Source organism: Coregonus lavaretus (genome assembly GCF_964263955.1).
Source record: "Coregonus lavaretus genome assembly, chromosome: 33".
NCBI lineage: Eukaryota > Metazoa > Chordata > Actinopteri > Salmoniformes > Salmonidae > Coregonus > Coregonus lavaretus.
Window position 1 is genome coordinate 25,432,154 of NC_140020.1, and position 72,089 is coordinate 25,504,242.

Below are 72,089 nucleotides of genomic sequence, written 5' to 3' on the forward strand. Positions count from 1 at the left end.
ACCATATTCTGTGATTCACACCTCCTGCGCCTGACTCCGTCCTAGTCACCCGCTACACACCTGCCGATAATGTTGCATAAAACGTTAGAAAGGTCTATAATTCTAATCGAACACAATCAAAGTTAACACAGGCCTCAGATGCCTTAATTCCCCAATTTAGGAATCTTTTTTCGCAACTTGATGTTGCGCTCCAAAGGGATAACTTGAAATAACATGATGTAGGTTAATTAAATAATAAAAATAAAAATATGTGATTATTTATTAGCCTGTGGTTATAAGCATTTAGGCATATCATGAGAAATAGGGCTTATGTGAAATCATTTTCAAAAGCATGTATGTCTACATTATTAATTGCATGTGGCACAGTAACCACTGACTACTTTTTCTATCATCAAGACACCTGCTGGTAACTTTTACCTTGTTAGGACCCCTCATGAGGTCTCCTAAATATCTGTCCACTAGGTGGGAATCTTATGACTAAAAAGGTTCTCATGCATAGCTTTTATTTTTACCCATAAGAGTAGGAGTAAAATGTCTCTATTCTCAGCACTTAACACCAATTTCCTACTCTGAGACGCTTTGTAAATATGGACCCAGATCTACAGCTTTATTAAACTTGTTTTCAATGAGAGTGACAGATCGTTAACTAGCATTTCTATCTGAAATCAGTCAGGTGGTACACAAAACTACATAATTGTCCTTTAAAGAGATGTATCATGAGGTGATCTGGTCCACCAGTCGGATAAATGCAGTGGCAATTCAGCCAGGTCACACCAGATCCACTCCATTAGATGTTTGTCCAGGTCCCCAGGACGTCGGGAGATGCCTTCAGTACCGTCCACTAGGGGCAACGTGAGTGCCTATTACCATCTAATACCATCGCGGCTTGGATGTTGATAGAAGAAGGGCTTAAACCACGAGCTATAGCTCCGAGGTTGTTGGTTCAATCCCGGTGCTAGGCACTGTTGTTTTGTTTTGTTTTAACCCTGTCCAAAACCTTAACCCTTACCTTAACCACTCGGAATTAATGCCCAACCTTACCCGTCAAACCCTTAGCTACTTTCACTTCACCCATAGATGTTTATCCTCCGCCCCCCCTCCGGACACACGTTGAATACTGAAGTGAGACCGTGAGATTGTGTTGGGCAATTAGCCTGGCGATGAGGTTAATCATAAGGTGACTCTGTTCAGCTGGTCCGTGTTTTATTAGTGTGTCCCAAATGGCACCATATTCCCTAGATAGTCCATTACTTTTGACCAGACCCCTTAGAGCTCTGGTTAAAAATAGTGCACTATATAGGGAGAAGGCTGCCATTTGGGAAGCAACCTGTGTCTGCACTGTAGCTTACCTGATCAATGTTCCAATTTCCTCTACTCTATCCCACACTAATTATGATATTCCTGTGTATCCTCATCATTGATTTCATACAAAGGTCAAAGTGCCTACACCATTGCTCATGAATGAGGCTGGGTTTCTATTTCTGTGTAGCTAGCTGTCCCTCTCCGGGTAACAAAGCTGCTGTATGTAAGGATGAAGTGTTGGAATGTGTGCTCTGTGTGACACACACACACACACACATACCCCAACCTAGCTCCCTCTCCAACTTCATCAAACTCACTTCCTCTAATAATCTCCTCATGTTTCATTGGGAGCTAGCCTTCCCCAGGAACAAATTATCACTATAAATATACAGGGAAACAAATTAACCAGCAGTGTCAAGATTCTAATGGTCACAATTAGTCAACACTTGGGCTAATGTGCATAATTTATAACTTCTACACACTGGATCTGATTTGTAAATGCTCAACAGTTTAAAGGCTGCAAAACAGATGGAGTCCGGTGGTTATTACACGTGTTCTCCAAAGGCCTGACATTAGTATTATTGGTATTAATCAATAGGTTTGGAAGGAGGTTGGATATCTAATGTGGGACTATTTCAGTAGTGAAACACTAACATGCAGAATCCGAGCGACACATCTTAAGTCTCATTTACACCATGTGTAGTTAGGTCGCTGGTTCCTATCCGGCTGGAAGGACCTTGAAAAAATAGTGTCACCCTGTAGTATGTAGAGGGTTTTTGTATACCAGGGGATATACCTAGTAATTTAGTAGTAGATGTTCGGTGTGAATGGGACTTTAGACAGTAGGATGTCATATTAGCCAAACAGTAGAGCGTAATGGCCATATAAGATTATTCCAAAAAGCCTCTGAGTGTGGATTGCCGAAGCTAGACAGGCACTGGAGTGTCAGCATTGACTCTGAAAGTGGTTTGAATTGCAGGAGCAATCCAGAGACAGCCACTGGAGTCTGCAGCATTTATTGCCTTGAGATACAGTTGAACTTCATGCTAAGCCCTTGGTTGTAACAACACAGACCAGGTCAGCTCTCTCAGTCAGACCCAGACCCAGCATGATTAGTCTCTCTAGACAGACGGGTTGCTTCTGGCAACGTATCAATGCTCCAGCTTACACGTCTGTACAAGTTGCGGGGTCAGTTGGGCCAGAGAGGACGAGTAGAGAGGAGAGAGAGCGACAACAAGAGAGATTAAGGTGAATCCCATCTCCTCACCCAGCATGTCTCTCCCTCTTCCTCCCTCCCCCCTCCTCGCACAGGCCAGACCCAGACAGGCCAAGCCAGCTGCTATGTCATGCAGGGATCTGAAGCTGTGAAGGACGAGGCCTCGGCTCCTCCTTTCCCCTCCCTGCCTTTACTCCCTCTGTGATCTCTACTATAGCGCCAGGGGGGAATTAGATAGAAGAGAGAAAGAGAGGAAACGGAGAGAGACAGTGTGCCGTGCCGGGCGATAGGAGTGTACACTGATAGCTTGTGTGTGTTTGTGCCTGCCATGGTGCGTGTTTGTGTGTGAACGATAGTGTGTGTGTCCCTGAATACGTGTGTGTGCGCATCAATGATACACTGTAGAGTGTGTGTCTGTGTTCTTAAACGTATGTGTGTGTGTGTGTGTGTGTTCATCAAAGATAGTGTATGTGTATTCCTGAATGTGTGTGTGCGTCAATGCCTGCTTCTGTGTGCGTGCGTGTGTGTGTGTGTGTGTGTGTGTGTGTGTGTGTGTGTGCTGCTCATCGTCTTCCTGCTCACTGCCGTGGTTAATTATTCACTGGGGCTGTGCTGCAGAGATTAACTGAGAGGCCAGAGGATAAAGTCACTGGAGGAAGATGAAATTATTAAATCCTAATGCTGGAACTCTGGCTGCATGGTAATTTCTTCAATTGATTTTAAAGAAGTGCTCAGACAGTGGGGGCAGTGCGCAGGAGATAGAAAGATGGAGCAAGGGAACTTAGGAGTCTATCTCCATCTCTCTCTCGTTACCTCACTGGCTGTCTCTCTGTCTGTGACAATGTCTCTCTCTCTAGCTATTTCTCCTTCTCAGTACCTCCTTATCCATCTCTCTCTTTCCATCTGTATCTTTCCATCTCTCCTCCTTACCGTGCTCTCTCCCTCTCGCTCTCTCGCTCTCTGCCCACATCCCACTCTCCTTCTCCACCTCTATCATGTTCCTCACCTTCCTTCCTCCCACTTCCTCTCATCCTCACTTACTTATCTCCTTCATTATCCCATCCCTCAACCCTCTCTCCCAGCTACTCTGCCCCTCTCCCCCTTTATCCAGCCCCTCTGTCTTCCTCCCCGTCCCTCCGCATCTCCCCTAATCCCTAACTCCATCTTTCCTTCTTCCTTTCCCAGCCCGTCTGCCTCATTTTTAGCCCCCTTCAACCTCACTTTCTCACCCCTTCCCCCTCCCCCTCCTCTTCTACTCCATGTCTCTCCCTCCATCTCCCCCTCCACCCCCCTCTTCCACTCCATGTCTCTCCCTCCATCTCCCCCTCCACCCCCCTCTTCCACTCCATGTCTCTCCCTCCACCCCTCTCTTCCACTCCATGTATCTCCCTCCATCTCCCCCTCCATCCCGCTCTTCCATTCAATGTCACTCCCTCCATATCTCCCACTTTCTCTCCATCTCCCCGTCTCCACCCCCACATCTTCCTCCCACTCTTCACCCTCCATGTCCCCTCTCCCTGTACCTCCCTAGTAGTGTGGGGCTGGCTGCAGAGGCATGCTGAAGGTGGAAGATAAGGCCTGTTATGGACAGATGCTGTGATTGGGGCTCTGGGGTTGTTAGCTTCTAGCAGGGCCAGAAGGAGAAGGATAGAGGGAGAGGAGACAGAGACATGGCCGGAGCTTCCCCTCAGCAATTAGAGACATCTGCTATCAGTGATCGGCCTCTGTGTCCCAGGCAGATATAGATAGAGAGAGAGGGAGTGAGAGAGAGATAGGGAGAGAAAGAGAAAGAGAGAGAGGAGGACAGATATGATATACTATAGAATACGTCTGCTGCCGCTTTTCAATGTCATTCATTGTCCCTTCTGTTTCCCCTTGATGGATGGGGCGCACACACAGATACTCACTGTGTATTACACAGTCTTTCACACACACACGTGCATTCACACACACACAAGTGCACACACACAGATACAGATACAGTCGCACACACACACACCACTCTCCAGTCCCCTGACCTCACATTAGCATGTTTCAACTCCATGCAAATATCTACTTGACTGTAACCTCTTGCTGCTAGGGGTGGATTTACAGTACAGTGCGAAAGAGAGTAGCATCCGAGACCAAGAGGTTTTACTGCCTGGCTGAAGTGTCACGTAATTTCCCTGCAAGGTTTTATGACTTTAATCTTGCTGGGTGACACAGATGCAGCTCTCACTGCTCTCACTGGCCTGTGTCCCAAATAGCACCTTATTCCCTATTTAGTCTACTACTTTTGACCAGGGTCCATAGTGCTTGGGTCAATAGTAGTGCACTATGTAGGAAATAGGGTACCATTTGGGACGTAACCACTACCTAGCTCAGAATGAAGTAATAGTGCATTATGACACACAAGGTGTCAGTATATCATAGAGATACGCTCAGCTAGAATGTGTTATCCAATGCCCATATGTCTACCACTCTAATTCCTGAGATGAGGGATCCGTCATTTCAATAATCTATAACAGAGAGTGGATGGCGGGGGGATATTTAACATGAGGATGAGAAGGACGGATAACGTACCGTATGTTGACTGTTACAGCGGTAGATCTAGATCCTTGCTCTAAACTGAGGGGGGAGTCGTTGTTTACAGGCTCTGGGTCAGTCGGATCTTTGTTATTACATTTTCTCTTTCTCGCGTTCTCTCTCTCTCACACACAATCACTGTCTTTCATACAAACATACACCCGCCCCCCCCAGAAGATAGCCCTATTTGGTAAAAGACCAAGTCCATATTATGGAAAGAACTGCTCAAATAAGCAAAGAGAAACGACAGTCCTTCATTACTTTAAGACATGAAGGTCCGTCAATACGGAACATTTCAAGAACTTTGAAAGTTTCTTCAAGTGCAGTCGCAAAAACCATCAAGCGCTATGATGAACCTGGCTCTCATGAGGACCACCACAGGAATGAAAGACCCAGAGTTACCTCTACTGCAGAAGATAAGTGCATTAGAGTTACCAGTCTCAGAGATTGCAGACCAAATAAATGCTTCACAGAGTTTAAGTAACAGACACATCTCAACATCAACTGTTCAGAGGGGACTGCATGAATCAGGCCTTCATGGTCGAATTGCTGCAAAAAAAACAATACTAAAGGACACCAATAAGAAGAAGAGACCTGCTTCGGCCAAGAAACATGAGCAATGGACATTAGACCTGGTGGAAATGTGTCCTTTGGTCTGGAGTCCAAATTTGAGATTTTTGGTTCCAACCGCCGTGTCTTTGTGAGACGCGGTGTGGGTGAACGGATGATCTCCTCATGTGTAGTTCCCACCGTAAAGGATGGAGGAGGAGGTGTGATGGTGCGGGGGTGCTTTGCTGGTGACACATTTATTTACAAGGCACACTTAACCAGCATGGCTACCACAGCATTCTGCAGCGATACGCCATCCCATCTGGTTTGGGCTTAGTGGGACTATCATTTGTTTTTCAACTGGACAATGACCCAATACACCTCCAGGCTGTGTAAGTGCTATTTTACCAAGAAGGAGAGTGATGGAGTGCTGCATCAGATGACCTGGCATCCACAATCCTCCGACCTCACCCAATTGAGATGGTTTGGGATGAGTCGGACGGCAGAGTGAAGGAAAAGCAGCCAACAAGTGCTAAGCATATGTGGGAACTCCTTCAAGACTGTAGGAAAAGCATTCCAGGTGAAGCTGGTTGAGAGAATGCCTAGGACTTGGAGAGACATACAAAACAACACAGGCACACGGCACCAATTAACAGTCATAACCACACACACATGCAGACACACACAGATGGACGCACATGCACACAGAGACACACACACACACTTACTGCTTCACACGCACACACACGCATACACACACATCACAACAGCCCCGATAATGCTCAATTAACAAAGTTCCACAAACTATAGTAAATAACAATACAAGTGTATCTGGTTTAGATTGACAGCTCCTTGTTTTCCCATTAGAAATGCTAGACTCGGGCCAGAGTCTGGTCAAGTGGGTAATACTTTCGCATCCGGAAACATATGCTTCCCCCTGCAGCAGAGGGATCCGGGTTGGATCCGTGCATGAGCCCTATGCATTTCTGCCTCCTTGCTTCTGCTTCTACTCAGCCCCCAAAAAACATGTAAGGAGTTCGGAATTCCGTTCTTTAAAAAAAAAAATATATACACTAGACTCTAGTTAGCGCACGTCTGTCGTGATGATGCGTTCGTTCGCTAACAAGCAACACAACGTGTCATTGCGGATTTGTGTCAAGCATCTCGGTGTCACAGTAATTGGTTGTCTCCAGCTGTTCCTACTTCCTCTTGTTGTCTTCTTCTTCTCTTGCTGTTGTTGTGGTTGCTTTTGTTTTACCTTCACCTTCTCTGTCTATCCTTCTAAAGCAGACCTGCAGTTTTTTGAGACTAGAGAGTTGGTTGTCTACTGATTTGAGAGACCAGTTCGAATCGTGTCATTGATGAATAACATGAAACAGCAGGCTTTGGTATTTGTATTCAAAGGCATGGGTTGGTAATTGTGTGTATGCCTCAGAGAGAGAGAGAGAGAGAGAGAGAGAGAGAGAGAGAGAGAGAGAGAGAGAGAGAGAGAGAGAGAGAGAGAGAGAGAGAGAGAGAGAGAGAGAGAGAGAGAGAGAGAGAGAGAGAGCACTAAGGAGCAGGGAATCATTTATGAGTGCCGCACCCTATAGTTGGCAAAAACTAAATTGCGTGTCTATGTGGGAGGCAGTTAAATAAAGGCCTGTTTCTGTCAAAGGCCATTACAAAGATCCAAAATGAACTAGCTCACCGCAGCGTCTTTCTTCTGTCTCTCCTTCCAAGAAAATGATGAGCTGTCTTAATAATACAGCGGCTAAAACGAGAGCCGACAACTTCAAGAGTGTTTTAGTCCCGTTTTGTCAGGGCCCGACAGCCAACACTCTTTTGATTAATTCTTCATTCTCAATTACACTTTGGCTTTTAATCGGTTCATTAAACTAGCTCCCTTCCTAATCCATATCACATTGGGATGAGTGTGAAGACTGTTGAGATACTGTTGAGAATGAATGGTGAACATTTTGGGATAGTGTAATAGTGAGCTGTGAAAAACTTGTTCATCTTAAAATCGGCATCTCCCTTTCTATTCGTGTGATGAAAGGGAGATACCAATTACATTAGACCTGAATACTCACATTGGCTCAGGCTAATGGCCTTTAGCTCGGGGGGCTAACCAAATCTTGAGGTGCACAGGAGACCTGGGTTTGAACCCCGGTCAATCACACTTAGCCTTAGATTAGATTGTGTGGTGTGTGGGAGGTCAGGTATAGATCAGTACAATGTACTGTGGGGGAGAGGAGTAGAGGAGGAAAAGAGGAGGGGAGGAGGAGAGGAGGTTCTCTCTCTGGCTCGTCGAGGGATCCGTCCTCATTCTGGAGAGGCTGTTAGCAGGTGGTTGATTGATCACTTTGGCTTTTAACCGACTACACACTGACCAGCCTATCAGGCGCAGACATCAAACGATCAGCTGACAGGCACTCTTGTCTGGTGAGGAAGAGGGAAGGGGGGTTAAAGACTCCTCTGTGATCCTTCCCCCAGTTAGGTTCCCTCTAGGGGGGATTGAGACCAGACAGCCTGGCTGGATCTCCCTGGCTGTGGATGGTAGATGGCATCTGTCTGTGTGGGGATTGCTTTGCTTTGGAGGTCCCTTTGATAACCATCTGTTTGTGTAGTACAGTGGCAGGGGAGGTATGTTCTTTTCAATGGGGAAAGCTGCCACTGAGCTGCCATTTTGTGTTTGCTGATGCCAAACACGGTTCTGTTGTTTTGTTTGGCTTCAATGTTACATAACTGCCTCTTAGGGGAATAAGATGGACTGATATGGATGTCTTTTGTTGAATAGTGTATATAGAGTATCGATTTGTAAATTGTGTTTACACTCTTAGAAAAAAAGGTGCTAAGTTTAACCATATAGGGTTCTTTGGCTTGACCTCTATGAAGGGTTCTTCATAGAACCCTCTATAAATGGTTCTACTAATAACCCTTTCATCTTCTGAAGGTTCTTCCTAAAACCCTCTATGAATGGTTCTGCCAAGAACCCATTTATTTTGTTATTTAAAAAATGTTACTTTCTATGACAATATATCAGACTGTATATCAAAAGGCCTTTTTCTTTTTTTTGGGTGGGGGGGGTAGATCAGCTTTAATATTGCAGATAGATTGTAACTTCCATCGATGTAATTGTCTGCATCACTTCCAATCCCCCATATGTTTTTTTCTCTCGCAAATATATATATATATATATATATATATATATATATATATATATATATATATATATATATATATATATATATATATATATAGCGATGGTCATTATGGCCAAACAGTTCTATTTTTGTTTAATCAGACCAGAGGACATTTCTCCAAAAAGTACGATCTTTGTCCCCATGTGCAGTTGCAAACCGTAGTCTGGCTTTTTTTATGGCGGTTTTGGAGCAGTGGCTTCGTCCTTGCTGAGTGGCCTTTCAGGTTATGTCGATATAGGACTCATTTTACTGTGGATATAGATACTTTTGTACCTGTTTCCTCCAGCATCTTCACAAGGTCCTTTGCTGTTGTTCTGGGATTGATTTGCACTTTTCGCACCAAAGTACGTTCATCTCTAGGAGACAGAACGCGTCTCTTTCCTGAGCGGTATGACGGCTGCGTGGTCTCATGGTGTTTATACTTGCGTACTATTGTTTGTACAGATGAACGTGGTACCTTCAGGCATTTGGAAAACTGCTCCCAAGGATGAACCAGACTTGTGGAGGTCTACACATTTATTTCTGAGGTCTTGGCTGATTTCTTTTGATTTTCCCATGATGTCAAGCAAAGAGGCACTGAGTTTGAATGTAGGCCTTGAAATACATCCACAGCTACACCTCCGATTGACTCAAATCATGTCAATTAGCCTATCAGAAGCTTCTAAAGCCATGACATCATTTTCTGGAATTTTCCAAGCTGTTTAAAGGCACAGTCAACTTAGTGTATGTAAACTTCTGACCCATTGGAATTGTGATACAGTGAATTATAAGTGAAATAATCTGTCTGTAAACAATTGTTGGAAAAATTACTTGTGGCATGGACAAAGTAGATGTCCTAACCGACTTGCCAAAATTATAGTTTGTTAACAAGAAATTTGTGGAGTGGTTGAAAAACTAGTTTTAATGACTCCAACCTAAGTGTATGTAAACTTCCAACTTCAACTGTATATACAGTGAGGGAAAAAAGTATTTGATCCTCTGCTGATTTTGTACGTTTGCCCACTGACAAAGACATGATCAGTCTATAATTTTAATGGTACGTTTATTTGAACAGTGAGAGACAGAATAACAACAAAAAAATGCAGAAAAGCGCATGTCAAAAATGTTATGAATTGATTTGCATTTTAATGAGGGAAATAAGTATTTGACCCCTCTTCAAAACATGACTTAGTACTTGGTGGCAAAACCCTTGTTGGCAATCAGAGGTCAGACGTTTCTTGTAGTTGGCCACCAGGTTTGCACACATCTCCCACTCCTCTTTGCAGATCTTCTCCAAGTCATTAAGGTTTCGAGCATGACGTTTGGCAACTCGAACCTTCAGCTCCCTCTACAGATTTTCTATGGGATCAAGGTCTGGAGACTGGCTTGGCCACTCCACGACCTTAATGTGCTTCTTCTTGAGCCACTCCTTTGTTGCCTTGGCCATGTGTTTTGGGTCATTGTCATGCTGGAATACCCATCCATGACCCATTTTCAAAGCCCTGGCTGAGGGAAGGAGGTTCTCAACCAAGATTTGATGGTACATGGCCCCGTCCATCGTCTCTTTGATGCGGTGAAGTTGTCGTGTCCCCTTAGCAGAAAAACACCCCCAAAGCATAATGTTTCCACCTCCATGTTTGACGGTGGGGATGGTGTTCTTGGGGTTATAGGCAGCATTCCTCCTCCTCCAAACACGGCGAGTTGAGTTGATGCCAAAGACCTCGATTTTGGTCTCATCTGACCACAACACTTTCACCCAGTTCTCCTCTGAATCATTCAGATGTTCATTGGCAAACTTCAGACGGGCCTGTATATGTGCTTTCTTGAGCAGGGGGACCTTGCGGGCGCTGCAGGATTTCAGTCCTTCACGGCGTAGTGTGTTACCAATTGTTTTCTTGGTGACTATGGTCCCAGCTGCCTTGAGATCATTGACAAGATCCTCCCGTGTAGTTCTGGGCTGATTCCTCACCGTTCTCATGATCATTGCAACTCCACGAGGTGAGATCTTGCATGGAGCCCCAGGCTGAGGGAGATTGACAGGTCTTTTGTGTTTCTTCCATTTGCGAATAATCGCACCAACTGTTGTCACCTTCTCACCAAGCTGCTTGGTGATGGTCTTGTAGCCCATTCCAGCCTTGTGTAGGTCTACAATCTTGTCCCTAACATCCTTGGAGAGCTCTTTGCTCTTGGCAATGGTGGAGAGTTTGGGATCTGATTGATTGATTGCTTCTGTGGACAGGTGTCCTTTATACAGGTAACAAACTGAGATTAGGAGCACTCCCTTTAAGAGTGTGCTCTAATCTCAGCTCATTACCTGTATAAAAGTCACCTGGGAGCCAGAAATCTTTCTGATTGAGAGGGGGTCAAATACTTATTTCCTTCATTAAAATGCAAATCAATTTATAACATTTTTGACGTGCGTTTTTCTGGATTTTGTTGTTGTTATTCTGTCTCCCTGTCACGCCCTGGCTCTGGGGACTCTTTAATGTTGAGCCAGGGTGTGGATTTTCTATGTTGTGTTTTCTATGTTTTTGGTTCTAGTTCGTTTTGATCTATGTTGGCCAGGGTGGTTCCCAATCAGAGGCAGCTGTAGCTCGTTGTCTCTGATTGGGGACCATACTTAGGCAGCCTGTTTTCACTAGTTTATTGTGGGATCTTGTTCCGTTTGGTTTGGTGTGTATAACCTAGGACTTCACGTATCGTTTGGTTTGTTGTTTTGTTTCGTGTGCAGTACGGTAAATAAAATGTACGCTTATCACGCTGCGCCTTGGTCCGCTTCTCATAACGATCGTGACAGAAGATCCCACCACCAGAGGACCAAGCAGCGTGCCCAGGAGGAGAAGTTGGCGATGTCCCAGGTGGGCGAATGGTGGTCTTGGGAGGACATATTCGTGGGCAGAGGGCCATGGGCAAAAGTGAATGCCCAGGCAGGAGAGGAGAAACGGCGCCAAGCCTGTGGTGAGCGTCGCCAGCCCGGTCCGGCCTGTTCCTGTCCCTCGCACCAAGCCTGTGGTGCGCGTCGCCAGCCCGGTCCGGCCCGTTCCTGGTCCCCGCACCAAGCCTGTGGTGCGCGTCGCCAGCCCGGTCCGGCCCGTTCCTGCTCCCCGCACCAAGCCTGTGGTGCGCGTCGCCAGCCCGGTCCGGCCCGTTCCTGCTCCCCGCACCAAGCCTGTGGTGCGCGTCGCCAGCCTGGTCCGGCCCGTTCCTGCTCCCCGCACCAAGCCTGTGGTGCGCGTCGCCAGCCCGGTCCGGCCCGTTCCTGCTCCCCGCACCAAGCTTGTGGTGCGCGTCGCCAGCCCGGTCCGGCCCGTTCCTGCTCCCCGCACCAAGCCTGTGGTGCGCGTCGCCAGCCCGGTCCGGCCCGTTCCTGCTCCCCGCACCAAGCCTGTGAGCGCGTCGCCAGCCCGGTCCGGCCCGTTCCTGCTCCCCGCACCAAGCCTGTGGTGCGCGTCGCCAGCCCGGTCCGGCCCATTCCTGCTCCCCGCACCAAGCCTGTGGTGCGCGTCGCCAGCCCGGTCCGGCCCGTTCCTGCTCCCCGCACCAAGCCAGTGGTGCGCGTCGCCAGCCCGGTCCGGCCCGTTCCTGCTCCCCGCACCATGCCAGTGGTGCGCGTCGCCAGCCCGGTCCGGCCCGTTCCTGCTCCCCGCACCAAGCCTGTGGTGCGCGTCGCCAGCCCGGTCCGGCCCGTTCCTGCTCCCCGCACCAAGCCTGTGGTGCGCGTCGTCAGTCCGGTCCGGCCCGTTCCTGCTCCCCGCCAGTGGTGCGCGTCGTCAGTCCGGCACGGTCCGTGCCTGGTCCGGCACCGGTCAGCTGCTCCACACCGGAGCCAGAGCAATCCGCTCCACCGGTGTCCAGTCCAGCAGGGCCAGACCAGACCAGGGGCACTACGGGGGGGTAGAGAGAGAGTGGTGGTCACGCCCGGAGCCGGATCCGCTTCCGAGGCGGAATGCCCACCCGGCCCCTACCCCGTTGTGTTGGTGTGGCGCGGTCGCAGTCCGCGCCTTTGGGGGGGGGGGGGGGGGGGGGGGGGGTACTGTCACGCCCTGGCTCTGGGGACTCTTTAATGTTGAGCCAGGGTGTGGATTTTCTGTGTTGTGTTTTCTATGTTTTTGGTTCTAGTTCGTTTTGATCTATGTTGGCCAGGGTGGTTCCCAATCAGAGGCAGCTGTAGCTCGTTGTCTCTGATTGGGGACCATACTTAGGCAGCCTGTTTTCACTAGTTTATTGTGGGATCTTGTTCCGTTTGGTTTGGTGTGTATAACCTAGGACTTCACGTATCTTTTGGTTTGTTGTTTTGTTTCGTGTGCAGTACAGTAAATAAAATGTACGCTTATCACACTGCGCCTTGGTCCGAGTCTTCATGGAACGATCGTGACACTCCCACTGTTCAAATAAACCTACCATAAAAATTATAGACTGATCATTTCTTTGTCAGTGGGCAAATCAGCAGGGGATCAAATACTTTTTTCACTCACTGTATATATATACACATATACACATATATATACATATATATACACACAAATACATACACATATACATTTCCTTTTTTAATATATATTTCCCTTTATTACTTTCCAACCCCACCACCCCTTCCTTAATTGGAGTAAACTAGTGAACAACAATGCCTCTACTTCTAGTTTATACATACTATATACATTTTATGGACACAGTCAATTTTACAATAATTATATTTTGTTTGTTTTTACTCCTGAACTTCCTCTACCCTCAACCTCTCCGATCATTTTCATGATATCATAAGGCCTTTCTTTGAGGGCCTAGTTATACCCTAACACAGTGGTCTGAAACTTCTGGTTTTACAGGTCACATCAGTCCTTCAAGTCACATTATGCTGGCTTGCAAAATGATGTGTAATTCCTATTGGAATCCAGCCAAAGTGAGGGTATCCAACAATTGGAACTTTGAATCAGCCGCAACCACCATTCAGAATGACTGCCAGGGTAGGAATGATTGATTACTGAGACTACCTAAATCATCTAAACTGGAACAATCATCTCAGTAACAGGTGCAATAAATCCAACTACTAACAGATTGAATTAGTTTGTAAAAATATATGTTATATATCTTCGTGCAGCATAAGATTAATAAATCAATCAATGTACATGCATAAACACAGATATTGAAACAAGCAATTCTGAAACTCAACCTGCAATAGAGGATGCTGGGAAATATGATAATGATGGGCATGGTTTTGAGTGTTTTACTCTATTCATAGTAAAAATTACACAATCACACTCAACACTGGGGTTCTTTAACACCACTGAGTCACTAAAAAACACTAGGTAGCACTGGCCAATTTGCTTTGTTTCATACAATACGCTCCTTGTTCACTCCGATTCCCTTTTATTCTCAGACTCTCTGCTCAATAAAATCACAGAAAATACTCATTTTAAAGACAGAAATCATGGCAAAGATAACTATGTCAGTACTGTATATGTAAAATGATGAAGGGAATACCAGATACATACAAATCTCTATCTTTACTCAACCTCTTGATGTTAAAGTTTTTAAACGCTGAGGTAAACTCTAGTGCTCAGGCACTATATAACTCTCATACTACCGACTGGGGTCATTTTGACCCCAGAGGCATATTTTTTTAAATCATATCCCAAAGGTGGTTCATTCAAGTCTTCCAGTTTTTCATGACTTTGCCAATAAACATGTTCTTAATAAATATAAATCATTGTTTAGGGTTTCTGTATCAGTATGGACTTTTTTCAAATTCAAGTCCCAGCCAAAAACACCTAATTCCGACTATAGTAATTTAATAGATAGGACCTTTCTTTGAATCTAGGTTCCTCTGGAGATAATAACAAGTTATCCATACCACCAGAGGGTGGAGGGGGACCTGTATCATATTAACCAGATGGACAGATCACCTGCAGACAGACATATAGCTCCCCATGTACTCACCTAAGATTGTACTTTTCTATACCACATATCGTATGACTGTGTACAAAACCAAAATCACCATATTTTTGTGCATTGAAAAATCTGCCAATGGAATACAAAGTCTGCCAATGGTATAAATACTTGATAGAACTGCAATACAGAACTCAGATTCACTGTACATCGACACAGAGAGCTTTATTGGTGTGTTTTCCGAGAAAAGTACGGTAGTTATTGTGGGGAAAATCTAAAAAAGTATTTACTTGAATCCAGGTTTCTTTGGAGACATAATAACAAGTTATCCATACCACCAAAGGATGGAGGGGGACCGTATCAGTGATTTTGACCAGATAGACAGATCACCTGCAGATTATGTACTCGCCTATGGTTATAACTGGTTATAACAAGGTATGACCGTGTACAAAATCAAAATTACCTTACATATATGCTTAGTTGCAGTCAAAACAGCTTATAAAAGTATGTCAAGGGTATGAATACATGGTAGAACTGTATTTGTGTGTATACTCTGAAAAATAGTTATTTTACGGGAAATGTTATATAAATACCAAAATTCCCATAATATCCTCCAATATTCTATGTGCATCTTGTTATGGTATTTGGGTTGCTATAACATTTGGTTTGAAGTGACTTTGAGGATTTAGCCATGGTTTTTGAAGCACCCTGCCATAGCCCCTACCACTCCCATTGTTTCACTAACATAGATGCTAATGCTGTTTGTGGGGTAAGTAAATAAAGAAAACTAAGCCATAGTTTTGGTCATTGCCTCTCAAGATCAATGGATTAATCACTTTTTGTCAATACAATTAACTATATTGAATATTTTGGTGTACTGCCCCTGTAGAAAAAAGTGGTATTTACCAGGGACGGCCTGTTCAATAGGGCGATATGGGCGACGCACTGCCAAACGGGAAAAGGAAGGGATTTTTTTTCTAATCAATTATATCACGGCAACAGTAGTTATCAGTGTTGTAATCTATACGTCTGATCTGCCACAGTGCCACACTGCCACTAAATGTCAAATCAGGCTAAAGTCGTGCTTCAAATGGCTCCACCCCCTTTTGGGGCGATTTCAGTCAGATTGAAAATCGCCCAGAACTTCTGTCATAGACTCCCATGTAAAATCTATTTTTTTCAAATTTCAGAGCCTTCAATACAATCTCAATGGGTGTCTGTGGGCTTGCACTTACGCGCTTTCGTCATACGTTACGTAACCATGAACGTAACTGAGAAAAGAGTGGATTGTTTGAAAGAAGTTCCTTTTTGTCGGCGAACAAATGAAGATAAATTGGCAACGAAACAATTAGGACCTCCCAGACCAAATTTAATAATTCAACAGGTTTCTACTAAAGGCGGAAAGTCCTACACCCGAGGATTTTCCAAAAATTGGTACGAACGAAAAAAGACATTGCCACTCACTCAACTGGATGACGAGGGATACAGGCTAGCTGTCCGCCGCCACAACGATGAGGTTAGTGTTGATAATCACAAGTTTACTGGATGTGGATATGGTGTAATAAAGGCAGTTTATTCAGAGGTAAATATATCTGGAATCGCGTTCACGGACCCGTTCGTCAAACTCTTAGGGAGCTATAAATTAAGCCCCATTACTTACCATATCAGATAAGAGAAATTGCTGCAGCTACATATATTTTACATCCTGGCCCTACATAGTTCACTATTTGCATCACTTACCAAAATATTACATGTGGTCATATATGCTTGGAAAGTGGAGATGCCATAGAACGTCAAAAAAGTAAACATTGCTGGAGACACATTGCCGTTTTGGAGAAGACATCGCGTTTGCTAGCGAAGAGATTTGTTGTGGCAAATGAACTTGGGCTGGGAATTGCCAGGAACCTCACGATAAGATATATGCATCAGCATTGCGAGTCTCATGATTCTATACGTATTGCGATTCGATACTGTGATTTTATTGCGCACCATATGTCTGTTGCAGAGGGATCAGAAAGCCATGAGAACGAGTTTTGATCAGTCATGGAAATAAAAGTGCTGAAAACAAATTGGCTCCCAATGTGAAAAGATTGAGAACAAGCTATGAAGGAACAATAATGGTGTTTTGGTGCAGGTACAGCCAACTAGCGCTAAAATATTGCGATATTGTCAATACAGTATATCGTAAAGTATCACTATGTAACTCGATTTCTTTCACCCCAATCCCTCAAATTAACGGTAAATAACTGAATTGTTTGCCCCACATTTAGCTAAGATGATTAGCTAGCCAGCTAAAATGTTTTAGTTAGTTAGCAGTCGCATCTACAATAGTTTACTGTCAATAACATGTCTCCAAAAATGACGTGGTGTCTCCAATTGTGTTGACATTTTACAATTGCAATGCGCATCCATGAGTATCCACTTTCTGTAGCTCAGCTGGTAGAGCATGGTGCTTGTAACGCCAAGGTAGTGGGTTCGATCCCCGGGACCACCCATACACAAAAATGTATGCACGCATGACTGTAAGTCGCTTTGGATAAAAGCGTCTGCTAAATGGCATATTATTATTATTATTATTATTATTATTATTATTATTATTATCTGAAGAGAGCCCCGAAACATTGTGTGCAGACATTTTATGCAATAAATGAAGTAGGTTCAATCTAGTAGTTCTGATCTTCTGATTGGTCCTGATGAGTTGGGCGAGGTCCCCTGCAGGCTACTGTCACTGTTGCATTGGCTCTGAGTCGGGTTCTCTGTCTTCAAATGTTCAGCCTAAGAGAGGGGATTTTTGTGTGTGTGTGTGTGTGTGTGTGTTTAACAGTGATGATGTGTGTGTGTGTGTGTGTGTGTGTTTAACTGTGATGATGTGTGTGTGTGTGTGTTTGTGTGTGTGTGTGTCCTCAGAGCAAGAACTCGTGAGTTGGAAGAACTGAGAGGCCTATGGCGTGGGTGTTGTCCTTGGCCACCTGCTGACAAGGCTGACAAGATAGGACCCTTTTGTCCATTGTTATTGGATAGGAACAGAACTTATAACCAGCTCCTGACCTAAATAGATCTTAGCACAACATTTTACTCAACATATCATATTCCATATTCACTATAACAAATATATTTACTACGACATTAGCAAGAACCGCCACATCCTCAGCCGGCTAATCCAGTGTGTGAAGTTTTGCGGAGTGTTTGAGTTAGCTTTGCGAGGCAAAGATGAAACTGAGGGCTCCACCAACCCTGGTAAGCCAACACTTTTGAGATCAGTCAATAAATGCTTCTGGTATTGACTTATATGCTGCCCCTGTCTTCATGTTGTTGCTGGACATATCTTTTTTTAAATGTGTGTAGGTCACCTAAATCATCAGAAAAATTGCCCCTCCTGAGAATTTTTTCAGGAGCCGCCACTGGTATTTACTTAAGATTTTTAAAAACTAAATGGTAGCCAACTACCATCAAATAATTGTAAATCAGCTTTTTATTACTTATGTGGATTGTACTTTGGAAAAAAGCTGCACATTGTTTAAGGGAAAAAATATATATTTTTGTTTCACATTATACACAAAATCATTTTGCTAAAATAACTGTCTTTTTTGGTTATTTTTTATTTCAGGTAACATTATGTACTTATCTAATGATGTTTTGATAAGAATTACATTTATATTTTGCTATGATTGTTGCTTCTTGGAAATCCATGTACAGTGCATTCGGAAAGTATTCAGACCCCTTGACTTTTTCCACATTTTGTTAAATTACAGCCTTATTCTTAAATGGTTTAAATTGATTTTGTTCACTCATAAATCTACACCCAATACCCCATATTATTATTTATTATTATTATTATAATGACAAAGTAAAAACAGTTTTTTTTATCATTTCTGCAAATGTATAAAAAAAAAACAGGAAATATAACATTTACATAAGTATTCAGACCCTTTACTCAGTCCTTTGTTGAAGCACCTTTGACAGCGATTACAGCCTTGAGTCTTCTTGGGTATGACGATACAAGTGTGGCACACCTGTATTTGAAGAGTTTCTCCCATTCTTCTCTGCAGATCCTCTCAAGCTCTGTCAGGTTGGATGGGGAGCGTCGCTCGAGTTCGATCGAGTTCAAGTCTGGCCACTCAAGGACATTCAGAGACTTGTCCCGAAGCCTCTCCTGCATTGTCTTGGCTGTGTGCTTAGGGTCGTTGTCCTGTTGGAAGGTGTTCGTTCGCCCCAGTCTGAGGTCCTGAGCGCTCTGGAGCAGGTTTTCATCAAGGATCTCTCTGTACTTTGCTCCGTTCATCTTTCCCTCGATGCTGACTAGTCTCCCAGTCCCTACCGCTGAAAAACATCCCCACTGCATGATGCTGCCACCACCATGCTTCACCGTAGGGATGGTTCCAGGTTTCCTCCAGATGTGACGCTTGCCATTCAGGCCGAAGAGTTCAATCTTGGTTTCATCAGACCAGAGAATCGTGTTTCTCATGAGCTGAGAGTCTTTAGGTGCTTTTTGGCAAACTCCAAGCAGGCTGTCATGTGCCTTTTACTGAGGAGTGGCTTCCGTCTGGCCACTCTCCCATAAAGGCCTGATTGGTGGAGTGCTGCAGAGATGGTTGTCCTTCTGGAAGGTTCTCCCATCTCCACAGAGGAACTCTAGAGCTCTGTCAGAGTGACCATCGGGTTCTTAGTCACCTCCCTGACCAAGGCCCTTCTCCCTCCGATTGCTCAGTTTGGCCGGGCAGCCAGCTCTAGGAAGAGTCTTGGTGGTTCCAAACTTCTTCCATTTAAGAATTATGGAGGCCACTGTGTTCTTGGGGACCTTTGATGCTGCAAAAATGTTTTGGTACGCTTCCCAAGATATGTGCCTCGACACAATCCTGTCTCAGAGCTCTACGGACAATTCCTTTGACCTTATAGCTTGGTTTTTGCTCTGACATGCACTGTCAACTGTGGGTCCTTATATAGACAGGTGTGTGCCTTTCCTTATCATGTCCAATCAATTGTACCAAAGGTGGACTCCAATTAAGTTGTAGAAACATCTCAAGGATGATCAATGGAAACAGGATGCACCTGAGTCTCGTAGCAAAGGGTCTGAAAACATATGTAAATAAGGTATTTCAGTTTTTAATTCTTAATACATTTGCAAAATTGTCTAAAAACCTGTTTTCATTTTGTAATTATAGGGTATTGTGTGTAGATTGATGAGGAAAACAATGTAGTCAATTAAAATGTGGAAAAAGTCAAGGGGTCTGAATACTTTCTGAATGCACTGTATGTCAAATATGTTGGTAGTATGAGGGTAAAATATTAACAAAATACCAAAAAAAGTTTATTCAGATTCAGAAGGGTTCTATGTAGAATCCTTCTTGCCTTTCAAAGAATCATCAACGGTTCTTAAAATGAAAAATGTTCTAGGTAGAACCCTTTGCGTCACAAAGAACCCTCGTCTTCCAAAAAGGGTAGAACCCTATCCCTCTGCAAATAACCCCCTTTTCTAAGAGTGTAGCTAGATTGGCATTGGTCTTTAAATATCATGTTTGGAGATGCAGTTCCCATGGGTACCCATGAATTGTATGACACATACACACTGACTCACTCGCTAGAGACTGATGCAGTTCCCCAACTTTTACTTCTTTCTTTCTATCATTCCTCACCGGAAACCGGTTGCTATGGAAGTCAACATGCAGTGGTGTCTTGTCGTCGTTAAACAGGAATCTCTAAACCTGAGTGAAATATTATTTTCCATTTCATTATCGTACAGAGCAGGTGTCGCCCTGGGGAGCGAGAGAGCGACAGTTGAGTGTCATTTTAAGTGTACGCTACATTTTATCAAAACTCCTGTTTTGGAGTTATTCGCAAGACAACATCCAAAATATTATTATGAATCACACAAAGGGGTTGGAAGACCTGTCTGACATATCCACACGCGTCTGCCTCATTTGTCGGTCTCAGCGGAAATCTATTGAAAAGAAAAAGTACATTCATTCTGTTTTAGAAAGCTTCCTGGGACTGCTACATAGGCGGGTTCATTATACCTGTGCTTTAGATTCTCCCTGTGTGTCTGGCTGGCACTCAATCAGTTTGAGAGATTTCCTCCCTCATTTTCTCTGTATTGGTGTCTCCCTCCCTCCCTCCCTCAGTATCTTCTTCTCCACTTTATTTTCACTCCAACTCTACACTGTTGCGCCAGTGCATGAAAGTGACTGCTCTCTCCCCTTCACCCTTCACTACACGTTGGTCTTGAGTATGCCATACGGGAGAAGGGAGACTGTGTGTTTGTGTGTGAGTGTATGTGGCGTGTGTTTACCTTGGATAGGAACTACAGGGAGTCGTCTGGCTCGGGGGCAACAACAAAACTCACAACTTTTAAAAGACATTTTTAAAGAGATAATAATTACAGTATTTAAATCCATAATCCTCATTACTGTTTTATTTTATGTTGTGCTGGGTCTCGGGTTGTGTCCATCTTTTGAGAGTCGTTTTCGTAGATATCGTGAGGCAGTGATGATACCAGCAATGCCATACGACATGAATACAATGAAGTTAGACGCCACTCCCCCAGTGGGGCAAGAGCAGAAAATGCAACAGTCTGAAAGAGAGAGAGAGAGAGAGAGAGAGAGAGAGAGAGAGAGAGAGAGAGAGAGAGAGAGAGAGAGAGAGAGAGAGAGAGAGAGAGAGAGAGAGAGAGAGAGAGAGAGAGAGAGAGAAATAAATAAATGGCAAGGCACAGCAAAACAGGAAGTTGGGGGGGAAGTATCGACACAAAGATTAAGTGGATCTCCCCTGCATAACCAGTGGATAAAAATCACTACCGGCCTGAGGTGATCAGAGCACCAAATCATCATTAGAGAAATGTGCCATGTTTTGCACAGGCAATATCAATATGTTTCTAACTCTCACTGAGGGAGAATTCCACTTAAGAGGTAGGCTGTTTTATTACATACAGTGGGGGAAAAAAAGTATTTAGTCAGCCACCAATTGTGCAAGTTCTCCCACTTAAAAAGATGAGAGAGGCCTGTAATTTTCATCATAGGTACACGTCAACTATGACAGACAAATTGAGAAAAAAAATCCAGAAAATCACATTGTAGGATTTTTTATGAATTTATTTGCAAATTATGGTGGAAAATAAGTATTTGGTCACCTACAAACAAGCAAGATTTCTGGCTCTCACAGACCTGTAACTTCTTCTTTAAGAGGCTCCTCTGTCCTCCACTTGTTACCTGTATTAATGGCACCCGTTTGAACTTGTTATCAGTATAAAAGACACCTGTCCACAACCTCAAACAGTCACACTCCAAACTCCACTATGGCCAAGACCAAAGAGCTGTCAAAGGACACCAGAAACAAAATTGTAGACCTGCACCAGGCTGGGAAGACTGAATCTGCAATAGGTAAGCAGCTTGGTTTGAAGAAATCAACTGTGGGAGCAATTATTAGGAAATGGAAGACATACAAGACCATTGATAATCTCCCTCGATTTGGGGCTCCACGCAAGATCTCACCCCGTGAGGTCAAAATGATCACAAGAACGGTGAGCAAAAATCCCAGAACCACACGGGGGGACCTAGTGAATGACCTGCAGAGAGCTGGGACCAAAGTAACAAAGCCTACCATCAGTAACACACTACGCCGCCAGGGACTCAAATCCTGCAGTGCCAGACGTGTCCCCCTGCTTAAGCCAGTACATGTCCAGGCCCGTCTGAAGTTTGCTAGAGTGCATTTGGATGATCCAGAAGCGGATTGGGAGAATGTCATATGGTCAGATGAAACCAAAATAGAACTTTTTGGTAAAAACTCAACTCGTCGTGTTTGGAGGACAAAGAATGCTGAGTTGCATCTAAAGAACACCATACCTACTGTGAAGCATGGGGGTGGAAACATCATGCTTTGGGGCTGTTTTTCTGCAAAGGGACCAGGACGACTGATCCGTGTAAAGGAAAGAATGAATGGGGCCATGTATCGTGAGATTTTGAGTGAAAACCTCCTTCCATCAGCAAGGGCATTGAAGATGAAACGTGGCTGGGTCTTTCAGCATGACAATGATCCCAAACACACCGCCCGGGCAACGAAGGAGTGGCTTCGTAAGAAGCATTTCAAGGTCCTGGAGTGGCCTAGCCAGTCTCCAGATCTCAACCCCATAGAAAATCTTTGGAGGGAGTTGAAAGTCCGTGTTGCCCAGCGACAGCCCCAAAACATCACTGCTCTAGAGGAGATCTGCATGGAGGAATGGGCCAAAATACCAGCAACAGTGTGTGAAAACCTTTTGAAGACTTACAGAAAACGTTTGACCTGTGTCATTGCCAACAAAGGGTATATAACAAAGTATTGAGAAACTTTTGTTATTGACCAAATACTTATTTTCCACCATAATTTGCAAATAAATTAATTAAGAATCCTACAATGTGATTTTCTAGATTTTGTTTTCTCATTTTGTCTGTCATAGTTGACATGTACCTATGACGAAAATTACAGGCCTCTCTCATCTTTTTAAGTGGGAGAACTTGCACAATTGGTGGCTGACTAAATACTTTTTTCCCCACTGTAGCTTGTTACCAGTTTAAGACACGAAGGATGGCTGTGAATCATTATAAGGCATTTTCAAGAACTGGAATAACTACAGTATATTTCTAACCACTATAACCACAGTATATTTCTTCGCTGTTGCCATGTGAAGCACCCATCCTTCATCCCTGTTTTGAGTGGCTATGCTGAGGGGTGCAGGTTCCCCCTCCTACTTACAGGGTGGGATATCAATACCAGGCCAAAAAATAGCCCTATGTTAGCTAACCAATAAAACTAAAAGATACCATGTGATACCTCAATAGAAAGGAACTTTTAAATATATATTTTTTTGGGTCTGTTTTGACTATTTATTTAACAAGGGGTCTGGTGGTAGCTCTGCCGACTCTGGAATATGCATCTACCCTGGGCCTCGTGGGTTAAAATGTTTATGTTACGCTTTTTCTTCTCTCCTTTCCAACCATACTGTAACAAAAGTACCAAAGGGGATTGAAATTCCCCTCTCCTTTGAAGGACTTTAAGAATACTCCCACACAGTGACAGTGTCACTCTCTGCACGTATGAGGAGCTTGGCCCTTACAAGTACTATTCGTTCCTCCCCTGCATTAGTGACTTATACTGTCAGGAGGAATGTGATGTCAGAGGGCTGTGGCTTCTGTTTGATGATCACTCACATTGGCGTGATTCGCTTTGATTCTTTCCCCTAGCTTTGTGAATAAAGAATGCACCACTTTTGACGTTTCTCACATTTATAGCCTTTTGATGATGACAAGGGAGAAAAAGACACCCTGTTTTTACTGTTGAGACTGAGTTTGAGTGAGAGACTGCTTAGGGGCTTTAAACATAAATGTAACCTAGGGGAGTATGAGGGGAGTATTTTTTGCGCGTCCAACGCATGTCACGTTCGATATATTGGATTTGGATTACGTTTGATCCTATTTCAACAATTGTTTAAAAAAAAGTGTAAGCGCTTGAATACGCTTCAGGAATCCTGATCACAGGAGAGTGCATTGAAACACTCAAATTCTTTAAACATACAATATGACAGAGTGCTACAGTGAAGGAGCATCAACCTTAATCATCTGTAATGGATGGTAAAATAAGCTTAGCCACAGCCTCTTTACTCAAAGGTTGTCCTACTCAGTATTCCGCCCCACCACAACCTCACAAGCAATTATAGCCAAATTATACCGCGATACCGCACTAATAATGTAAGGCAACCGAGAGAAGAATGGGGTTTTAAGATGTGCCTTAATAGCTGAACACTCTGTGTAGTGTTCGCGCGAAACACCCAAGCCTCGCATTAAATTGCATGAGGTGACTTCGGAATATTTTTTTCATAGAACGACTGAAAACAAATAAGCCTGAAATAATGATAATAAAATTCAAGGGAACTAAAGAGAGCAGGCAATTTCCACACCTTGCTCGAGCCAATAAATAAATAAACAATTGAAATTATTATGCATTGGGAGCAAGGCTTAGCCCCATGAGGGCCCTGAGTCCTGCAGTTTGCATATGCTAAATCAATAGATTGAATAAACAAAACCTATATAGAGTGCCTCACATACATACAGTAATGCAATATGGGTAATCCCATTGCACTTGCTTTCTCTGATGTACTTTAGCTGTGTTCCACTGAGCTTGCCTGAGCTTGCCTGGTGCAATGGAACCAATGGAAGAGTCCCAAAAGTGCAAACTCCGCCCGATCTGGCACTACAGACAGGCTCAATCAAACGCTCAAATACTATTTGAACCCAGGTCTCATACTCAGGCTTGTTATGATTGGCCCCAGTAGGTGGTATAACAAACATACTCAGGTGGTTGAGCTATGATGCTTTACTGCTGTAAAAAAAAAACATATGGTGCATGTGGTTACAGCATGTGATCGGGAAGTGATGGATGTGGATGTGAGAAAGACATGATCCAACGATACCCATCCTGTCAGCATCCTCCTCCCCTTCAATGAGACATTAACAGGGTAGAGAGAGAGCTGTGTGAGTAGTTCCTCTGCGTTCCACTGGGAGGGTCTGAGGCAATCTGCCACCTCTCACCAGAACTGGCAGCGTGTTCCCTGCTCAGCCCCAACACAAAAGGATGTCAGAATCAGAAAGCACCTGCTGGGAGGGATAGCGATGGCAGAGAGCCAGGCCGACATATGGATCACATTTTGGAGACTAATGATGACAGCGAGACGTAAATATCTCACAAAACGGACTGCGCCTCCGCAGCTCCTCAGTCACAGCAAATCCAAGCTGTCCCCCACTGCAGTGTATTTGACATTGAAGTAACTAAAGTAGTAAACCACAGAATTAAATAAAACACTGAAGCGAACACACTGTATATTCGACCTGAGGTATTTTGAGTGGGAGGAGGAAGCTGTTTCGTGGGTGTAGCCAAGCTTCGTACTATGGTACACTTCTTTAATGCATTAATGTATAACAATGCATCTTCCCAACAGCATAAACATCACGACTCTGATAAATGAGTAAGCATTTTTTGAAGACACCGAGCCACAGGTAAAAAGAGGCAGATGCTCAATGCTTTGTGGTATGAGGGATGGAGTTTCTAAGGTGCTGCTGCCACAAACACACGTCTAACTCAAGGCAACAGTTCACCAAACAAACATTCCGAAAGAACATTGACTTCTGTGGAAACTACTTCTAGTAGTTTTCAAATACTTTAATGCCCTTGGGCACAAAGCTAACATATCCACCAAATAATCAAGTGTTATGAAAAGTGCAAACTGAGAGAGCACACTAATCTAACAAAAAAGGATAAACCTGAAAGGAACATTTTAAAATACCTCAAATAATCTACCTGTAAATCCTTTTCTAAACCCCTGAAGTTCTGTGTTTGCTAAACCTAGATAGCTATTAAAGCTCTGCAACCTTTTTGTTGTCTTCTTCTCTCTCATCCCCTGTTACACCTGTCCTCTCTTCCCTTCTCCAGGCAGTGGTGTTTTAGAGCAGTTGGCAAAGAAACAAATTGGTGCTTTCCTGCCACTGTCTTCCCCGACCTCTGTCATTGGTGTGATACATAGCTGGGCCTGAGGAAGAGTCTAGATAGGACCCTGGATGTCTAAAACAACAACAAGATAACAAGGTTGTGGCTGCCATGTACACTGAGTGTACAAAACATTAGGAACACCTGCTCTTTCAATGACATAGACAACCAGGTGAATCCAGGTGAAAGCTATGATCCCTTATTGATGTCACTTGTTAAATCCACTTCAATCAGTGTAGGTGAAGAGGAGGAGACAGGTTAAAGAAGGATGTATAAGCCTTGAGACAACTGAGACATGGATTGTGTATGTGTGCCATTCAGACAGTGAATGAGCAAGAAAAAAGATTTAGGTGCCTTTGAACGGGGTATGGTACTAGGTGCCAGGCACGCCGGTTTGACTGTGTCAAGAACTGCAACGCCGCTGGGTTTTTCACGCTCAACAGTTTCCTGTGTGTATCAAGAATGGTCCACCATCAAAAAGACATCCAGCCAACTTTACAACTGTGGAAAGCATTGGAGTCAACATGGGCCAACATCGCTGTGGAAGGCTTTCGACACCTGGTGAAGTCCATGCCCAACGAATTGAGACTGTTCTTAGGGCAAAAAGGGGAGGTGCAACTCAATATTAAGTAGGTTTTCCTAATGTTTTGTACACTTAGTGTAAATAGAATGGCTAAAATAGATATTGTGGTCCATAGTATTTTTGTTGCATGAAGAACATGTCATTATGAGAGATGATGTGATAAGCATAGAGATACAGTGCCTTCGGAAAGTATTCATACCCGTTGACTTATTCCACATTTTGTTGGATTACAACCTGAATTCAAGATGGATTGAATTGTTGTTTTTCTCACCCATCTACACATAATTCCCCATAATGACAAAGTGAAAACATGTTTAAATCTTTTTAGCACATTTCTTGAAAATGTATTGCTTTTCCAACAGTCTTGAAGGAGTTCCCACATATGCTGAGCACTTGTTGGCTGCTTTTCCTTCACTCTGCCATCTGACTCATCCCAAACCATCTCAATTGGGTTGAGGTCGGGGGATTGTGGAGGCCAGTTCATCTGATGCAGCACTCCATCACTCTCCTTCTTGGTAAAATAGCCCTTACACAGCCTGGAGGTGTGTTGGGTCATTGTCCTGTTGAAAAACAAATGATAGTCCCACTAAGCCCAAACCAGATGGGATGGCGTAACGCTGCAGAATGCTGTGGTAGCCATGCTGGTTAAGTGTGCCTTTAATTCTAAACAAATCACAGACAGTGTCACCAGCAAAGCACCTCCTCCTCCATGCTTTACGGTGGGAAATACACATGCAGAGATTATCCGTTCACCCACACCACGTCTCACAAAGACACAGCGGTTGGAACCAAAAATCTCCAATTTGGATTCCAGACCAAAGGACAAATTTCCACCGGTCTAATGTCCATTGCTTGTGTTTCTTGGCCCAAGCAGGTCTCTTCTTATTATTGGTGTCCTTTAGTAGTGGTTTCTTTGCAGCAGTTCGACCATGAAGGCCTGATTCACACAGTCCCCTCTAAACAGTTGATGTTGAGATATGTCTGTTACTTGAACTCTGCGAAGCATTTATTTGGGCTGCAATGTCTGAGGCTGGTAACTCTTGATCTTATCCTCTGCAACAGAGATAACTCTGGGTCTTCCATTCCTGTGGCGATCCTCATGAGAGCCAGTTTCATCATACCGCTTGATGGTTTTTGCGACTACACTTGAAGAAACTTTCAAAGTTCTTGAAGTTTTCCGTATTGACTGACCTTCATGTCTTAAAGTAATGATGGACAATTGTTTCTCTTTGCTTATTTGAGCTGTTCTTGCTATAATATGGACTTGGTATTTTACCAAATAGGGCTATCTTCTGTATACCCCCTCTACCTTGTCACAACACAACTGATTGGCTCAAACGCATTAATTCCACAAATTAACTTTGAACAAAGCACACCTGTTAATTGAAATGCATTCCAGGTGACTACCTCATGAAGCTGGTTGAGAGAATGTCAAGAGTGTGCAAAGCTGTCATCAAGGCCAAGGGTGGCTACATTGAAGAATCTCACATATAAAATATATTTTGATTTGTTTAACACTTTTTTTTGGTTACTACATGATTCCATATGTGTTATTTCATAGTTTTGATGTCTTCACTATTATTCAACAATGTAAAAAATAGTAAAATAAAGAAAAACCCTTGAATGAGAAGGTGTGTCCAAACTTTTGACTGGTAGTGTATGTCTTTCTCGGTAAGGTGGAAAGCAGACTGAACCAGGTTCTCCTCTAGGATTTAGCCTGTGCTTAACTCCATTCCGTTTCTTTTTTATCCAGAAAAACTCCTGAGTCCTTAACGATTACAAACATGATGCAGCCACCACTATGCTTGAAAATATGGAGAGTGGTACTCAGTAATGTGTTGTATTGGATTTGCCCCCAAACATAACACTTTCTTTTCAGGACAGAAAGTTAATTGCTTTTCCACATTTCTTGCAGTATTACTTTAATGCCTTGTCACAAACAGTATGCATGTTTTGGAATATTTTTATTCTGTACAGGCTTCCTTCTTTTCACTTTGTCAATTAGGTTAGTATTGTGGAGTTACTACAATGTTGTTGATCCATCCTGAGTTTTCTCCTATCACAGCCATTGAACTCTGTAACTGTTGTAAAGTCACGATTGGCCTCATGGGGATATCCCTGAAACGTTTTCCTTCCTCTCCGGCAACTGAGTTAGGAAGGGTGCCTTTATCTTTGTAGTGACTGGGTGTATTAATACACCATCCAAAGTGTAATTAATAACTTCACCATGCTCAAAGGGATATTCCATATGTATATATTTTTTTTTACACATCTACCAATTGGTGCCCTTTGCGGGGCATTGGAAAACCTCCCTGGTCTTTGTGCTTGAATCTGTGTTTGAAATTCACTGCTCGACTGAGGGACCTTACAGATACAGTGGGGGGGAAAAGTATTTAGTCAGCCACCAATTGTGCAAGTTCTCCCACTTAAAAAGATGAGAGAGGCCTGTAATTTTCATCATAGGTACACGTCAACTATGACAGACAAATTGAGGGAAAAAAAATCCTGAAAATCACATTGTAGGATTTTTAATGAATTTATTTGCAAATTATGGTGGAAAATAAGTATTTGGTCACCTACAAACAAGCAAGATTTCTGGCTCTCACAGACCTGTAACTTCTTCTTTAAGAGGCTCCTCTGTCCTCCACTCGTTACCTGTATTAATGGCACCTGTTTGAACTTGTTATCAGTATAAAAGACACCTGTCCACAACCTCAAACAGTCACACTCCAAACTCCACTATGGCCAAGACCAAAGAGCTGTCAAAGGACACCAGAAACAAAATTGTAGACCTGCACCAGGCTGGGAAGACTGAATCTGCAATAGGTAAGCAGCTTGGTTTGAAGAAATCAACTGTGGGAGCAATTATTAGGAAATGGAAGACATACAAGACCACTGATAATCTCCCTCGATCTGGGGCTCCACGCAAGATCTCACCCCGTGGGGTCAAAATGATCACAAGAACGGTGAGCAAAAATCCCAGAACCACACGGGGGGACCTAGTGAATGACCTGCAGAGAGCTGGGACCAAAGTAACAAAGCCTACCATCAGTAACACACTACGCCGCCAGGGACTCAAATCCTGCAGTGCCAGACGTGTCCCCCTGCTTAAGCCATTACATGTCCAGACCCGTCTGAAGTTTGCTAGAGTGCATTTGGATGATCCAGAAGAGGATTGGGAGAATGTCATATGGTCAGATGAAACCAAAATAGAACTTTTTGGTAAAAACTCAACTCGTTGTGTTTGGAGGACAAAGAATGCTGAGTTGCATCCAAAGAACACCATACCTACTGTGAAGCATGGGGGTGGAAACATCATGCTTTGGGGCTGTTTTTCTGCAAAGGGACCAGGACGACTGATCCGTGTAAAGGAAAGAATGAATGGGGCCATGTATCGTAGATTTTGAGTGAAAACCTCCTTCCATCAGCAAGGGCATTGAAGATGAAACGTGGCTGGGTCTTTCAGCATGACAATGATCCCAAACACACCGCCCGGGCAATGAAGGAGTGGCTTCGTAAGAAGCATTTCAAGGTCCTGGAGTGGCCTAGCCAGTCTCCAGATCTCAACCCCATAGAAAATCTTTGGAGGGAGTTGAAAGTCTGTGTTGCCCAGCGACAGCCCCAAAACATCACTGCTCTAGAGGAGATCTGCATGGAGGAATGGGCCAAAATACCAGCAACAGTGTGTGAAAACCTTGTGAAGACTTACAGAAAACGTTTGACCTGTGTCATTGCCAACAAAGGGTATATAACAAAGTATTGAGAAAATTTTGTTATTGACCAAATACTTATTTTCCACCATAATTTGCAAATAAATTCATTAAAAATCCTACAATGTGATTTTCAGGATTTTTTTTTCTCATTTTGTCTGTCATAGTTGACGTGTACCTATGATGAAAATTACAGGCCTCTCTCATCTTTTTAAGTGGGAGAACATGCACAATTGGTGGCTGACTAAATACTTTTTTTCCCCACTGTAGTTGTATGTGTGGAGTACAGAGATGAGGTAGTCATTCAAAAATCATGTTAAACACTATCATTGCACACAGTGAGTCCATGCAACTTATTATGTGACTTGCTTAACAAATGTTTACTCCTGAATTTATTTAGGCTTGCCATAACAAAGGGGTTGAATACTTATTGACTCAAGACATTTCAACTTTCCATTTTTAATTAATTTGTTAAAATTCTGAAAAACATAATTCCACTTTGACATTATGGGATATTGTCTGTAAACCAGTGACAAAAAAATCTTAATTTAATAAATTTTAAATTCTGGCTGTAACACAACAAAATGTGGAAAAAGTCAAGGGGTGTGAATCTTTCTGAAGGCACTGTAATTGATTGCATATCCATTCCTAAGGTGATAGTTGTTAATTCATCAAACATTTTAAATAGTACACCCAATATGGCTGCCAATCCCCATAATGGATCATTGTCCTGGAATGTATATTCTACTTATTCTAGCTCTATGTTAAACCCCAAGATTGATCTACAGTGGATGAGCTACACATTACGGATGTGCTAATATAATTGATATGCAAAGCGCTGCCACACACCTCACTCCACGTTTCAGCAGATTAAGGCGATTTAACAGCCAATGTGACAGAGCAGATTAACAATCATCCATTACTGCCTAAATGTATCACAGTTTTAGGTCCTCCCTTCACTACGTGCTACTTAGCACTGAAACATTGATGATATCTCATGGTTCTCCCCATTTTGTGGCTGAAGTCATTATTCCTGAAGAGGTCCAAACCGTCCAATTTACTGGGCTTATGTTATCACGGGTATTTAGACACTAATCCGTTCATTAGGAAAACAATCTCTGACAAAGTTTATAATTAATGTCAGTTAAATGATTATGTGATATATATGTGGGTGCATTGTTCCTTATTGCATGTGAATGATCCACAGCCTTCAGTTAATCAGTCAGTTAATCAACATTTTATTAATTCAATCTCTTACTTAGGCCCTGTTCTACATAATAGGTTTTAAACATTCAAACACTGGATAGGATTACAAACGAGGTGCACGGTACCAGCTCTCAAAATCTCTACAAGGCTTCTTCTATCCATTGTGTTTTCCAAAAGCTACCACGTTCCTTTCATTCTCTTAACATGTGAATCTATCGATTTCTTCCAAACAAAAATAATTAACAAGAAACAGAGCTAGACACAAGGCAAAGTAAAAAAACAAAGCTACTGTCTGAACAAAATATTATGTGCCACTGAAACAGTTGTAACAAGCCTTCATAAACCACAAACTTGTCCGAAATAAAAGATTGGAGAACTTGGTCTGTGCAATATTAGTCTATCGATAGGAAAATCAATAGACTAATCAAATCAACAAATTAATAGTCCTGTCAGAGCCAACAATCTGAAGATGTAAATGAAAACCTTAGTCCTACCTGGACCGCTGGTTGAGTCTTTGGGTCTTAGGTCCAATTAAAAACCATTAAAAAAAGACAAAGATATAAAGTCAATAATCCAACAGAAATCCAAAAGGTCAAATAGAAACGGATAGCTCCGTCTTTATCCACTAAAACTTTCTGGAATATGAGAGAAGAGAGGCCTAGAATCCCTCTTTTCAGCAAACAATCCTAGGCTCTCCTTTGCCGAAAACATCTGACTTTGATACCAATTCTTGGTATACAGTCTGAAACAAAGCACTGCAAAATCGTGGAAATGTTCCGTACAAGCCAGAATGTTGAATAAAATTACATTTGAAATAACTCTACCGGTTGGTCCTTCAGCTGCTCGACATTTTTAGAGTGCCAGTTGGCCCATGCACAAAACCATATAAACACATGTTACTATGCATGCATCGCGTGCATGTATTTCCATCTTGTGCATGTGCCTTCGGTCATGAACAAACATCTTGATTGCCACACACATGTGTTTTGAAGTCGGTTTAATAATACTTTCCCGTGGATATTTTGTCTACAATTTCAACCAGCTGAAGAACCAACACCACGGACAATCGGCAGAGTAAGTTCAAATAACTGTATTCAACATTCGTGACAGAGAAGGGACATTTCGGGGGGGGTTCTATGTGAATGTGTGTGGCGTTGCCTAGACAATTGAAGGCATCGCCACGTTTCGTGACAAGGCTCTCCTCAAACAATGGGTCGTTACTAGCAATTTCTGTTCTTAAAATATGGATTTAAACCTAACCCTTATCACTGCTAACCTTATGCCTAACCCTAACCTTAAATTAAGACCAAAAAGTACATTTTTGTTTTCCTATGCCTAACCCTAACCTTAAATTAAGACCAAAAAGTACATTTTTATTTTCGTATATTTTTACTATATAGCCAATTTTGACTTTGTGGCTGTGGTAACTACTGACCACCCAAACATTGGGCATGCAGCCTAATTCAAGTTGGCACCTGTGAGTTGGACACCCCTCCAATCATACCTACAGTTGAAGTCAGAAGTTTACATACACTTAGGTTGGAGTCATTAAAACTCGTTTTTCAACCACTCCACACATTTCTTGTTAACAAACTATAGTTTGGGCAAGTCGGTTAGGACATCTACTTTATGCATGACACAAGTAATTTTTCCAACAATTGTTAACAGACAGATTATTTCACTTATAATTCACTGTATCACAATTCCAGTGGGTCAGAAGTTTACATACACTAAGTTGACTGTGCCTTTAAACAGCTTGGGAAATTCCAGAAAATGAGGTCATGGCTTTAGAAGCTTCTGATAGGCTAATTGACATCATTTGAGTCAATCGGAGGTGTACCTGTGGATGTATTTCAAGGCCTACCTTCAAACTCAGTGCCTCTTTACTTGACATCATGGGAAAATCAAAAGAAATTAGCCAAGACCTCAGAAAAAAAATTGTAGACCTCCACAAGTCTGGTTCATCCTTGGGAGCAATTTCCAAACGCCTGAAGGTACCACGTTCATCTGTACAAACAATAGTACGCAAGTATAAACACCATGGGACCACACAGCCATCATACCGCTCAGGAAAGAGACGCGTTCTGTCTCCTAGAGATGAACGTACTTTGGTGCGAAAAGTGCAAATCAATCCCAGAACAACAGCAAAGGACCTTGTGAAGATGCTGGAGGAAACAGGTACAAAAGTATCTATATCCACAGTAAAACGAGTCCTATATCGACATAACCTGAAAGGCCGCTCAGCAAGGAAGAAGCCACTGCTCCAAAACCGCCATTAAAAAAGCCATTCTACGGTTTGCAACTGCACATGGGGACAAAGATTGTACTGTTTGGAGGAATGTCCTCTGGTCTGATGAAACAAAAATAGAACTGTTTGGCCATAATGACCATCGTTATGTTTGGAGGAAAAAGGGGATAGCTTGCAAGCTGAAGAACACCATCCCAACCGTGAAGCACGGGGGTGGCAGCATCATGCACTGGGGGTGCTTTGCTGCAGGAGGGACTATTGCACTTCACAAAATAGATGGCATCATGAGGAAGGACAATGTTGTAGATATATTGAAGCAACATCTCAAGACATCAGTCAGGAAGTTAAAGCTTGGTCGCAAATGGGTTCCCAAATGGACAATGACCCCAATCATACTTCCAAAGTTGTGGCAAAATGGCTTAAGGACAACAAAGTCAAGGTATTGGAGTGGCCATCACAAAGCCCTGACCTCAATCCTATAGAAAATATGTGGGCAGAACTGAAAAAGCCTGTGCGAGCAAGGAGGCCTACAAACCTGAATCAGTTACACCAGCTCTGTCAGGAGGAATGGGCCAAAATTCACCCAACTTTTTGTGGGAAGCTTGTGGAAGGCTACCCGACACATTTCACCCAAGTTAAACAATTTAAAAGGCAATGCTACCAAATACTAATTGAGTGTATGTAAACTTCTGACCCACTGGGAATGTGATGAAAGAAATAAAAGCTGAAATAAATCATTCTCTCTACAATTATTCTGACATTTCACATTCTTAAAATAAAGTGGTTATTCTGACATTTCACATTCTTAAAATAAAGTGGTGATCCTAACTGACCTAAAACAGGGAATTTTTACTAGGATTAAATGTCAGGAATTGTGAAAAACTGAGTTTAAATGTATTTGGCTAAGGTGTATGTGAACTTCCGACTTCAACTCTACTATACCTGTAGCCTTGAAGGCCTACTATTCAATAGGCAATTATTAGCATTTACATTTTAGTCATTTAGCAGACGCTCTTATCCTGAGTGCATACATTATTTTTTTTCCATCACATTATCATCACAATACAGTGTGTTAACATATTCTTGGCCAGGTACATACGTTAACAAATGATTTTCATAGTTTCATAATTACATTTCTTTTAGGGGCAATGTCTCATTTAAATGTTCACTTTATCCTTTCATGGCAACGCATGTTACACAGTCAGCTTCATGAAGCAAAAACAAATTCTGACTGAATGTGTCCCTAATGATTTTACAATGAATGTTGGTTAATACTGCTTGTAGAACATCCCTCCAGCATTAACACATCAGGCTATTCAAAAGCACATAGCAGCGTGGCCTTGTGTTTCTCTAAAACAGAAGTGAAACTACAGTATGTACTGTTCTTTGCTTGAAACTTCCTCTCACAGATGTCAATCTACATTTGTGTCCAATGCAGCTCTGAGTCTCAGTGGCGTTGGCATACATATCAACATAGATGTAGCTCTGAGATATTCTGTCTTGCAGTGTCAAACAAAGAGGGTATGTTATTGGATGAATAATGTAGGCTATGTACAGTATATGCACTTCTATTCATTTTCTTAACCAAATTATTTCAGTGTTGAACAACTTTGTGCAAGTGTAGTTCAGGTATATTTTGAATGCTGCATTGTACATGAAATTCAAATGCTACATACACTACATGACCAACAGTATGTGGAAAACTGCTCATCAAACATCTCATTCCAAAATCATGGGCATTAATATGGAGTTGGTCTCCCCTTTGCTGCTATAACAGCCTCCACTCTTCTGGGAAGGCTTTCCACTAGATGTGGAACATTGCTGCAGGGACTTGCTTCCATTCAGCCACAAGCGCATTAGTGAGGTCGGGCACTGATGTTGGGTGATTAGGCCTGGCTCAGTCGGCGTTCCATTTCATCCCAAAGGTGTTCGATGGGGTTGAGGTCAGGGGTCTGTGCAAGCCAGTCAAGTTCTTCCACACTGACCTTGACAAACCATTTCTGTATGGATCTCGCTTTGTGCATGGGGGCATTGTCATGCTGAAACAGGAAAGGGCCTTCCCCAAACTGTTGCAACAAAGTTGGAAGCACAGAATAGTCTAGAATGTTATTGTATGCTGTAGCGTTAAGATTTCCCTTCACCCGAACTAAGGGGCTTAGCCCAAACCATGAAAAACTGCCCCAGACCATTATTCCTCCTCCACCAAACTTTACAGTTGGCACTATGCGTTCGGGCAGGTAGCGTTCTCCTGGCATCCGCCAAACCTAGATTCATCTGTCGGACTTCCAGATGGTGAAGCGTGATTCATCACTCCAGAGAACGTGTTTCCACTGCTCCAGAGTCCAATGGCGGCGTGCTTTACACCACTCCAGCCGAAGCTTGGCATTGCGCATGGTGATCTTAGGCTTGTGTGCGGCTGCTCGGCCATGAAAACCCATTTCATGAAGCTCCCGACAAACAGTTAATGTGCTGACTTTGCTTCCAGAGGCAGTTTGGAACTCGGTAGTGAGTGTTGCAACTGAGGACAGACAATTTTTACGCGCTACGTGCTTCAGCAATCGGTGGTTCCGTTCTGTGTATTTGTGTGGCCTACCACTTCACGGCTGAGCTGTTGTTGCTCCTAGACGTTTCCACTTCACAATAACTGCACTTACAGTTGACCTGGGCAGCTCTAGCAGGGCAGAAATTTGACGAACTGACTTGTTGGAAAGGTGGCATCCTATGACGGTGCCACGTTGAAAGTCACTGAGCTCTTCAGTAAGGCCATTCTACTGCCAATGTTTGTCTATGGATATTGCATGGCTGTGTGCTCGATTTTATACACCTGTCAGCAACGGGTGTGGCTGAAATAGCCGAATACACTCATTTTAAGGGCTGTCCACATACTTTTGTATATATAGTGTAGCTTGATATGTTGATTGACTACATAAATTGATATGCTGACACTTCAATGTTAAACAATGTTGTTCAAGAGTATCTACGGTATATTTTAAATCCTGCATAAAATGTAAATGCTACATAAATTGATATGTTGATTTAGAATGTAGACAAGGTGACAGGGATAATGTGTGATTCATTCTCTTTCTATACGACTGATCCCAACCACTGTCTATACTGACCGATACCTATTATGACAAAATCTATGACAGAACGTTAACCCTCACGGCTGTCGAACGTGACAAAGTGACAATGTGACAGTGTGACGACTGACGCTCCAATTACAATTGAAGGAGACATTTCTGCTCAATTAACTCCTTTCGCTTTTTACCCCCTGTTCTGTTTCTTCTCCGTGCTAACATTTATATGTTGGTGTGTTATTTATGGATAAAACGAGCTTGTGTGGCTGGCACCTGCTGGCAATGTTTAGCACCCAGCATCCATTTTTTTTGCAAAATGTCAGCGCAGACGAGTGCACCCATGTCCTCACCTGTCATAGCGCTCAACGTGCACGTCAATATGAATACTGAGCAGGTCAAACCGCACGCACCTTGAAACATCATTCAACAGAATCAGAGAGGAAGCTTGATACATCATTGATATTGTGTCTACTGTAAATTAAGCAACACTAAGTAGGATGGCTGAATGTTCTAACTTTATTGACTGGCATTGAGGCTTCTGTTTTTATTGAGAATATACATTTTCTCCTGTCTATGGAGACATATTTGACATAGATAGACATACCCTGTCTATTTAACTTCCAAAGTGTGTGTATTGAGAAGTCTATTCTATTCAATTTTGTACCCACTTCTGATCACTTGGGATTCATGCAGATCCTGTGAATTGTCTAGGAGTAAATGTAGGAGTAAATGGGGCAAAGGTCCAAACAGTTTTTTTTTATTTTAGTACGAGCTATCATCTTTTATCACAATATGATAGGGGAGACTGGCGGCAATTGTAACAGTTTTTGTCTTTTACTCTGTTGCTCAGAGACCACTTGAACTATGCTAGTAATTTTTTTATACAAGAAACTTACATCTCTCTCCTAATCATTCATACCATTTATATGTCTGTACATAAGACGGTAGGATCACACTATTGATTTTAATCAGTAAAGTCTGGACGTTACATTTGCTTCTATGCCAGGGGCAATTGTAACAGTAGCTTGGGTCAAATGTAGCACCTAAAAAATATGAATAATCTATTATCATAGACGTATGTAATGATTTTGCAAGAAATATTAGTATTTCTTTGTTTGAAACCAATAATTACAGTAACACCCATTATTTTGCATGGTCATTCAGTTCCTCTCAAAACATCTTGAATAGTCTGATGGTGCCCAGATTATACTTCTTTGGCACTCTAGAGGACCCCAAGGCTATTTAAAGTTATTATTTGTATAATTCATGTATAATTCATACAATCATAAAGTTAAAATCACTTGTTATCATCATTTGGCTGCTTGGCTCAGGGTCATTTTAACACTGCGTTATAATTGCCCCCAACCCAGCAGCCATGACAAAACCTAATGTGCCTAGCAAGAGACAACAATAGTCATTCATGTTAATGCTTTCATGTAAATTCATGTTTGAATTCTTGCACATTAATGCTCAGGGCAGTATAAGAAAAATACAGCTAATGGATAAAAACTACTTTCACCCCTAAAAAACAAATATTTGCCCATAAAACATGCAAATAGTGATATATTAGGCTGTAACTCTTCAAGCTGAGAGAGACCCTAAATGGGCATGTACTGTGTGAGTTTTATCACTCTAGCTTGTTTCTCAAGGTGTTACACTTGCCCCCTGTTACAATTGCCCCAGTCTCCTCTACCTACCATTCTAAGTTAACAGTGACCAAGTCTTCAGGCACTCCCTATTACACAGTGAGATAGTGATGACAGACGGTCTAAAATGGTCCTGAGTGGTGCAGTATCTTCCTCCCTCCCTACAGTGTAACAGACAAGACCACATTTTAACCACACTGACACATTGCCTGGCTTCTAGCGTGTGGATGGCCTGCTGTCTTTGGCAATGAGTGCTGCGTTATATAGCCCAGTTGCACTGACAGTTCTCTTTCTTTCTCCCTTTCCCCATCCCCCTCTCTTCCTTTCACTCTCTCTCCCCCAGGCAGTGGCGAGGCCGGCACGTGGCAGAGGGGGGAGAGTATGCTCCGTCTCTGGCCCAGTGTGAGAGCCTCCCTCCGGGGAAGCTGCCTTTGGACGCAGGGCCCCACGGGCCGCTGACCCCGCTCCCTTGTCTCTGTGATTTATGGCTACTGGGGATCTGGCCACTGCAGACTCCTCTCTCGATTTCACATTCACAAATACACACACACACACACACACACACACACACACACTGCACCACTGGACAGAGCCACACACACTGCACCACCGTGGCCAGTGCTGCCCCACAGGGTGATTCCGCCACACACTGAGCAACAGAATCTCTCAGCCTCCACACGCACTGAGGGACTGAGCTGCACAAACACACTGCTTTTCTCTACCCCATACAACCTCACATTGCACACTGTGTTCTATACACGGCCCTCACACACCCCTCTGTGTATCCTCCACTCCCCCTCAGTGTGTGGATTAGCATCCCAGTATCAGTCATGGACCGTCTGCCATATAGCACCTCACTATGGCGCCTGCTTTACTAGCAGAGGGGGATCAATGGAACTGCGCTGAGTGATGAGATGATGTTCCTGTGTTCACATGGCCTAAGAAATCACCTGCCAGAAGCCCTGCAAAGACCCCCCCCCCCCTCCCGACTTCACTGTTTTTACTCACTGGACTGACTCTCAATAGATGAACTGTGTGACTTACTGGTGTTCCCACAGGAAACCGTTCTTTTTCTAAACTCGGAAGCCGTGAACTGGAGGGGAGAGCCAGCAGGCGGTCGGGTCCGGTCCTCGCCATGGTGTTGCCACCCCCGGACAAACGCCACGTGTGCCTGACCACCATCGTCATCATGACCAGCATGGCCTTCATGGACGCCTACCTGGTGGAGCAGAACCAGGGGCCCAGGAAGATCGGCGTGTGCATCATCGTGCTGGTCGGGGACATCTGCTTCCTCATTGTGCTGCGCTATGTGGCCGTGTGGGTGGGCGCCGAGGTGCGCACGGCCCGCCGCGGCTACGCCATGATCCTCTGGTTTCTCTACATCTTTGTGCTGGAGATCAAGCTCTACTTCGTCTTCCAGAACTGCAAGGCAGATAGGAAGTCTCTGGAGACGGTGGCCCGGAAAGCCTTGACTCTGTTACTGTCCATATGCGTCCCAGGGCTTTACTTGGTTCTAGTGGCTCTGGACCACATGGAGTACGTGAGGACCTTCAGGAAGAAGGAGGACATGCGGGGGAGGCTCTTCTGGGTGGCTCTAGATCTTCTGGATCTTCTGGACATCCAGGCCAACCTGTGGGAGCCTCAGCGGACCGGCCTGCCCATCTGGGCCGAGGGACTGATGTTCTTCTACTGCTACATCCTCCTCCTCATCCTGCCCTGCGTCTCGCTCAGTGAGATCTCCATTCAAGGGGAGCATGTGTCGCCCCAGAAGATGATGCTCTATCCCATCCTCAGCCTAGTCACCATCAACGTGGTCACCATCCTGATCCGTGGGGTCAACATGGTCCTGTTCCAGGACAGTAGAGTCTCGACCATCTTCGTGGGGAAGAACGTGGTGGCGATCGCTACGAAGGCGTCCACGTTCCTGGAGTACCGGCGTCAAGTGAAGGAGTTCCCTCACCTGCAGAACGCCATGGCGTTGGAGCTGCAGCAGAACTCGGTGTGCCATGGACATACGCCCCACACGTCGCACTCGCAGACCCTGCCCAACTCCACCAACCTGCCCCATGAACCCTCGCCAGCGCGCGACATAGAAACATGACCGCCAGCACGGGACGGTCTGGACACCAATGGAGCATCTCCATCGTTGTGATCAGTGAGTAACCAAACCCTAAGATCTGGTTGGACTGGTTCCAACTATCCAGCCGTGGAGAACTTGGTGTAAAGAGAGAAATGGGTTTCAAGACAGGATGGTATTGTTCTTCCTGTCATACAACTGTGAACAACTGTGGATATAACAACTAGAGGAATGTTTATAGCCTAGACTGTCTGTCTGTTGGAGAAGGATAAAGATTCACCTTCTTGATTCTGACAAGTAACTGACATGGTTTTTATTGAATATAATTGTGTATCGGATAATGTTTTTAAATTAACCATTTTAAAACTTTATTAATAATATGGAACAATCTCCATGTTCTGCAGCTCAGTGACGTACGTATGTTGTGTAACAGTGATTTGGAAAATGTGTTCCTCCCTGAATATATGGGATTTTTTCAAATGCCCCTTTTGCGTGGCTTTTATTCTTTGTTGTCCTTAGAAAAGGAGGTATACCACTCGCTCTGAAGAAGCACTTCAGTTGAAGTGGAGAAAGAGAGGATGGAGAGGAGAGGAGAGGAGAGGAGAGGAGAGGAGAGGAGGGAGAAAGGGTCAATAAGAAGGTTTGTTTGAGCTGTGGTGGGGGAAGGGTAGTTGTAGAAGAGTGAAATTCATCCTCTGCTTAATTCTGCTGAGAAAGGAGCTATCTGGAGCCTGCTGCCTCTGTCAGTGTGACGCTTTATGACCAAATGTCTGATAAAAGCACCAGAGCTCAGCACTATACACTCTACTCAAGGCAGCCAACTCTGTGTGTGGGCGGGATGGGAGGGTTCGTGTGAAACTGTATTTTGATGTACTGTAAGCGTGTGGCTTAAAAAAAGTGGGTGTGAAAGAAACAGTAAAGGGGAGAAGAAATGTGTGTTCATGTCAGAAAAACAGAAGGGAAAAAGATCATGTTGATTTCCCTTACTGTACAGCCTTGAAGTCAAAGAATGCAGAGAAGTGCAGACATAGCCTCATTGACAAACGTTAAAATATAAATGTACAATCCAACCTGAAAACTGCAAACTGTTTCTACTTAACTGATGAAGTGAGTGTTAATTAAAGTATTATTCATATTATTATTATTCATATTATTATTATTATGTACATTCTTTACAAAAATGGTATGTTGGAGGCAAGTAATGTTTTAATAAAAGTATGCAAAGAATGTGAGAGATGTGTCTTTCTCTTAACCCACAATCTCTGATTTGGAGGCTACATAAGAGAACATGTTGTGTTGTAGTACTCAGCATTATACAGAAGAGGAATGTAACCTTGAAAAAGCCAGGTTAAAAAGGGTCCAAAATGTACTTTTGTCTACAAGAAAATGACTTCATTCTCTTTTCCATTTTTCTAAAGAAAACCGATTTCAATTTCTTTGTAGATCAACTCAACTGAATGCACTTTTTCCAAATAGCACTTTCATATTTTTCTAACCCCGTCATGTTGTTTTTTCTATTTTCTCCTGTTGTCTGAACTCTTCCATCGTCCCTGTCAAATCTCACTTCAAACGGTAGGCGAACTCTGTTGCCATGGAAACATTGTTACATGGGCCAACCCTGGCATTATTATTATGTAACCGGAATGACCCATGTACAGCTCAACTACAGGTACCAGCACTCCAAGACAATGGAGAATCCTCAGGGCCCTTTGACCCCATCGACAATAACTGACTGGAACTCAGTGACAGTACCCTTTAATCTACAGAAAGAAAGACAGAAAGAAAGAAAGAGCACCTGATGACAGCAAATGGAAGAATGCCAATTCTCTTTTTACCATTCTTTGAAAATGAGCAGTGCCCTTTCAAATGTAAACTATTGCTTTAGGATTAAAGAAGATACATGCCAGAAATACCATTGTGGAGATCATTCAGCTTACTAGATGCTATAAATATGGGTTTGTTACATCTAAGCCTTGCTCTCAGTGTGTCCCTAGCTCAGGGCACAGTTGTCCCAATAACAGACCACACCACGTTAACACCACCACAGATAGATTGCCACTATTGATTGAGAGGGGAGAGAAAGTAAATGAAAAACTTGGGAATAGGGATAAATGACCTGTAGCCGCCTCAGCAAGAGCTCACCTTAGCGAGAACCCTCGCAGGGCGAGACTCATTCATAAATTAACCAGAGCCTGTGCATCAGGAAATTAATTGTGTTCCCTCCATACGTAGTAGGGTTGTGAAAGCACTTTTATCTCTCTACCTACCTGTGATTTATTTTGCACCCATAACTTTGTGAAATATTCAATTTCGACAACATTAATTCAGTACGGGCATGCATAGAGGCGATATGGTGACTCAGGCGAGCGAGTGAGCTAGTGCGGGTGTTGTGGGTGTTGACCAACCTTGCTGACTCGACTGTTTCTCCAATCACCATGCGGCTGCTCTTTCCTCTGCTCTACTACGCTCCAAACCCTCTAATCACTTAGCCAGCCACGCTAGCTGCCCTGAGCCCAATACCACATCCCACTGTGTGAGAAGGAGACCCATCTATATGGAAATACAGGTACTGGAGCTCTGCCTCTGGTGGGTACATGTCATTCACACCTTCGCCACTAGAGACCTCATCAACAAAGAGAGAGAAAGGGAGGTTTATCCCAAATGGCAGCTTGTTCTCTTTATAGTGCACCCATTTTGACCAGGGCAACAACACACGCACAAGGGAAATAAACACAACACTGTCACTGACAGTTTTCAAAATACATCAAGACTTTACCACATCACCCAACACAACACACCTTTTACTATAGGCCTAGTCAGAAGCCATTTCTCTTTTTAAATGCCTTTCTCTGTAGCCTAAACCAATCAGAAAATGCTTGAATCCCTGTGAGCGACACAACACATACCATTAGCACTAAAGTATACTGAAGCAAACATTTCACCCACCTTTTAGATCAAATATCTGCTTACGTTTCTGTCATATCAATCCAAATGAAATTATTCCATGCGCCCGCTTGGCTTTTGTCTTCATAAACTTTCACTCAAAATGCAAAGCACACTACTAGCATTCTGCCCAGACATTCCGTCTAACCTTGCAGAAACAGCTGGAGTTCATGACTCAAGATTAGTTCCTTTCTTTAGGTGGCACCGGTATGTCAGATTAGCTAAATCGCCAATTTCTCAGCCTCTGGGTGTCACAGAAACACAACACTTTGAATTAATAATGTGACAAATGTTCCTAACAAGTGGCTATGGATGGAATTTATCAAAATGTATATTCAAAACATGAAAAACATACAAAAAGGTATATATATTTTTTAACTGTAATGGAGGCCGCCCTAGCAGTGGAGGTTTTAGTAAGGAGGCAACAAAGTAGAGCAGATATTATTGCCCAGAGTGAGGCTTTTATTTGCAATTGGAGATACTAGCCAGCGACTGTACAATACTTACAAATGAAAATAAACACAGGGGTACACTACAAAGCAGTTTCAATCACTTAGCCAGCTAACATCGATAAACAACCAGAACTAACTATAGATTTTCTGGTTCATTAAGAAAGCTAAACTTAGATGTGTGCTTTTGGTTGTTCAGTGAATTAGACCATGCCCAGTTCATTCTTATCTTTCTGTATCAGTTGTTCGTTCTAAATGTTCCATTGCCATATTGGCTGGCAACGTTCTTATTCCTTGCTTGCTAGCTAGCCAACTACGGCTAACTTACAGTCATGTCAAACAGTGCAGCCAGAATAACAACAGTAGTTTCATTTTCATTTGTTTAAGCTGTTTTCTAGTGACATTTATTTGGAGACATCCATAACAATGAGCTAATGAGGCGTGATATTGCCTGGCAAAGAAAATGTGCTCTCTCGTCAGGACACTGTTGTTCAGGGGAGCTAGCCAACAACACAGCTAACACAATCACCTCAAACTGAAGCTGGATAGACTGCAAACTAGCTGCACTTCGTTTTGTTTTACCTTTTTTCAATTGACATTTCTTTGTATATATCCATAAAAATTATGCCAGCTGATTCATGATTTCGACTGGCTGAGAAACACTGCCTGCCTGCCTGTCTCATCCCGACTCCCAATCCATACACGTTCATTACTATGGGACAGCTGGAGATCGAATTTGAATATTGAAACAATGTTGCAAATGTCGGAGAGACAGACAGCAAGGTTTATACAAATATCCGCTGTTGAAAATGAAATGTTAGTCTAAAAGAAATGTGAGATAATGTCTGGATGCTTTTAAAGTGGAGATCAAGTTTAAAACTTGCCTGGCTTGGCTGATGAGACAGTGGATTGCTCAGTCAGATGGAACAGAGTAAATAGGCATTTTAACGTCATAGATTTAGCCGGTGGTAACTTGTGGAATAGACATCGGCTGGAATGCGGTTTTAACCAATCAGCATTCAGGATTAGACCCACCGGTTGTATAAACAATGATTAATTAACAAACAAAGGCAATAATTGTTTTATCAGTAAGAAGTGGTCTTTTGATAGGTATAGTTATTGTTGTATTTTCTCCCTTACCTAAAATGCAATGGTATTTTATATGGTATTCAGACACATTCACATAATGATATAAACTGTCACTTCTTTACATCAAGTTTGCCAATACAAGTAAGATAATACCTTGGAAAAAGTATATTCATATTTAAGTCATATTCATACTTTTGAAAGCTAAAAGTATATGTTTTGGCTACTCTCTTTTAGGGCAATATTACATGCCTGAAAGATTAAATGAAAATATTTTTATATCAGATTCAAATCAGAGCAGTTTTCAATTAACCTTGCAGCCTGTTACAATTAGCCCTGTGAGAAATACAAGTAGAAATACAAGGGGGGCATGTTACCGCCACTTTCGGTTGAATTGTAAATGACTGGTCTGTCCCAGAAACGCTGTTACAGTGTGTAATGGTAGCTAAGATATGTATGTAGTTTGTATACAAATATTATGAATCTACCTCAAATAATATTTTCAAAATAAGCTAAACCTATAAGTGTTACTTTGTGCCCCGGTCTCCCCTACCTCTCTCAATCATGAAGGACAAACAAGGTAAGCATTTCTTTAGATTTGCCTTCAAGTTTTAATTGTTAAACATATGCCCTGTGAAACAGGGAGGGATTTCCTGGACTTGTCCAACAAGAAACACTGATTTTTGTTTATAATAATAATAATAATATGCCATTTAGCAGACGCTTTTATCCAAAGCGACTTACAGTCATGCGTGCATACATTTTTGTGTATGGGTGGTCCCGGGGATCGAACCCACTACCTTGGCGTTACAAGCGCCGTGCTCTACCAGCTGAGCTACAGAGGACCACATTTATAATGGTCAGTCAGCACTAAACCCATTAGAAAAACATGGGATGTCATGTTTAGTTTTTTGCCCTAGCGCTACACAGCTGATTCAAATAACCAACTCATAATCAAGCTTTGATTATTTGAATCCACTGTGTAGTGCTAGGGCAAAAATCTAAATGTGCACCCAGGGGGGCCCCCAAGACAGAGTTTGGGAAACCCTGATTTAAAGGACAGATTGATTTACCAGTTGAATTGATAGTCTGTGTAATATTCCAAAGGAAAATAATCCACAGAGAAAAACCCACAATTGATAAATATGCCTTAGAAATAGCCTTCCACACATTGGTCCTTGGACGTCAATAGTCCACAAAAGAGTGCCTGTTGTTGCCCTTACAAAAAAAGTTTGCAGTCAGAGTGCAGTATAACTGCAGTACGCTACAAATACTGCGTCCAAAATAACACCGTTTTTTTTACTGCAGTACTTTTGCAGTGTAACTGCAGTTACAGTGCAGTATAACTGCACCACACTGCAGTTATTCTGCAATTACTGCGTCCAAAATACCACAGTCGCCTGCAGTTACTGCACTTTTATTGCAGTTTCAAAACTGCAATCTTTTTTGTAAGGGTCACACGCTTATCTGCCCTCTCATTGGCTAGAGTGGTCCCACCTGATCTTGCCTCCTCCCTCCTGCCTTCTATCTTTGAGGACATTTACAGTATTTCAATTGTTAGAGCGGTCACTCGACTAGATATCTTTGGTGCCATTGAGGCCATCTCCATTTTGAAGAAGTCAATTTTCTGGTAAACAAATTGAAAGTGTGCATACTGCCACCTAGAGTGTGCTGTTTGAACAGGTATAAACCCAAGGTTGGCGATTTACTGCCACCTGCAGTTATGGAATGTTCGCTCACAAGTATAATTCATTGGCTGATACCTCCTGATGACCTGGATGGAATTTTGTGATCCTTCCTTAACCCATAGGAAGTCCCACCCAGTTGACTACTTAAAAATGGTGAAAGTCTTTAATGGCGCTGCCCATGCTAAAACGGGCTTTTGGGCACTAGAGTCCTGTATACATCTCTATGCCTCAAACCCACTCAAACCAGGGCTGCGTTCAGTACGAAAAAATTTACTGCAACGTTCAATTAAACAAAAATGGTGTTGTTCTGAAAGACTGGTTCCAAAAATCGGGAGGAATTGGGTTATGGGTTGGAGAAAGCTGTCAGCATGCCCTTTGAATACGTTAGTCATTGCTTCAAGCCACACCCCACCAGACAGAGCAAACGCACCTCAGTATGTTCAAGAACATTGATAAAAATGTGCTAAGTTGCGTAACGGTTTGTACTGAACTACACTTTTCCCCAAAACGTTCTTCAAACTGAATGCAGAGGTAGTGACTATAGGTGTGGCTAGGGAGTGACCTGGGCAGAGCCCAAAGCCTATACACATCTCAGGGAACCATGGAACACGTTTTCTGTTGCAGGACGTTTTAAAACATTTTCTGTTACGTGCCCTAATATAATCAAGCTCGGAGAGTCACACTGCAGTATCATCTACTAGCCTATTAATTCAGTGTCATGGTAATTTCTCTCTGCATGTGGGATCTAAATGCCAAAATCAGCATGTCATAAACACAAATAAGAATTAATATGGTATGTGTGTCTGGAAATCTATCTTTAATAAATCTACTTTTCAAAATGGGTGCCACAATCACTGACCTCAACTTTTTTCCTATAGCTTTTTAATGTAATCTAAATGCAAGGTTCCCAGACAGTTTTAGAAGGCGCATAAAGGTCAAATTGGAATTTTAAATGGAACAGTATTCAGACCCAGAGACACTTAGGAATTTTGGGAGGTAGTCGAGGGACCTTGAAGGTAGCCAGAAAGAGTGCCGTTCAGAATACTGAGTGAGATATTGGAAGAACGGTTAAGTACCTGAGAGAAAATGTAGCCTTCTGTCTATTTGAACGTCACAGAAAAAAATGTATAGTTCAAAGTCTGCTCTGTAAAATATTTTGGGGGGTTGACATTTATATTAGTAGTAGTAGTAGTATTAGGTTTCATTGGTTTCGCGCAGTCATAGACTGAATTGTAAACCAATTTACAATCATAACGTCAATCATATATTATAATTATCAAATAGTAAAATCCTAAACTATCAAAACACTTAAAATAATACAATGTTAAATATGCAATATACTGTATACAAAACAACAATACTACAACAACAAGGTTTGGGGTGGAAGCTTTAGAAAATACATCTTTAGAGTTCTTAGGAAGGCATTTCTAAGGCACATAGGGTTATATGGTGTGTGCATTGATCAGTTTAGTGATGTTTGGAATGAAATTTACAATCTGTTCAGCATGAATCTGTATTAATGTTCAGATTTATATAAAACAAAACATATATCATTTTTTTTTAAAAACAGGATTGAGGAAAGTTTCAAACCATATGCTGTGCAAAAAATGATATACTGTATTTGTCCAAATATATATTTAATGTTGTGAAACAGATACCTGGAGGTATGTCACACTTTCCCTCTGCCTTGGTCTCTTTCGACAGCCCATTGTCACATCACAAGGTAAAACCAAGGACATTAGGTAACATTTACATTTTTATTTTTGGTATATGCTGTACTTTGAGTGTAGTTTCTCTCAACATCAGCCCAGTGTGCCTGCCTACCACCATCCATCCATCACTTTGAGCAGATCAATTTGCAGAAACAGTGGGATTGAGTAAAAAATACCAGGGAACAAACATGAAACAAAATGTCCCCAAAATACTACCACAGATGGCTGGAAGAACATAGTTTTTCCTCCTCCAGAACTCTAAAATAGCAGTTGGACTACTAGCTAGATATATAGGCCAAAAACTGTGTAGAACATTCTCTCATGATTTGGTGGGAGATAAATGGGAGTGAGAACAAAGTGAGAAATTCATGAGATAAAGCAGTCTGAATGGAACGCTTGTTAGGGGTATTAAGAAGATGAGGCTCATCAGAGCACAAGATAATGGTTGAGAGAGAAGACAGGACAGAAGCAGGGCTGCCAGTATTCTATCAGAAAAAATACATGTTTGACTTTCAGAAAAACATATTGGTCAAGCTTTTTTTTTGGTGCATTTTCCATCCTGTTAGGTGCATAATCCTAACAGGGTATATCCTAACAGGGTGGACATTTGGAGCCTAAATTAGCCATAGCTCTGTGAGTGAGCAAGAGTGAGCTAGCATACTGGTGAACACTTGCAGAGGATTTAAACTTCTCTATCAAACATATTTCAACATTATGAAATTTGGTAAATGTTCTCTATCTTATATACAGTGCTTTCGGAAAGTATTCAGACCCCTTCCCTTTTTCCAAATTTAGTTACATTACAGCCTTATTCTAAAATGTATTTCCTTATCAATCTACACACAATACCCCATAATAACAAAGCGAAGACAGGTTTTTATAAATTTTTGCAAATGTATTACGAATAAAAAACAGAAATACCTTATTTACATAATTATTCAGACCCTTTGCTATGAGACTCAAAATTGAGCTCATGTGCATCCTGTTTCCATTGATCATCCTTGAAATATTTCTACAACTTAATTGGAGTCCACCTGTGATAAATTCAATTGACTGGACATGATTTGGAAAGGCACACACCTGTCTATATAAGGGCCCACAGTTGACAATGCATGTCAGCGCAAAAACCAAGCCATGAGGTCGAAGGAATTGTCCTTAGAGCTCCAAGACAGGATTGTGTCGAGGCACAGATCTGGGGAAGGGTACCAAAAACATTCTGCAGCATTGAAGGTCCCCAAGAACACAGTGGCCTCCATCATACTTAAATGGAAGAAGTCTGGAACCACCAAGACTCTTCCTAGAGCTGGCCAAACTGAACAAGCAGAGGAGAAGGGCCTTGGTCAAGGAGGTGACCAAGAACCCGATGGTCACTCTGGCAGAGCTCCAGAGGTCCTCTGTGGAGATGGAAGAACCTTCCAGAAGGACAACCATCTCTGCAGCACTCCACAAATCAGGCCTTTATGGTAGTGGCCAGACGGAAGCCACTAGTCAGTAAAAGGCACATGACAGCCCGCTCAGAGTTTGCCAAAAGGCACGTAATGGACTCTCAGACCATGAGAAACAAGATTCTCTGGTCTGATGAAACCAAGATTGAACTCTTTGGCCTGAATGCCAAATGTCACGTCTGAAGGAAACCTGGCACCATCCCTACGGTGAAGCATGGTGGTGGCAGCATCATGCTGTAGGGATGTTTTTCAGCGGCAGGGACTGGGAGACTAGTCAGGATTGATGGAAAGATGAAAGGAGTGGCTTCGGGACAAGTCTCTGAATGTCATTGAGTGGCCCAGCCAGAGCCCGGACTTGAACCCAATCCAACATCTCTGGAGAAACCTGAAAATAGCTATGCAGCGACGCTCCCCATCCAACCTGACAGAGCTTGAGAGGATCTGCAGAGAAGCATGGGAGAAACTCCCCAAAGGTGTGCCAAGCTTCTAGCGTCATACTCGAGAAGGCTTGTGGCTGTAATCGCTGCCAAAGGTGCTTCAACAAAGTACTGAGTAAAGGATCTGAATACTTATGTAAATGTATTATTTCAGTTTTTTATTTTTAATACATTTGCAAACATTTCAAAAAACCTCTTTTTGCTTTGTCATTGTGGGTAGATTGATGAGGGAAAAAAACAATTTAATCAATTTTAGAATAAGGCTGTAACGTAATGTGGAAATAATCAAGGGGTCTGAATACTTTCCGAATGCATTGTACATATTTTTTATTTATGAGTGGGACATACAGACTAACAACACGGAAAATGTTGCTAAAACTGAGGGTTTGTCACGACTTCCGCCGAGGCTGCTTCCCCTCCTTGTTCGGGCAGGCTTCGGCGTTCGTCGTCACCGGCTTACTAGCCACTGCCGCTCCATATATCATCATTCCATTTGTCTTGTCTTGTCAGTTACACACACCTGGTTCATATCCCCTCATTAGTTTGTGTATAAGTGTTCCCTCTGCCCCCTTGTCCTTGTGGGTGATTGTTTTATGTGAGTTGAGTGTAGCTCGGTGGAGCTACTCGTACATTGTATTGCCGGGGTAGATTATTCCCCTGTGCCTGTATTTTGTTGGAGCTACCCGTACCTTGTATTGCCGGGGTAGATTGTTCCCCTGTGCCTGTATTTTGTTGGAGCTACCCGTACCTTGTATTGCCGGGGTAGATTGTTCCCCTGTGCCTGTATTTTGTTGTCGCTATCCAGCGCAACTGTGTACGACGGAATAAACTCTGTTTTCTGTGATTTACGCTCCTGCGCCTGACTCCTTCTAATCACACTCATCACAGAATCACCCACCTCTCGCTATGGAGTCAGCGGCAGAGGAGTGCATGCCTGGAGTCGTGGCACGGGTCCAGGATCATTCCACGATGCTGGCCAGCTTGGGGGAAGCGATGGATCGGGTTCTTCAGGTCATCCACGCCTGGAGAGGAGAGGACCCGATCTGTCGAGACCAGCTGGCCAACCGGATCCAGCCACCCACACCCCAGCACCCGGAGGGATCCAGATATCCCGACCACTGGAGTTCGACGGGACGGCGCCACTCTGCCAATGATTCCTCCTCCAACTGGAGCTCTACTTCTCCAGCATAAGGCCAGCCCCATCAGAGCGGGAGAAGGTTTCCGCCCTCGTTTCCTGCCTCTCGGGGAAAGCCCTGGAGTGGGCCAACGCGGTTTGGAACAAAGGAGGAGCCGCGTTGGAGAACTACGGGGAGTTTGCTCGCCTCTTTTGGGCTGTCTTCGATCACCCACCCGAAGGTCAAGAGGCGGGCGAGCGGCTGGTCCACCTGAAGCAGGGGGCGAGGACCGCGCAGGACTTCGCTTTGGAGTTTCGGACTCTTGCAGCGGGGTCCGGGTGGAATGAGCGGGCCCTGATCAACCATTTCTGGTGCCATCTGCGGTAGGACGTCTGACGGGAGCTAGCCTGCCGGGACACCATGTTGTCCTTCACGCAACTGGTGGAACCAGCTGGCAGCCAGAGGACGTCCTGGAAGGGGTCTGCCCGTTCCCACCCCGGCTGACTCGGATCCCGAGCTGATGGAGCTGGGTGGAGCCGCCGTCCGAGAGAGCGGAGGACGACAGCGACAGTGTCACTCGGGTGGCACGAAGGGACAGTACACCACACGTGGTCGTCAACGCTCTTTTGGGTCTGGAGGCGGCAGGCAGGGCACTCTCGCATCCCCTCAGGTATCGAACACCCACACTCGTTCAGAGCCTTCTGCTGCACACTGTACCCTACCCATCTACTTTCCCGATCACATGGTAGTTCCCCAGTGTAAGGTGCTAGTCGATTCAGGCGCAGCTGGGAACTTTATGGACAGGGTATTCTCACGCCGTCTAGGCATTTAATTGGTTCCCCTATCCATTCCACTCCCCATCAGAGCACTTGATAGTCGACCATTAGGGTTCGGGTTTGTTCAGGAAGTTACTGCACCAGTCACCATGATTACCCAGGAGACTCATTGTGAGCAGATCACTTTTTTTTATTATTGAGTCCCCTGCTTTCCCTGTGGCATTAGGGATCCCTTGGTTAGCACTCCACAACCCCACTTTCTCATGGCCACAGAGGGTTCTCACGGGGTGGTCGCGAGAGTGTCAGGGTAGGTGTCTAGGTGTTTCCGTTTGTGCAACCACGGTGGAAAGTCCAGACAGTACCTCCACCGTGCGCATACCCCCCCGAATACCTCGAATTGGCGCACGGGTTCTCAAAAACGCAGGCTACCAAATTACCACCTCATCGGGCGGGGGATTGCGCGATAAACCTCCGGGTAGATGCTATATCTCCCAGGAGTCATGTGTACCCCCTGTCGCAGGCTGAAACGGAGGCTATGGAAACATACGTCACCGAGTCCCTGCGCCAGGGGTATATACGTCCCTCCACTTCACCCGCCTCCTCGAGTTTCTTCTTTGTGAAGAAGAAAGACGGCGGTCTGCACCCTTGCATTGATTATCTACCACTGAACAAGGAGACGATAAGATTTAGTTATCCTCTCCCCCTCATTCCTTCAGTGATTGAGTCAATGCATGGGGCGTGCTTCTTCACCAAATTAGATCTCAGGAGTGCGTACAACCTGGTGCGTATCCGAAAGGGGGATGAGTGGAAGACAGCATTCAGCACAACCACGGGGCATTATGCATACCTGGTGATGCCCTATGGTTTGATGAATGCTCCATCCGTCTTCCAGTCCTTTGTGAACGAGGTGTTTCGGAACATGCTTGGTCGCAGTGTAGTGGTCTACATCGATGACATCCTGGTGTATTCCGTTACGCACGCCGAGCATGTGTCCCTGGTTCGCAAAGTGCTGGCTCGACTGTTGGAAAATGACCTTTATGCCAAGGCAGATAAGTGTATGTTTTTCCAGCAGTCCGTCTCCTTCCTCGGATACCGCATTACCACCTCAGGTGTGGAGATGGAGGGAGATCGCATTTCAGCCGTGCGTAATTGGCCGACTCCAACCACGGTTAAGGAGGTGCAGCGCTTCCTTGGCTTCGCCAACTACTATGGGAGGTTTATCCGGGGCTTTGGCAAGGTTGCAGCTCCCATTACATTCCTGTTGAAGGGTGGCCGTCCCGGCTCCGCTGGTCTCCTGAGGCTGACCTGGCCTTCAGCAAACTGCGGGGTCTGTTCACAGCCCTGGTACTGGCCCATCCCGATCATCACTACCGTTTGTAGTGGAGGTGTATGGGTCCGAGGTAGGGATAGGCGCTGTCCTGTCTCAACGCTCGGGCACGCCACCCAAGCTCCGCCCCTGTGCCTTCTTCTCTAAGAAGCTCAGCCCGGCGGAGCAGAACTACGATGTTGGTGATCGGGAGCTGTTTGCTGTTGTCCGAGCTTTGACCGTGTGGAGGCATTGGCTCAAAGGGGCGAAACACCCTTTCCTCATCTGGACGGACCACCGTAACCTGGAGTACATCCGGGCAGCGAGGAGGCTGAATCCTCGCCAGGCCAGGTGGGCCCTATTCTTCACCCGGTTCGATTTTACACTGTCATACATCCCGGGTACGAAGAACGTGGAGACAGACGCATTGTCACGGCTGTATGACACAGAGGAGAGGCCCAGAGACAACACCCCCATACTCCCGGCCTCCTGCATTGTGGTGCCGGTAGTATGGACGATGGACGTGAATATAGAGCAGGCATTACGCACAGATCCATCTTCACCTCGGTGTCCAGCTGGGCTGTTGTACGTGCCTGCTCTTATCCGTGATCGGCTGATCTACTGGGCACACACGTCACCCTCCTCTGGTCACCCAGGTATCGGTCGTAAAGTGCACTGCCTAACCGGAAAGTACTGGTGGCCTACCTTGGCTAAAGACGTGAGGGTGTATGTCTCCTCCTGCTCGGTGTGCGCCCAGAGTAAGGCACCTAGGCACCTCCCTGCGGGTAAATTACAACCTTTACCAGTTCCACAACGACCATGGTCTCACCTAAGTGTTGATTTCCTGACTGATCTTCCCCTCTCCCAAGGTAACACCACCATCCTGGTCGTTGTGGACTGCTTTTCCAAGGCCTGCCGCCTCCTTCCTCTGCCCGGTCTCCCCACCGCTCTGCAAACTGAGGAGGATATAGTACCAGAGGATATAGTGTCTGACCGAGGTCCCCAGTTCACATCCAAGGTCTGGAAGGCGTTCATGGAACGTCTGGGGGTCTCGGTCAACCTGACCTCTTAGTTCCACTCCGAGTCTAATGGGCAGGTGGAACGGGTAAATCAGGATGTGGGTAGGTTCCTGCGGTCCTGCTACCAGGACCGGCCGGGGGAGTGGTCGGTGTTCTTGCCATGGGAAGAATATGCCCAGAACTCTCTCCGCCACTCCTCTACTAACCTAACGCCATTCCAATGTGTTTTAGGTTACCAACCGGTTCTGGCACCGTGACACCAGAGCCAGACTGAGGCTCCTGCGGTGGATGACTGGTTTCGGCGCGCAGAGGAGACGTGGGATGCTGCCCATGTTCAACTCCAACGCACCATGCGTCGTCAGAAGGCCAACGCTGACCGCCACCGCAGTGAGGCCCCGGTCTTCGTACCGGGGGTTCGGGTCTGGCTCTCGACCCGGAATCTGCCCCTCCGCCTGCCCTGCCGGAAGCTAAGCCCGCGGTTTGTGGGGCCCTTCAAAGTCCTGAGGAGAATCAACGAGGTCACCTATAGGTTATTACTTCCCCCTGATTACCCTCGTTTCATTTGTCTCTCCTCAGGGCGGTGGTGACTGGTCCGCTCCAGGAGTCTGAGGTGCAGGAGGTCCCTCCACCTCCTCTGGACATCGAGGGGGCCCCGGCGTACTCTGTCCGTTCCATCCTGGATTCGAGGTGTCGGGTGGGGGGCCTTCAGTACCTCGTGGAGTGGGAGGGGTACAGTCCGGAGGAACGGTGCTGGGTCCCGGTGAGGGATATCCTCGATCCCTCCCTGTTGCGGGATTTCCACCGTCGCCATCCGGCTCGCCCTGCTCCGCGTCCTCCTGGCCATCCCCAAGGCCGGGGTCAGCGCGCTGCTGGCGCGTCCAGGGGGGGGGGGGGGGTTATTGTCACTACTTCCGCCGAGGCTGCCTCCCCTCCTTGTTCGGGCAGGCTTCGGCATTTGTCGTCCCCGGCTTACTAGCCACTGCCGCTCCATATATCAAAATTCCATTTGTCTTGTCTTGTCAATTACACACACCTGGTTCATATCCCCTCATTGATCCATGTATAAGTGTTCCCTCTGCCTCCTTGTCCTTGTGGGTGATTGTTTTATGTGAGTTGAGTGTAGCTCGGTGGAGCTACTCGTATCTTGTATTGCAGGGGTAGATTATTCCCCTGTGCCTGTATTTTGTTGGCGCTACCCGTACCTTGTATTGCCGGGGTAGATTGTTCCCCTGTGCCTGTATTTTGTTGGAGCTACCCGTACCTTGTATTGCCGGGGTAGATTGTTCCCCTGTGCCTGTATTTTGTTGTCGCTATCCAGCGCAACTGTGTACAACGGACTATCCAACCGATCCTTGACTTCGGCGATGTCATTTACAAAATAGCCTCCAACACTCTACTCAGCAAATTGGATGTAGTCTATCACAGTGCCATCCATTTTGTCACCAAAGCCCCATATACTACCCACCATTGTGACCTGTATGCTCTCGTTGGCTGGCCCTCACTACATATTCGTCGCCAAACCCACTGGCTCCAGGTCATCTATAAATCACTTCTAGGCAAATCCCCGCCTTATCTTAGATTACTGGTCACCATAGCAACACCCACCTGTAGTATGCGTTCCAGCAGGTATATCTCACTGGTCATCCCCAAAGCCAACACCTCCTTTGGCCGCCATTCCTTCCAGTTCTCTGCTGCAAATAACTGGAACGAACTGCAAAGATCTCTGATGCTGGAGACACTTATCTCCCTCACTAACGTTAAGCATCAGTTGTCAGAGCAGCTTACTGATCACTGCACCTGTACATAGCCCATCTGTAATTAGCCCACCCAACTACCTCATCCCCATATATAGGCTCCCGAGTGGCGCAGTGGTCTAAGGCACTGCATATCAGTGCTTGAGGCGTCATTACAGACCTCCCGGTTCGATTCCAGGCTGTATCACAACCGGCCGCGATTGGGAGTCCCATATGGCGGCGCACAATTGGCCCAGCGTCGTCCGGGTTTGGCCGGTGTAGGCCGTCATTGTAAATAAGAATTTGTTCTTAACTGACTTGCCTAGTTAAAGAAAGGTAAAATAAAAAAAAATATATTGTTATTTATTTTGCTCATTTGCACCCCAGTATCTCTATTTGCACATCATCTTCTACACATCTATCACTCCAGTGTTAATACTAAATTGTAATTATTTTGCACTATTGCCTATTTATTGCCTTACCTCCATAACTTACTACATTTGCACACACTGTATATAGATTTTCTATTGTGTTATTGACTGTACGTTTTGTTTATTCCATATGTAACTGTGTTGTTTTTTCCGCACTGCTTTGCTTTATCTTGGCCAGGTCGCAGTTGTAAATGAGAACTTGTTCTCAACTGGCTTACCTGGTTAAATAAAGGTGAAAAAAATAAATAAAAAAATAAGGGGGCATTTTGTGTGATTGTTTCTATATGTACAGCTACACCATGAAATGTTTGCAACCACATTTAATTTAAATATGACATTGTGTGTAATTGCATTTTGCAGGAGTGCAGTGTAACATGTTGAAGGTCCAACACCAAAAATGCAAGAAGTTCATGAAGTTGCAGCCTGGGTTCTCTTATGGAGATTTCATCAATCAAGGTGAATATATTAACTGTCTGATGTGTTTTCTTAATTGAACCCTTGGCCTTGATTTGGGTCAGACCCATTCTGTTGCCCCCTAGGTGGCTTGTCTCCCTGTATTCTGATTAGTCTCTCTTTTTTGTAGTCCAAAATAGGTTTGGACTGCCCTCTGCAGCACAAATACAAATGTTTGATGATTCCCAAACTGAGGTGGAGGAGGATGTCCTGCTGAACATGATTTAGGCCAATCCAGACCTGTGCCTCACAATCAAAGATCTTAATGAAGGTATATTTCTACAGTCTCACATAATGATATCAAATAACATGAATGTATATATTGATTGCTTTGATCCATTGTTTGTGCTCAGACTTTTCTCCTGCAGGCTGTTCAACACCTAGTTTGTGCACAGACACATTATCCCTCTCGTCAAGTGATTTAGACCTGAGATCTCCAGAAAGACGTCTAAATAGGCCAATGCAACCTGAGATGAGTCCATCGACTCCGCAGCAGCAAAATATGTATAATGATAACTGATATTGGATGTTGATAATCCCATTTCTGTGTTTGCTCTTCATGGAGATTCAGAAACCATAAACCAATCCTAAATTGTTTAACTTTTCTCTTGTTTTAATAGATGGTCCAAGATGCCCTGACTAGTAGACCTGGTGGACAAGACGTATTAGAAGAGTACTAGACAACCAAAACATTGGACCACAGAACCAGGTGGTCCTCTGTAGCTCAGCTGGTAGAGCACGGCGCTTGTAACGCCAAGGTAGTGGGTTCGATCCCCGGGACCACCCATACACACACAAAAAAAAGAATGTATGCACGCATGACTGTAAGTCGCTTTGGATAAAAGCGTCTGCTAAATGGCATATTATATTATTATTATAGGAGAGCGATGATTGCCATCTTAGTCAGCCACATGAAAGAGATGCATGGGTAAGCTTCTCATTAGTCAATCTGGCCACAAACAATGTATCAAAGCAATCAAACTATGCATTAATGTTATTTGGCATCATTATGAGACTGTAGAAAGATGCAGTACCTTCATCAACAAAACTTTGGTTAAACATATTTGGCGTGTGTATGCTTTACTGTTTTTGAGCAGGAGGCTTCCCATTCGTCAACAGAGAGAACGTTATGCTCTTTTTCCTTCGTTGAGAGATCCTTTTCCCGCCAAAGGCTATGTAAGTGCTGGTAGAGGAGCATGCTTCCTTTAATATTTTGACACTTGTTCTATGGACTGAAAGGGGCATCAAATAGTCATAGTATCAAGTCTAAAAATAATAACCATTTGACTACCATGTTGGTCACCTTTTCTCACATCTAAGGAACACTTCTATGATCCTGACATGGGCAAAGGATATCTGAATTATCGCCTGAAGACGGTATCAAGGAAGACCTCATGTCGACCCATCAAGTAGATTATTTCACCCCAGTCGGGAGGCCCAATCAATAGGAGGAAGACTGACCTGGACCACCAGCTTGTTGGTGATGCTTGCAAGGAGGCCATATCATTCCTTGTCCACTCGGCCGATGAAAAACAAATCTATCAGAAGATGGAGGTGTTCCAGTATCGCCAGGAGCTAGTTTATAGTCCAGACAGAAGCACAGATGTCCTCAGTCTTTCCCAGGTTTCTGGACATCAAAGGATTGGTGAGTGATGTAGTATGTAGTATGTCTTGGAATCAGAACTACAGGCTATTTGTCTGATTGAGAACATGATTTTGTGTTGGTCATGAAGTTGAGTTGATCCACTTTGTTTTAGGTCAATCAGGACTTTTGCTGATGTTCGACAATGAAACATCCTCTAAGCTCCTTGAAAGTGGGACACTGTATTGAAGCCTAAAGTCATCAAACTGGCAGAATCCCTGACTACGACCACCGATTTGCGTCGCCTTCTGAAGTCTGCAGAAAAACTGCCAGAGAATGACAGCGAAACCAGTAAGTGGATTCTCTTGTGGGTAATGCAATGTTTCAAACTCAGCGGTATTGTTTTATGTGATTTGGAGTGTTTGCCTTTTCTTGCCCTCAGACTGGGACAATGATATGTCCTCCCTGCTGCTGCTTCATCTCCTCCCACCACCAGCAGGAGAGAAGAGGACCAAGATCAGTGCCAGTGTTGTGGGCAGACTAGTGCACTTTCATAATAATAATATAATAATAATATGCCATTTAGCAGACGCTTTTATCCAAAGCGACTTACAGTCATGCGTGCATACATTTTTTTTTTGTGTATGGGTGGTCCCGGGGATCGAACCCACTACCTTGGCGTTACAAGCGCCGTGCTCTACCAGCTGAGCTACAGAGGACCACCATAAGGTAAGATGATACAGTAATTGTTGTGTAATTTCTTTTTTTGGTTGTGTCTTCATTGTCTTAACAATACCCTTTGTGTTGCAGTCATGCTTTAGCATTGAAGACCATCTTGATGGGAGCCATGGTCGACAGCCATACCTCCTTGCCTTCGGAAGAAGACAGCAAGATTGACAACTACTACATCGTGGTGGACAAGAGGCTTGTTCCCTGCCAGGCAACTAGTGCTCTGTGTGCGTTTGATGAACTCTTCAAAGCCCACTTTGTCTTTAACCTGACATGATGCTCTTGTCAACTGCTACACATTTGGCAGACAACCATCTACAACATTGATGGAGGCAAAACAAGAGAGGCCCCTAGCGTGATAGAGTTGAGGACAAAACTTCTTAACTAGATAAATGTATGTTATGGTGCTTTTGTTGTCAAGTGTTGCACAGAAACAGCCAGTCTATATCTCATTTGAGAATTGAGCATAGCTTCTATCCCTCCACCAAGTTTAGATTGGTCTGTGCTCAAGATGGTTGTAGACGGCAGTTTTCAACACTCAGGTTTCAGAAAACATTTGAATAGTATTCATGAGGATATTGGTCAAGTAGTTGATGCATTAAGCTTAGAAGGGCCCTCTCATGTTGCTGATTCTCCATTCCAGTCAGAAGCTCCATAAATGTGTGGCGATGTTGGTGTCCCACATGATAACACTCAAAGTGATTGTTTTGAGAAGAATGGACAGTCTTGCTAAAGATGTGTGCCTCCATCATTGCCAAGTTGCAAGCTAGTGGTGTTGCAAATAGTGTTGTGTCAACAGTAGTGTGTGATTTAGAAGAGCTTACTACTGGGTAGCACTCTCAAATTAAACAAGATGTTCTGTCAGTTATGCTTATGGATAACTCCTCTGCATCTGCTGTAAAGGATAGTTTTGAGAACTTTGAAAACCCATTTGCCAGTTTTAAAACAGAAACCAAGAGAACAAAGTTCTTCAACCAAAAATTGGGTGTTGTGGAGCCAGTATAAGTAGTGTTGGGAGTTAGATATGATTGCAGGCAAAATAAACAAACAGGCATGTATGATCAAGTCCCAGTGAAAGACACTTTTGAATATATTCCTATACTGGAAACATTGACGTTCATGTGTCACAATTCTGAAATCTGTAAGTTATTGGAAAATGCACCTAGGGATACATCTGTGGAAGACACTTATGAAGACTTTTGTGATGGAAGTTACTTTAAGACTCATCCCTTGTTCTCAAAACAGAAATGATTTACAGATCCAATTGTACTATGATGACTTTGAAACTGCCAACCCGCTTGGATCCAAGCGTGGTGTTCACAAGATAGGCGCCATTTATTTTGTCCTCAGGAATCTGCCACCCAAGTTTAACTCTGCTGTGATGAATATTCATTTACTGTCATTTCATTATCAAGATCTAAAGAAATATGGATTTGATGCCATTCTAGAGCCCTTGGTTAATGATGATAAAAAAAACTGGAGAGTGATGGTGTAAATTTACCTTTTTCAACTGATAGAGTTTATGGCACTATCTGCCAAATAACTGGATACAATTTGGGAATGCATGCAGTCCTTGGTTTCAGAGTCCTTCAGTGGTCATTACTTTTGCCGGTTCTGTTTGATAGAAAAGTCTAATGCTCAGATGGTTTACAGTGAGGATGACCCTAAGATTGTCTTGCGTGGTAAAGATCAATTTGAATCAGTTGCAATCAGACCCATCTGTGTATGGTGTAAATAACTATTCTAAACTAAACAGTTTGCAGCACTTCCATGTTTGTAGTCATTTTTCTGTGGACATAATGCATGACATTCTTGAAGGGGTGGCTCAGTTTGAGTTTAAATTGTTGTTTGAATATGTCTCTGAAACTTTTATTTCGAAACGTGCGCTTCTCTCTAGTATCTACTTGTTTGACTATGGGTACTTGGAGCGCAAAAACCGTCCAACTAAAGTCAACCTAGAGAACAGTGGAAATAGCTTTGCACTTAATTCTATTCAAACTCTGTGTTTTGTGAGAAACGTTCCCTTGTTTTTGGGTGATGTTGTTCCACCAGGAAATGATAACTGGAATTTGCTGCTCATCTTACTGCAAATAATCAACATTGTTTTTTCCCCCCTTTTCTTAGCCAGGGCATGACTGTGTATCTGAAGCATTTGATAATTGAACATCACACACTTTTCAAATGGCTGTACCCACATAACTTAATACCCAAACACCCCTTTATGATACATTACCCAGCATGCATAAGACAAATCGGTCCTTTATTACATATGTGGAGCATGAGGTATGAGGCACAAAAACTTCAAGAACATTACCAAGTCCCTTGCCAAAAAACACCAATTTGCTATAGGCCATCACTGGGAGACGTCACCATTGTGACATACTGAGAATGAACCGATGAAAGCATATTTCCTGAGTGATTTTACTGGTGGTGAGGAGTTGGCAGCGTCACTTCAGGTCACTATGCAGAAAGCCATTTACTCTACCAGCTGGGTTAAGATGGATGGCATGGAGTACAGAGAAGGACTGTTAGTTTGTTGTAAAATGAAGCATGAAATGCTAAGATCATTGTGGTTGACAATAATGTACACCTATTGCTGGACAAGTTGCATACTGATAATTTCAGTGAACATTACCATGCATTCACTGTGTTTGATGGTGTTGAAGACAAAGTTGTTGATCTGATATTTTATAAGCCTTTTGTCCTTCAAAGTGCTTATGGTGCTGTTGAGAGCCTTTATGTTCCTTTGTTTGACATGATTGAGTAATAGTCAGAAAATTGCATACCTAGTCTTAGGACTTCCACTTGTGTTAAATAGCAACTCTGCAAATACTCTTGTTCTGATATTGTAATGTACTGATGCGCCTGTGATGCACTGTTTTCATTTTAATGTGCCTGTGATGCATTGTTTTCACTGTGATGTGACTGTGATGCACTGATTTCATTCTGATGCGCCTGTGATGCATTTACATTTACATGTACGTCAATTAGCAGACGCTCTTATCCAGAGCGACTTACAAATAGGTGCATTCACCTTATAGCCAGTGGGATAACCACTTTACAATGTTTGTATTTTTTTATTTTTTTTATTTTTTGGGGGGGTTGGAGTAAGGGGGGGGTAGAATGATTACTTTATCCTATCCCAGGTATTCCTTAAAGAGGTGGGGTTTCAAATGTCTTCGGAAGGTGGTGAGTGACTCCGCTGTCCTGGCGTCGTGAGGGAGCTTGTTCCACCATTGGGGTGCCAGAGCAGCGAACAGTTTTGACTGGGCTGAGCGGGAACTATGCTTCCGCAGAGATAGGGGAGCCAGCAGGCCAGAGGTGGATGAACGCAGTGCCCTCGTTTGGGTGTAGGGACTGATCAGAGCCTGAAGGTACGGAGGTGCTGTTCCCCTCACAGCTCCGCAGGCAAGCACCATGGTCTTGTAGCAGATGCGAGCTTCAACTGGAAGCCAGTGGAGTGTGCGGAGGAGCGGGGGACGTGAGAGAACTTGGGAAGGTTGAACACCAGACGGGCTGCGGCATTCTGGATGAGTTGTAGGGGTTTAATGGCACAGGCAGGGAGCCCAGCCAACAGCGAGTTGCAGTAATCCAGACGGGAGATGACAAGTGCCTGGATTAGGACCTGTGCCGCTTCCTGTGTAAGGCGGGGTCGTACTCTCCGACTGTTGTAAAGCATGAACCTACAGGATCGGGTCACCGCCTTGATGTTAGCGGAGAACGACAGGGTGATGCACTGTTTTCACTGTGATGCGCCTGTGATGCACTGTTTTCACTGTGATGTGCCTGTGATGCACTGATTTCATTCTGATGTGCCTGTGATGCACTGATTTGTGGCCTAAATAAATTAAACAAAGCAGAGTCACTACTCTTGTAACGGATCCTTTATTGCTCCTGTTGAACTCACCTACTACTTGCAGGCTTGATTTATGAGTGGGAGAGAACCAGACAAAAAATGGTTCTTTCCTAGTGTGAATATTTAGCACTTCCTGGTGTCAATTCAGCTACAGGATGCATTCTGAAAGGTGTTGCTGCTTAATACTGAGGGTGTTGGAAAAAACCACTCCCATGGGTCATTTGAACATCTGTAGTGTTATATTTTAACACTCAGTGTTTCAATATTAACATTACAAAAAGTGTTATGAACACTGAGTGGACCTATATAAATACTGGACGAGTGTTCAAATTAACACGACTGGTGTTAAATTAACACGACTGGTGTTAAATTAACACTTTCAAATTTGCTGTGTAGGTATGCATCTGTTGGTCACAGATACGTTTTTAAAAATGTAGGGGCGTGGGTCAGAAAACCGGTCAGTATCTGGTCTGAACACCATTTGCCTCATACACAGTGACACATCTCCTTCGTGTAGAGTTGATCAGGCTTTTGATTGTGGCCTGTGAAATATTGTCCCACTTTTCAATGGCTGTGCGAAGTTGCTGGATATTAGCGGGAACTGGAACACGCTGTCGTACACGTCGATCCACAGAATCCCAAACATGCTCAAAGGGTGACATATCTGATGAGTATGCAGGCCATGGAAGAACATGAGGTGATGGTGGCGGATGAATGGCACGACAATGGGCCTCAGGATCTCATCTCGGTGCAATCAAATTGCCATAGATAAAATTGAATTCTGTCCATTGTCTGTAGCTGATGCCTGGTGTTCTGGACCTGTTAGTTGTTTTAGCACCCCCTAGTGGTAGTTTAAGTACAGCAGTGCAGAATTTACCTGTTTGTGTCATGTGACAGGAAGCAGTTCCAGAAGGGAAGCAATTTGAAAGCTTTGCAAGTTACAGTCCTTCAACATCCTTCTTTATAAGCTTTGTAAGATGCAATGTCTGTAAGTACATTTGTTTATTAACACGATGAATGTTTATCGACCATTGTTTTGTTTCTGTAAGGATTACAAATGTAGTTAGCTTTTAGCTACTTAGCATCAACTTCTGTGCTGTTTCTCCATAGTGGGGACACCTAGCTTAGCAATATCAAGCATACATTTGCATTTTAGTAACTTTATTTCGTACATTTAGTACAGTTATTGTGTAAGACATTCTGTGCTCTATGTCTTTAACTGAAACATGTCCTTTTGCATTTGTTGCAGTTTCACACTGTTACTCAAGTAAACTTCCATGACGGCACCCAGCTTCTCATGGAGTTAGCTAAACACTGATTCAAATAACGGGATAGCTGGATAAGAGCTACTGTACATTTAGCGAGTCCAGTATACCTGCCCATACCATAACCCCACCACCACGGGGCACTCTGTTCACAATGTTGACATCAGCAAAACGCTCACCCACACAACGCCATACTGTCTGCCATCTGCCCGGTACAGTTGAAACCGGGATTCATCTGAAGAGCACACTTTTCCAGCGTGCCAGTGGCCATCGAAAGTGAGCATTTGCCCACTGAAGTGGGTTACGTCGCCGAACTGCAGTCAGCTCAAGACCCTGGTGAGGACGACGAGCACAAAGATGAGTTTCCCTGAGACAGTTTGTGGAGAAATTCTTGGGTTGTGCAAACTCACAGTTTCATCAGCTGTCCGGGTGGCTGGTCTCAGGTGAGGAAGCCAGATGTGAAGGTCCTGGGCTGGTGTGGTTACACATGGTCTGCGGTTGTGAGGCCGGTTGGACATATAGCCAAATTCTTAAAAACAACGTTGGAGGCGGCTTATAGTAGAGAAATTGACATTAAATTATATGGCAACAGCTCTGGGGGGCATTCCTGCAGTCAGCATGCCAATTTCATGCTCCCTCAAAACTTGACACATCTGTGGCATTGTGTTGTGTGACAAAACTGCACATTTTAGAGTTGCCTTTTATTGTCCCCAGCACAAGATACACCTGTGTAATGATCATGCTGTTTAATCAGCTTCTTGATATGCCACACCTCTCAGCTGGATGGATTATCTTGACAAAGGAGAAATGCTCATTAACAGGGATGTAAACAGGTTTGTGCAAAACATTTGAGAGAAATAAGCTTTTTGTGCTTATGGAACATTTCTGGGATCTTTTATATCAAGTCATAAAACATGGGACCAACACTTAACATGTTGCGCTTATATTTTGGTTCAGTGAAATCGTCATCATACTTATTATAATTATTATTATTATTTGGAACGCTTCTCCTCCTACACCGTTTAAGCTAGTAACGTCATTCAAGCTTTAAAATGGCACTTAACCCTAATTGCTCCTGTAAGTCGCTCTAGATAAGAGCGTCTGCTAAATTACTAAAATGTCAAATGAATAGTGTGCTTGTATACAACTTTTTGATATATCTTTGATACTTTTTAACTATTAAACTTTGTCCTTTTTTTGTCCATCTTCATTCACTTTCATGGCATATCCTCAAGGTTCTAAAAGGCCCCATTGTGACATCATCCCTTCCAACAAATCAGCTACTTTGACCACTTTGCCAACAACTTTTTTTAAAGGTTAGAGTGTATGAAATCTTAGTCTCCTTCTATTATTCAAATCTGACGTTTGAACAAAAATATATCTTATTCCGATAAAAAGTTACAGCTATTTTAGTAACCGTATCAACAACATTTTCTGTAATTTTCTATAAACATACATTTGGACCATTTCTCCAACCAGTTAGACAAAAAAATCGAGGGTATGACATCTTCATCTACTTCTCTGCTATTCAAATCTGTTCACAGAACAAAAATATTGTATATTCTACAGGTCTAACGATACAGCTGTTTTAGTAACTGCATTAACAATTTTTTCCCCAACTTTTTCCAAACAACTGCCATTTTGACCACTCCCCCAACAAGTCAGCTACTGACCACAACTACTGACAGCACAACTATTGAACCACACAACTAATGACCACAACCACACAACTACTAAATCACATCTACTGACCACAATCAAAGAACGACTGACCATTACTACTGATCACAACCACACAACTACTGACCACTACTACTGATCCCAACAACACAACTACTGAACCACACACCTACTTACCAAAACTACTGACCACTACTGACCAACACTACTGACCACAACCACACAACTACTGACCACACTACGACTGAACCACACAACGTAGGTATCACTAACTTGCACTGATTGGCCGGGGGCAGTTTGCCCCAATTGTACTACTTTATTAAAAACTGATAACAAATGTTCTCTCTAACCAAGTGGATTATTTATATTTAGGCTCCCCTACTGGTGTATATATAAAACATGTATAGATCCAACTTCATTAGATTATATACATAACTTTTTCTAAATGACAAAATATTAGATCAATGTGCCCAGTGGCGGCTCCTGAAAAAATTCTCAGGGGGGGCAATTTTTCTGATGATTTAGGTGACCTACACACATTTTAAAAAAGATATGTCCAGCAACAACATGAAGACAGGGGCAGCATATAAGTCAATACCAGAAGCATTTATTGACTGATCTCAAAAGTGTTGGCTTACCAGGGTTGGTGGAGCCCTCAGTTTCATCTTTGCCTCGCAAAGCTAACTCAAACACTCCGCAAAACTTCACACACTGGATTAGCCGGCTGAGGATGTGGCGGTTCTTGCTAATGTCGTAGTAAATATATTTGTTATAGTGAATATGGAATATGATATGTTGAGTAAAATGTTGTGCTAAGATCTATTTAGGTCAGGAGCTGGTTATAAGTTCTGTTCCTATCCAATAACAATGGACAAAAGGGTCCTATCTTGTCAGCCTTGTCAGTTTCAGTTCTCCAGTAAACTTGTGATTATCAACACTAACCTCATCGTTGTGGCGGCGGACAGCTAGCCTGTATCCCTCATCCAGTTGAGTGGGAATGTTCACTCTCCCCAAAGCAGACAATCTCAAACAGCTATCCATGTGGGTCTTTGACAGCTCATGTTTCTTAATCTTTCCTGAAAGATGGTGCATGTCCGTTACACACCAGTCGCTGTCCAAGCGGTACTGTCTGCCGTGCCGCCTTCAGGGTGAAAGAGTAAGCAGGGGGTAGCAGAAGACTGCATTAGCTACATCGCAGCCTGCTAGCCAGGTTTTTCGTTCGTACCAATTTTTGGAAAATCCTCGGGTGTAGGACTTCCCCCCTTTAGTAGAAACCTGTTGAATTATTAAATTTGGTCTGGGAGGTCCTAATTGTTTCGTTGCCAATTTATCTTCATTTGTTCGCCGACAAAAAGGAACTTCTTTCAAAGACACAATCGAGTTGCACTGAAGCCTAGCCATTTTGATAGTAGTAGTGAATTGATTGACGCTGCTACCCGCTCTTTTCTTAGTTACGTTCATGGTTATGTTACGTATGACGAAAGCGCGTAAGTGCAAGCCCTCAGAAACCCATAGAGATTGTATTGAAAGCTCTGATATTTGAAAAAAATAGATTTTACATGGGAGTCTATGACAGACTTCTGGGCGATTTTCAACCTGACTGAAATCGCCCCAAAAGGGGGGGGGGCCATTTGAAGCACGACTTTAGCCTGATTGGACATTTAGTGGCACTGTGGCAGATCAGACGTCTAGATTACAACACTGATAACTACTGTTGCCGTGATATAATTGATTAGAAAAAAAATCCCTTCCTTTTCCCGTTTGGCAGTGCGTCGCCCATATCGCCCTATTGAACACACCGCCACTGAATGTGCCTCAAAATAGTTTTTTTGGAGTGACCTAAAAAGTTGAGATTTTTTGTTGAACAAGACATCCAGGGAAAGTGAAGAAAAAAATGACAGTGGTTTCTGCGAGAATAACAGGAGGGGGGCATTTAAACCCAAGTCACCCTAACATATTAGCCAAGTGGGTATCTCATTAGTGGAAGAAGCACCACTTGCTACATGGGGCCATGCTGCTAGATCCAGATGGCCGGATCCTGGATGTGATGTGCGTGGTTTGACGGGGAGATGGTCACCCATCATGGCGGAATCTATAGAGGGCTTTATCCAGATTTAGATGTTGCGTTTATATTTTTGTTCAGTATATTTAAACACTCACTCACACACACACTACATTGACACTCCCACACAAAACCCACATACACCACATATGCACGCACCACACACATAATACACATGTATACCCACAAACACACATACACACAGACTTTTACACGTCATTTGCTGCTGCTACTCTGTTCTCTATTTTACTAATATTATCTATCCTGATGCCAAGTCACTTTGCCCTGCCTTCACATACAGTGCCTTCGGAAAGTATTCAGACCCCTTGACTTTTCCACATTTTGTTACGTTACAGCCTTATTCTAAAATGTATTATTATTTATTTTTTATTAGCGATCTACACACAATACCCCATATGGACAAAGCAAAAATAGGTTTTTAGAAATGTTTGCTAATTTATATTTAAACAAAAAAAAACGGAAATATGACATTTACATAAGTATTCAGACCCTTTAATCAGCACTTTGTTGAAGCACCTTAGGCAGCGATGACAGCATTGAGTCTTCATGGGTATGATGCTACAAGCTTGGCACACCTGTATTTGGGGAGTTTCTCACATTCTTCTCTGCAGATCCTCTCAAGCGCTGTCAGGTTGGATGGGGAGCATCGCTGCACAGCTATTTTCAGGTCTCTCCAGAGATGTTAGATCGGGTTCAAGTCTGGACTCTGGCTGGGCTACTAAAGGACATTCAGAGACTTGTCCCGAAACCACTCTTGCGTTGTCTTGGCTGTGTGCTTAGGGTCGTTGTCCTGTTGGAAGGTGAAGGTACTTTGCTCCGTTCATCTTTCCTTCGATCCTGACTAGTCTCCCAGTCCATGCCACTGAAAAACATCCCCACAGCATGATGCTGCCGCCACCATGCTTCATCGTAAGGATGGTGCCAGGTTTCCTCCAGACGTGACGCTTGGCAATCAGGCCGAAGAGTTCAATCTTGGTTTCATCAGACCAGATAATCTTGTTTCTCATGGTCTGAGAGTCCTTTAGATGCCTTTTGGCAAACTCCAAGTGGGCTGTCATGTGCCTTTTACTGAGGAGTGGCTTCTGTCTGGCCACTCCTCAGTAAAGGCCTGATTGGTGGAGTAGTGCAGAGATGGTTGTCCTTCTGGAAGGTTCTCCCATCTCCACAGAGGAACTCTGGAGCTCTGTCAGAGTGACCATCGGGTTCTTGGTCACCTCCCTGACCAAGGCCCTTCTCCCCCGATTGCTCAGTTTGGCCAGGCGGCCAGCTATAGGAAGGGTCTTGGTGGTTACAAACTTCTTCCATTTAAGAATGACGGAGGCCACTGTGTTCTTGGGGACCTGCAATGCTGCAGAAATATTTTATTACCCTTCCCCAGATCTGTGCCTTGACACAATCGTGTCTCGGAGCTCTACGGACAATTCCTTTGACCTCATGGCTTGGTTTTTGCTCTGACATGCACTGTCAACTGTGGGACCTTATATAGACAGTTGTGTGCCTTTCCAAATCATGTCCAATCAATTCAATTTACCACAGGTGGACTCCAATCAAGTTGTAGAAACATGTCAAGGATGATCAATGGAAACAGGATGCATCTGAGCTCAATTTCGAGTCTCATAGCAAAGGGTCTGAATACTTATGTAAATAAGGTATTTCCGGTTTTTATTTTAATAAATGTGTAAAAATGTCTAAAAATCTGTTTTCACTTTGTCATCAAGGGGTATTGTGTGTAGATTGATGAGGAAATAAATGAAGTAAAAAAAAATATTCAAAGGCTGTAACATAAGAAAATGTGGAAAACGTTAAGGGGTCTGAATACTTTCCGAATGCACTGTATACAGCACCAACTACACAAATATGTGATAGGGTCCATTATCTGCTACCTGGACTATAACAATCCCTTGAATACGGCATGTAGTTAGTTGTCAATCGTTTTAGCGGAGCTGGGGGTCTCCTTGCCCCCCAGCAGCCATATTGTGACGTTTAATTGATAACGACCTATATTCAAGGACTTTGAGACAAATGTACAGGAATTATTTTGCCATTTAATTTTTTTCACATTATTGCTTTACAGTAAAATGCATCGGTTGGATATGTCCAGTACAGCAAGACAATACATTCATATAAGTTATACAGATGTCTTCTATAATGTTTCATAGTAACTAACTTTACATTAAACATACACTACATGACCCAAAGTATGTGGACACCTGCTCGTCAAACATCTCATTCCAAAATCATGGGCATTAATATGGAGTTGGTCCCCCCTTTGCTGCTATAACAGCCTCCACTCTTCTGTGAAGGCTTTCCACTAGATTTTTGAACATTGCTGCAGGGACTTCCTTCCATTCAGCCACAAGAGCATTAGTGAGGTCGGGCACTGATGTTGAGCGATTAGGCCTGGCTCGCAGTCGGCATTCCAATTAATCCCAAAGGCGTTCGATGGGGTTGAGGTCAGGGCTCTGTGCAGGCCAGTCAAGTTCTTCTACACCGATCTCGACAAACTATTTCTGCATGGACCTCGCTTTGTGCACGGGGGCATTGTCATGCTGAAACAGGAAAGGGCCTTCCCCAAACTGTTGACACAAAGTTGGAAGCACAGAATCGTCTAGAATGTCATTATATGCTGTAGCATTAAGATGTCCCTTCACTGGAACTAAGGGGCCCAGACCATCCTCCACCAAACTTTACAGTTGGCACTATGCATTGGGGCAGGTAGCTTTCTCCTGGTATCCGCCAAACCCAGATTCGTCCGTTGGACTGCCAGATGGTGAAGCGTGATTCATCACTCCAGAGAACGTGTTTCCACTGCTCCAGAGTCCAATGGTGGTGTGCTTTACACCACTCCAGCCGATGCTTGGCATTGCTCATGGTGATCTTAGGCTTGTGTGCGGCTGCTCGGTCATGGAAATCCATTTCATGAAGCTCCTGACAAAGTTATTGTGCTGACAATGCTTCCAGAGGCAGTTTGGAACTCGGTAGTGAGTGTTGCAACCGAGGACAGACGATTTTTACGCGCTTCAGCACTCGGGGTCCCGTTCTGTGAGCTTGTGTGGCCTACTACTTCGCGGCTGAGCCGTTGTTGCTCCTAGACGTTTCCCGACTGGGGCAGCTCTAGCAGGGCAGAAATGTGATAAACTGACTTGTTGGAAAGGTGGCATCCTATGACGGTGCCACGTTGAAAGTCACCGCGCTCTTCAGTAAGGCCATTCTACTGCCAATGTTTGTCTATGGAGATTGCATGGCTGTGTGCTCAATTTTATACACCTGTCAGCAACGGGTGTGGCTGAAATAGCCGAATCCACAAATTTGAAGGGGTGTCCACATACTTTTATATATATAATGTATTATCATAATCATTATTGTTATTATTATGTTTTCCAATTTTCATTGTTTGACAAATGACTCCCACATCACATTGAGCTCACAGTGCATCAGGTCGCTTTCATTCAAGATAATTACATATGGTTCCACTCCTGTGTTCAGTAGTTATAATTATTAAACATTTGTGTGTGTGTTGGCAACATTTTCATAGTGCAAACAAATTGTGCAAAGAGCAAAGAAATACCA

General features: G+C 43.7%; 1 protein-coding gene across 1 annotated transcript; it reads left to right on the forward strand.

Annotated features, from left to right (window-relative positions):
• Nucleotides 1–39,789: 39,789 nt before the first annotated feature.
• LOC311108185 (transmembrane protein 121) lies at nucleotides 39,790–40,755 on the forward strand (the record flags this gene model as incomplete). Its single annotated transcript, XM_084150803.1, has 1 exon — nucleotides 39,790–40,755. The coding sequence occupies one exon, from the start codon at nucleotides 39,790–39,792 to the stop codon at nucleotides 40,753–40,755; it is 966 nt and encodes a 321-aa protein (XP_084006929.1).
• Between the last annotated feature and the right edge of the window lie 31,334 nt (nucleotides 40,756–72,089).